Source organism: Anastrepha obliqua, chromosome 3 (genome assembly GCF_027943255.1).
Source record: "Anastrepha obliqua isolate idAnaObli1 chromosome 3, idAnaObli1_1.0, whole genome shotgun sequence".
Taxonomy (NCBI): domain Eukaryota; kingdom Metazoa; phylum Arthropoda; class Insecta; order Diptera; family Tephritidae; genus Anastrepha; species Anastrepha obliqua.
Window position 1 is genome coordinate 38957774 of NC_072894.1, and position 72089 is coordinate 39029862.

At 35.3% G+C, this 72089-nt stretch overlaps 1 protein-coding gene across 9 annotated transcripts; it reads right to left on the reverse strand.

The window, feature by feature from the left end:
• Nucleotides 1-2794: 2794 nt before the first annotated feature.
• LOC129242282 (protein nervous wreck) lies at nt 2795-33599 on the reverse strand. 9 transcript variants are annotated; one of them, XM_054878846.1, is made up of 12 exons: nt 33377-33569; nt 32379-32606; nt 26342-26571; nt 16340-17423; nt 16149-16281; nt 15896-16071; nt 15673-15832; nt 15199-15603; nt 15083-15136; nt 9013-9038; nt 8408-8714; nt 2795-5063 (listed from the first exon to the last, which is right to left on the reverse strand). In XM_054878846.1, the coding sequence occupies exons 2-12, from the start codon at nt 32397-32399 to the stop codon at nt 4753-4755; spliced, it is 2907 nt and encodes a 968-aa protein (XP_054734821.1). In that variant the 5' UTR covers nt 32400-32606; nt 33377-33569; the 3' UTR covers nt 2795-4752. The 9 variants fall into 9 exon arrangements, with proteins under 9 accessions (XP_054734821.1, XP_054734815.1, XP_054734819.1 ...); XM_054878840.1 differs by having other exon boundaries at nt 15199-15832; nt 32379-32576; nt 33530-33599; XM_054878844.1 differs by lacking the exon at nt 32379-32606.
• Nucleotides 33600-72089: the final 38490 nt, after the last annotated feature.

Sequence of the window (72089 nt, forward strand, 5' to 3'; positions counted from 1 at the left end):
ACTATATCCCATCTAAGCTTGGTAGGAATAGAAGAAGTAGAAATGGGCTGAACTAATAGACTGACCTTAATCACCTTAATAAACTGGGAATCTATTCGCGCGAAATTTGCACATTCTGCAGAAGAGAGAAAGGAATTGCAAGCCACATACTCGAGCATTGCCCAGCACTGGTGGCCAAACGCAAAAGAATCCTGGATAGCCATTTTTAAGGAACTTAGAGCTTACTAAAGTTTTTCTCGAACATGGCATTAAAAGACATTATACAAATCCTTGAAATGTGAGCAATGGCTACTAAGGTCGCAGTGCTCCTTTCCCAAAAATAATGGCAAGGATATTATAATAATAAAAATAAGAAGGATCGAACTAACTACATTTTCAATTAGCAATTCCTGTTGGGTTTATTGCTGGGTTATTTGCATTCTTAATGCATTTAATTTCCATTCAAATATAGCTGCTGCACTGAGTTCACCCGGCACAAGGTCTTAAATGGCTTCTATACTCCTTTTGGGTTTGTCAGTTTTATCAATCTTGAGTAAAAAAAAATTATTGAACAATTTCGACAATTTTCGATCCGACCTTTGAGAAAGTTCTAAATTTTATTTAAAAATACATTAATTTATTTAGAGCAACAAAGGACATGGCATGCCACCACAGTTCTTTACTCCAGGATATCGATGTTCTAGAGACAGTAGTGGTAATAGCCTACACATCATTCAGCAAGACTCTGCTCCTTTACACAAAGCGATGACGATACACGATTGGATGATGGTGGAAAATTTTCATGACCACTTAACTCTGAACTGAAGGACGCCTTTCTCCCCGGACCTTAAACGACTGGATTACTATGAATGGGGCATAGAAGAGCGTGAAACAAATAAGCATCGTCACAACTCCATTTCTTCTCTGCAGGTTGCAATTAATCTATTATAATCATTCCGGAGCACGCAACTAATGGAATTTCCGCCGACCGAGGTCTTTTGGAAGAAACAGACGGAGAAGTGCCAGCATAGCCACATGAGGATGTCTCTCCTGCATGAGCCTAGCCCGCCGCTTTCTTCTTTCCCTCCTTGCCACGCTCTTCGATTTCTCGGCTTATTTGGGAGGTCGTGCCGCCACCGAAGTGACCTCACAACTCAGGCCCTCCGAAACTGGGAAACTAATGGAAATTTTATTGCATGATTACTTTGTGAAATTTCATTAAATTTTGTTCTAAATAAAGGTATTAAATTTTACACTCAAGTTGCTTCAAATATCGTACGCATCCTATTTTTGCATATGTTTTGCTCATGTTCATAAATATTGCTCAAGTTGGATTAATCAAGAGTGTCCACAAAATTATTACTGTTTAGAAGACTAACAAAAAACTAACCGAGTTCATATTGGCACCACATACCCGCGTAAAATATAACCAATATTTTCAGGTGCCTACGACAAAGTGATGTGATTAAGACAAGTTTCGCTTCTGTGTATCTATTTCGGTGCAGTTCGAAAAGGTTTTTTCAAACACATATATATATATATATATATTATATATAATTGGCGCGTACACCGTTTTTGGGTGTTTGGCCAAGCTCCTCCTTATATTTGTGGTGTGCGTCTTGATGTTGTTCCACAAATGAAGGGACCTACAGTTTCAAGCCGACTCCGAACGGCAGATATTTTTACGAGGAGCTTTTTCATGGCAGAAATACACTGGGAGGTTTGCCATTGCCTGCCGAGGGAAGACCGCTATTAGAAAAATGTTTTACTTAATTTTGGTGTTTCACCGGGATTCGAACCGACGATCTCTTTGTGAATTGTGAATGGTAGTCACGCACCAACCCATTCGGCTACGGCGGCCGACTATATATGATAAATATATATATAGTCCATCCAATAATGATATTACTGGCGTTAATCAATTTTGAATCGATTTGTTGATAGTGACGATATGGCATTCAAAAGTTAACCAATATTTTTATATATGCAGTCAATCACAGGTTATTTGATAAAGACAAAATTTTTTTGTAAAGTATTCTATATTTTATAATATTTTGTGAAAATAGAAAACCAGAATATGCAGATATTTTACTTATTTTGTTTCATTTGATTTCTTAACATAAAAATTCTTAACATGTAATTTTAAAGCAAAAAAAATCATGAAGAGAACTCACGCCGCAGCTTAAGTGATGCAGTTAAAAGTACCGCTATTCCCGGTGCAATTTCAACTAACGAAATTGTATTTCTAGTATGCGAAAGTTTATAGAGTGAGTTTGAATTTTAATTTTATGTACCCTTGTTTTTTTAACATGGGACCACGTACTTCGAATGAAAAGCGTGCGATAGCTTTAGAACATTTCAAAAAAGTAATGTCGTATCATGAAATAGCTGAAATTGTATATTTAAACTCGGCAACAGTTCAGCACATTATTAAATGCCATATGCATGAGAATCGTGTGGTAAATAAGGGCCAACCGCCTGTTTTTTTCTTTTTTTTTTAATTTTCGCTCACTTTATAAAAAAAATTCATCTGTGTCAAATAAAGTGTGGGTGACTGTATATAATTGGTGCTAACGCCCTTTATATAGTATTTGGCCGAGCTCCTTCTTTTATTTGGGATGTGCGTCTAGAAGTTTTTTTTTTACAAATGGAGAGACCAACACTTTTACGCCGTCTCCAAATGGCTAATGGTTTTTATGAGGAGCTTTTTCTTATCAGAAATACACTTAAGAAAATCTTTTCGCATCATTTGGTCTTTGCTCAGAATGAGTTTCGCACTCGGGTTCTACCGCATAGTAGTCACGCACCTTTGACTATGGCGGCCACCAAGTAACTTTTACTGCAGGTATTTTAAGGTAAAAGTAAATTAACGACATAATCTAAGTTTCAATGGAAATCAAGTTTTTCTTTTCGGCACTAATAAATTTTGTACAATTACGAAATTCATAAATTGGGCAAAGTAGTTTCAAAACTGCTTGCATCGCACATACAAAAACAGATTTGGCCTATGAATGTGTATTTTTTTTTTAAATAAGTTCTAAATTAAATATTTCTACATATATTTCACTAATAACTTATTTAAATATTTTGTCATAGAATAATAAAAATGAGTAATACTTAATTTACAGTAAACCAGCCTCTACATATATAAATATATGAGTGTACGTATAACTATTGGCAAATTAATATTTCACTGAAGGTACTTGACTATTAAATTTTCAATCAACAATTGACTGTAGCTGCTTGTTTCTAAACACTATAATGCTTTTAATTCTTACTTATTGCATTTATTTGTATTACGAAGTTTCGTCTTTGACTGCAATCAGGATTTTTCGTTTATATTTTTTTCTTGTTTTTTTTTCTTCATTTCTTGTGTATAGCTATAAGTAAATTTATAGGTATTTATGTGTATTTTATGAGAGCGTAACCATATATAATATTAATAATATTAAGCACATTTGTTGAAATACATTCGTGAGTTTACTATAACTACAGTGGTGTATAAAATAATACATTACATATTTTACTTTAAGTCGAAGGCATTTTTATTCAATTTCACAAAGAAATTGTACAACAAAATAGCAAACCAAATATTTTTTTTATACTCTGGAATATTTTTGCGCGCCCCTCTAGTAGTTGCTTTTCTAATATACATACGCATGTAGGAAAATTGATAAAATACGGTGTGAGTGTTTTTGAATTTATTCACGTATGCTTAGAGTAGTTAAGTTTAACAGTTTTCCCTAATTGTAGTTCAATTCAAGTGGAGGTTTAAGTAAGCGTAAGTCTCATCATACGAGCATAATCGTTTGCTCCCAGCAGGAAAAACTTCAGCTAGTAAAAGTAATTTCTAATTGAGAGTTATTACGATTTTGCCACTAGCAAACCCTACGCTTGTTTTTTGCAAGTAGCAACTGTTGCCGATAGTGACGATGACAAATCCGAAAAATACAGTACTTTGCTCGTTGGATGTCGGGCTGGAAGTGGAAGTTGGTTGAAATCAATTATTTCAAAAATTACCCATGAACTCGTAAAAGTTATAACTCATTTTAAAATGCATTAGAAGTCCAAAATTGTTGTGGAAATTCCGTTATTTGAGGCATGTACATATATAAAAAACAAGTATGTATGCATAAGAGCATAATAGCCTATTACCATCTAGCCTTAACTGTAGTTTACCGTTAATTTCACTTCAACTTCGCATCTAAATTTAAATTTGCCATTTTCATCCAATTGTTGTTATATCAAAACTCGTATGTTAAGTTCTCTCTCTCTCTCTCTCTAAGTTCAGTACTTCAAGATTTTCCTGCAGGGTCACAATACATGGCATTAATTATCCTCATAATGCATTTGGAATTCGTCTTATCAGAATGAGTGTATGTAAGTATACTTATATAGTACGAAGCATATTCAACACAAGAATCCTTTATAGCGTAGAGTTGCCAACATACATACACCTTATATTTTGAAGAAAACTAAATTTTTATCAAACTTTTCAATATGCAATAAAGTATAAGTATAATAAGTACTTGCTTGCTAGTATTTTCATTTGATTTTCCCCTTCGGTGTTTGCTTAGCTCATGTCTTTGTATTGCCCCTTTATACCATTCACGTTACCTATACACTATTAATGGTTATTTACTTTTGCCTCAGTGCATATTTAAATTTTATATATGAGTATGTTTGTATTTAAATGCAACGGTGATGCAAATTTTCTTTCGTTTACGTTGTCTACATCCTTCCAGGTTTGTATGTTTAGCTCGTAAGCTTCCTTTAAGCATTTGATTCTTTTAGATTCTGCAATCGTGCCAATTGATTTGAGTCCAATTCTTCGGGTATGCTTGCGCGTCCGCCCACCACCTGCTTGGGTGCTTGCACATCATCAACGCTCGGTTCGGCATTCAAATTGGCAGACTGTGCACCACCGGCGAAAGCATCATCAAAGTTTGCGTCGAAATTTGCCTCGAAATTCGCCTCAAATCCATTGCCAGCATCAACGCTCCCCTTTTCATTGAATGGATCGTCAGCCTCTTGCAAAGTCTTCACTTCGGAGTCGGGATCCTGATCGGATGAATGTGTATCGTCTGCGAAGATATTAGAATATTCATTCAGAAAATAGTCGTTGATTTCAATGTAAATAAGGATTAGGAAAAAAATAAACACTAAGCTTCAGAATGCGGTTGTTTATTTTTTATCAACCAAATTCGTTTTATTTTTATTTGCTTTTTTTTATTTGATTTGGTTTTTTGTGAGTGGGGTAAAAGGAAGAAGATAGGGAAGGAGAAAATCTCAGTTTAACAATTTTATGTAATTTTTTAATTTAGTTAAAAATACAAAGGTTCTTACTGACTATTGGCTTAGCGGCAATATAAACCATTTATCAAAAGAATTAAATAATAAAACGAGCTAAAACTAAAATACAACTTAGTTAAATAGAATACAATTAAATTAGTTATTTAAATAATACAAGAAAGTAGAGAACTGATTTGTAGTTATTCTAAAATTTAACGATATGAAATTCGAGATCTCATTAAATTCGCGAAGATTCCGTGCAATAGGTGCATTGGACTCGACATTCGTTTTGAATATCTTCCGATAAAAAGGCAAAGAGCTTTGTAAAGTCCTCACCGGAATAAGAAATTTTATGCATTGCAAAAGAATCGCACAATAAATGTCGTCGTGAATTAAATTAAACACAAAATAAATCGGTAGAATCAACCTTTTGCACTCAAGTGTATTTAATCTAATTAGTAGCAAGCTGGAGCTGCTATATATGAAAGATATGGGACAGAAAATTATAAAAATCTTAGGCCATATTTAATAAGCATCTTCTGTACGCGTTGTATTCTTGTGATAGCAAATTGGTAATACGGCCTCCACATGAATTAAAAGTATTCCAATCTAGATGAAACAATCGCGGTAAACAGTAATTTCATCGTGTGTGGGTTTGAGAAGTTAGACCTGTTACGTCTAACAAAGACATGATCTAGTATGATTTTGATATAAAATCATTAAAATGACTGGAGGATGAAAAATTAGAGTCAAAAATTACACCAAAGTCTATAATCTCATCTACCGATTGGAGGACGTTATTACGGATATAATATGACGTTTGTAGAATATTACGAGATTTAGTGTAAGTGGCTTTAAAAGATTTTTTTTATTTGTTTAAAGAGGCACATGAAAACGTACACCAAAAAAAGAGCTGATTAAGATCAGTCTGGAGCCTAAACACATCTTCTGCGTTTCTTATTTAGGCAAAAATTTGTAAGTTGTCTGCATACAATTGGTGCCTGGAAAATGAAAATCATTTGCTAATATAGTTTATAGTATAAATAAGACAAATAGTAGGAAACCCGAAGCACTACCTTGAGGTGCCCCAGAAGTGGCAATGATATCTTTGATGAATTTATCTGTGACACACTTTAAATATATCTGCATAAGCATATGGGAAAAAAGTCGAGTGGAAAATATGGCTTGAGGGGAACTCCCCGTTTGAAAATATTTTGCGAATCTATGTACACATGTGAAATTAAGCACACTCAGCGATTAACGCATTTTCTTCCAGTTTTAATTAAATATAAATATTTTCTTTACATAAATATACACACTTTGCCTTTCTCACCTATAGTCAACAAAGTTTTCAAAGCTCAGAGAAATTATCCATACTGAATCACAAAAAATAGTATAGATATAAAATGTGTGTAGTTAATAGACATAGAAGGGCGACCTGGCGTTAAATTAATCCAGTCCCATTCACGTAAATGTAAATCCTAAGTAATTTACAGCGTCTTCCAAATAATGTTTGGTTTGTGTGGCCAAGTTGGGCGAAACATAAATCGATATTGGACTATGATCGGCGCTTGCACCCTTTTTATGTGTTTGGCCGAGCTGCACTTCCTATTTTGTGGCGTACGTCTTGATATTGTTCCACAAATTTAAGGACCTACAGTTTTAAGCCTACTCTGAACGGCAAGTGGCTTTTTATGAAAGTTTTTTCATGGCAGAAATACACTGGGAAGTTTGTCATTGTCTGGCAAGGGGCCACCGCTTGTAGAAAAAATTGTCTATCATTTTGGTGTTTAAGACTCGAACCTATGCACTCCCGAATGGTAACCACGCACTAACCCATTCGGCTACGGTGGCCGCCATAGAGTATATGTGATGAGATATTAAAGGCTTTTCCAATAACAGGTGTTATCTATCGCTATCGAGAGATGATTAATGATTTTTTATGCCCGGAATTAGATGGTATTGATCTGGACAATTTTTATTTTCAACAAGACGGCGCTACGTGCCACACAAGCAACGAAACCATTGACTTTTTACGGGAAAAGTTTCCGAACAGTGTTATCTCTCGAAGAGGTGATCACAATTAGCCACCAAGATCTTGTGATTTAACACCTTGTGACGTTTTTGTTCGGGTCCACGTGAAAGAGAAGGTCTATGCCAACAGCCCAGGGTCAGTTCAAGACCTCAAAGATAGAATTCGTGAGGTTATCGAGGACAAAGAGCAGCCACTTTGCAATTCGGTTATGGAAAATTTCATGAAAAGGATATTGTCCTGTAAGCGTGGTCGTGGTGGTCATTTGCTTGATGTTATTTTCCACTATTAATGGCATACCTTCCTCCTTATAATGAAATAAACATCCGATCGTTTATATTAAAAAATATGATTTTTCTTTGAATATCAAAATAACACCTCTTATTAGATAGCCCTTTATATACTACTTAATATGTATATGGAGAATACAGCGTGAAAGGAGAATACGAATGAAATTGAAAGGTTTTGTTTCCTTGCAATTTGAGTGATGCTTCTGACTTTTTTATATCTACATACATATAAGCTTGTAGATATGAGAAATATGTATATGAATAAAGTGCTTGCGACAGATTGTCCGAATTTCGGTGGCGAACTTTGCAGGCCATACATTCTAAGTTCAACCACAATTTATGGTGGAAAGGATTTAAATTTGGGCTACACGTGTATCAACCTTCAGCAGAAATAAAAATATCAAAATATTCTTGGACCGTTTTTAGCTTTATGTCTACTGGCGGGTGGTTCTAGAGGGCATTTTTCTGTAACGTATATGAAAATTTATTTACACATGAAAGTAGATGCCCAATCTCTAAAAACAATTGTCACATATTTTCAAAAGTATAATTTTAAATAACTGATTTGCAATAATCTTTTGTATTATGAGTCTTAACTGAAACATTGTAGTCCTTTTAAACAAAGCAGAGTGTGCTGGTAAAAAAGTAATTAAATTGCAGGCGTACTACAGCTAAACCCCCGCATTGGGCACACATCAATTTTCCAATGAGTGATTAGTACTGTCGTACGGTGCAATTTGTTGCTCTTAACTCTTTTGCTCATAATGCAAATGCTTATTGATAAAAAATAACATTTATTTCCTTATCCATTTACCTTCGTGATTTTCATTTTCATCGGCCGCTGTTTGTGCCAATTGCTTCGGTTCCACCTTTTTCTGCTTAACTGGCTTGCCGTCGTCGCTGCTGGCAGTTTTCGCAGTTGCTGCGTCTACGCTGCCTCCATCACTTTCTCCTACCGGAGGGAAAGATTTATCTGTGCCATCTTCAACCATTGGGGTTGCGGCAGTAACAATTATTTGTGCCATACCTAAATTTAGTGAATTACCTTCCTTGCTGGAGCCGATATTTAAAGCCGGTGGCGGCAGCGATGGTGGCGAATTACCATCGTCGCTTATATCGTCCTTAAATTGAAAAACAAAAATCAATTAAAATAAAATATTTTTAATTATAAATAAGTCAAACGAAAATCACTTAAGCAAAAATTATCAAAATTCAAAGCCATTCCATAGGCTGCGTTCGATTTGATCAGCGATTCTTGAGCCGTCATCTTCTGGGAAGCAACAACACATTGAAGGTAAGTTTGAAACTCACTTGAAAGGAAAAATGTATTGTGCATCTTCCCAGTTACATCAAACATATAATAAATTCTAAAACTTAAAAAAAATTCTATTATACTTTAAATATGTTTGCAAAATTTACCTCCATTCCAGGCTCTTGTATGAGTACTGATTGCATTAAATTAGAAAAAAAGGCTGGATGTTAACGTATTTCAAATCTTTGAAGGCAAATCACATAATTTAACGATAAAAATATTTGTTTTTTTTTTTTTGCTTACATAGCAAAATTGAAAGGAGAAAAAACCAACGACATCAGAACATGGATACTACAACACTACTTTTATATACATACATAGGTACATACATACATATATTTAATTACAATTATATACGAAAAATTGGTGCTATTCAGCAGGAATGGTGTTGTGAATTTTCATTTCATACCAATAAATAAAAAATAAAAACTGAAGTTTCAAAGATTACACCAATTATTTTGTGTATTTATTGGCTTTGTTCGTCTACATTTTATATTTTTAGTGACCTTCTATATATTTATAGATTAATGTGGAAAAACTAACAAATTCATGATTATGGAACGGAAACATTTAAAAAAATTTAGGTAAAACATGCTAAGAATAATATAAAAATCATTTACGAAAATCCCAAAATAATGGAAATTTTATTATTTCTTTAAAACAAAATTTATTTTTTTAGAACTTTTAAGTGGAGTATCTAATTACAAATGTATGAAATTAGCTAGAATACAGATGTTTTTCGAGTTATTTACAGGCTAGAAAGGCGATGGCGTTAATCGGGATTTACGACTTAATTCGGAATTATCTGAAGAATTAATTGCAACTAATACGGCTTGACAACTGGTTTTAATTCTCTTAATTTAAGTGAATCAGCGAAATTTTCTACGGCAACATTGGTAAAATATTAAATTTAATATCTACTGGGAATGAAAAATAATGAAACCTTTAAAGAGAAGAAACAAAAATTCCACTTTACAAGGCTGATAGAATACATGGTTGCGCCTTCTGAATTCGCAGTGTCGTAAAAGCCCATGAATAAAAAAGCAAAGGAAGAAGAATTACTTGTTTGTGAAAAGGAAGAGTAGGCGAAAGCAATGGAGACAACCAAACACAAGGAATTATACGTACTCGCCCACATTTTCTAACCACGACATTTTCCGCATAAAAATGTAAAGAAAACTTCATTTAGAGGCTTTATATTCATTTGTGCTTTCACAATTTAACACGCGGCGCTTCGTTTTCACTAGTTTATTTAGTTTAAATCTCACAAAACACAATACTACCAAGCCATTCACTGAATTTTCACAAGCATGTAATTTCTCATCCTTTTGTTGGTTTTGTTCGTTTGTTTTGTATCGGAAAGGGAGCTGACGTCTGACTTATCAAAATCGTGAAAAATAAAGTAACTGCTTTGGGAAGGCGCCACTTATGGTACTCAATTCGCCTTGGATAGTTTGCACCAGCACGCTCGAAATTACATTATTTGTTTTGATATTTCGGAGCAGTTTGAAGAATTTCAATTCAAGATTTTTTTAAGTAAATAATAGTGTGAAGAGAACTAACACCCGTATTTGTTGTCCATCTTTTAGTGGAAAACTATCCAATAAACAAATCAGATGTTCACTAATCCGCGTAACAACCGTCTGTCACACTACAGTTTTAATCATAATTAACTGCACCGGTAATCCCGATTAACGCCGCCATCTGTCTAGGCTGTATTAGTATATATCCTCTATTTAAAATGTACCCGGAGCTTCTTATTTAAGCGAATCGTACTTGAAGTATTAAAAAATATATATATATCTACTCTGATACATCTTTTAGTGCTTTACTTATCACTTTTGAGCGCAATCTGTCAGATAATGCGTTTATAATGACTTTGTAAATTCAAAGCGGGAAAAGAAAGAAAAGAAAGTAGAGAAGTTTTAACCATGTCTTTGGGTCGCACTTTAAAAGGCAGACCGGGTTTTTGGGGGTTCAAGACAAACAGAGAATTCACACGAGACTGGCTGGAAAGTCTAGGTCAGAGACAAGCTAAACAGTTTACCCTTTTCTTCAGGCTTTTGGATGGAGAACGCTTACGAATACTCACTAGAAACTCCGCGAGGCATTGTAGTATTCGTTATCATTTCAGGAAACTAGAATTAGTAGAGACGCGCATCTGGCATTTTTGCGAACTTTATGATGAAACTCCAGGGCGCATCCTCTGCTAAAGTGCAGCTCCCGTATACTCCTACACTCAAGTTGTGCGACCTTAAATTAAGCCTTAACAGTGCATTCTTTCCTCGAAAAGGTTAAGGTCGCGGCTATCTCTTTTGAAGCCGATATTAGTGTCTAGCTTACATCGATGGAGGGAATTACTGTGCTCTCTTTTTGCAATCGCATTGCTGCGGTTAAAGAAATTCGAACCAGAAAGCATTGAAATAGCACTTCTCAGAAACGACAAAACCCGTTCTATTACCTTTCGTCAGGTCAAATAGTACCTAAATAATGAATATTATGTGGGCGTTCTAAAGCGTTTAAGGAAGTGTTTGTGGCAGGTGGCTGAAATAGTTGGGAAACAACTCGGTTTACGCCTATAATTTTGTAAGCAACTAATTGGAAAAGGGCAGCATTAATTAATTAGTAATATTTTGAGAGCTCTCTATCCTCCCCTCGTGTGACCTCCTGTGACTTTTATCTGCCCTCACGAATCAAGTTACAACTTTGTGAAAGACGTTCGGAAACAATTTAGACCACCAAAGAGAATTCGTAGAAAAAGCTGAGAGAGATTTCAAAACAAATCTCTAGAAGAAGCGTTGGAGTTGGTACCTATGTATATTAAATACGATGGAGATTTGTTTGAAGAGTATAAGTAAAATTTGTTTACCAACTCCGGGTACGAAAAAAAGACACTGAACTACTTCGCATTAAAAGAGGTTTAAAATCACTTAATGCATCACTAATGCGTTTTCTGCCCCTATTAACATAAAGAATCTAAATATGATATTTTAAACAGCGATGTTTTAGATGGAAGCTCTGCTATGTTATACGGTTATTCCGGGAAAGCAGGAAGTAGCAATAATGAGATGCAGATAAGTTTCCCTCGGAAACGACTAGTAACCGATTTTCTAGCTAGTCATTAATGTATTGAAATTCTAATGAATATCAAATTTGAGACCGAAGCACTTTTTCAACTCAACGGCTATGTGAACAAATGGATTAGGTACAAAATTCGTATGGTGCAATATTCTTCGCTTTACAAAATTCTGAGAACCGTTGAAATAATGAGAAGTGCGCTTTTTTTCTCATTATTCATACGATTCGCAGAATTTTTAATACATAAATTTATTTTAAGGCAATATTATTAAAATAGTTAGTGCCAATTTTAGAAACGATTCAAATAGAATTTCAGCAAAGCAGCTGTGCAGCCTATAATTCACCACGAAGGTAATTTTTTTGGTTTATCAAAGTACTCAGATCGTAAAAAATTACAACATTTTGCAGTTGCAGGTACAAAAATACACCTTGATAAAAAAAGTTCCCGGAACAACCGCCAGAGGGCACACGAAGTCAACTGATTTGAACTCTGTTTTTTTTTTTTAATTTTTGTTAGGTTGCCACATCTGTGATTTGGGCCAATATTATAAAAGTTACGTCATTTTGAGTAAATCTAACTCTGTACGAGTTTTCGATTTTTACAGTTTTAAAAATAAATTCGAATTTACAACAACGAATTTGTATTCAATTTTGCGTTAAAAGTTGTTCCAACGGTACAAAAACCTTAGAAATGTTGGGAAACTGTTTCAGTTATCATAAAGAAAACAGACATTTACGATTGGCATGAACGCTACAGAAGTGATCGTGATCCTATCAAGGATGATGAGAGTCGCCGACGGCGAAAACTGATGAACTCATCTATAAAGTGAAAGAAAAGTTATGAATCCATTCTGGACATTATAGTTAATAATTTGTAATTTTCGCCGTGTTGCTGCAAACTTGGGTCCAAAGGGTCTGAATTTCATGCGTTGATATCGTCACAGACATGATTTCCAAGACTGAATCCGGTCCAACGTTCATCAAGCGCATCATAACTGGAAGCGAGACGTGGATTCATGAGTACGATATACAATGAAGACATCAGACTGCAGGCGAGCGAGTGGAGTGCTCCGACGTCATAGAAAAACAACTCGCGGACTTTGCGCAACGGATTCACCCAATATTGGCTTTCTGAGTAGTTTTTCTATTCGAACGAGTCAAAAAACCATTAGATGAAATGCATTTTACTAGCTAAAAGGGAATAATGGAAAAATTAAAGACGACTCGGATGGGTGTACCGAAAATGGAGATCCACAAATATTTAGAGAGCTGGATCAAGCACTGTCAGAAAAGCGTTGCTGTTGATGGAGAGTACTTTGAAGCCGATTATATCATTTTTGAGAAATAAACTTGTATTTTGAATTTTCTGAATATATTCCGGGAACTTTTTGACCAAGGGTATTTTAGCATAAATATTTCATTGATGAATTGCGAATTTTTTCCACTTATTTTTTGAGTCATTAATAATGTAAATTTTTGCATTGAAGCTATAACATATAGTATTTTTTCTTTAAAATTCATTAAAAATACAGAATTATCGCCCAAAATAATTTTTTTATACCAACATTTTATGCCCAGAATATTAATTCTGCATTATTTTGTCTTTACAGAATTAGGACTTACATAATTAGGAAAATAAAGAATTTAGGCTGTTTAGAATTTATTTCACATTCTTGTGAAATTTTTATCCAAAAGAATATTGTAACGCAGAATACCCATAACAAACAAAATTACCGTATTTGGTGCAAGAAAATCTCGCACGTAATTTTTAAGAAGGCAACGCAGCTGCAGAAAGTGATATTTTCATACTGATTTTGGAGGCATTGTATCATTGGCCATTTTGTTTTCAAAAGTGCTGCTGGAAACGCCAATTTGGTTTATAATTGATGTTGTGCGGTTAACGGAAAATAATTAATATGTTTACTTACTTATATATAAAAATAATGCTTATATTGAAATAATACGACTATATTGAGTGTATATCTAAAATCCTTCAACAAATTGTGGATATTTCTAGCCTTACAAATAATTAATTTTTATTTATTTTATTTTATTTTATTTTATTTATAATCGCTAAAAATGTAAGCGAAAAATATATTTGACTTGGATTCAGAATTGCAGAAATACGTGTAAGTTACTCGTACATAAGTATGAAAGGCGGATAAAATGTTTCCATTTTTTTAATTTTTTTTTTTTATAGACTACTTTTTAAGGATTTTTATATAATATGTACCCAAAAAAATTTCTAAACAGTCATGAATCTGATATTTAGAGCAAACAACTTGAAGTTAAATATATTTTGCCAACTATTGTACAAAGGCATCCTAAATAGAAGAAATGAGTAAAATCGATAATGCAAAAAATCTAAGCAAACACTACGAGCATTTACCCTTTTTGACGCTGGCTTTTTTACTTTGCACTTGGAAAACAGAAGCTTATTAATAAGAGTACAATAAGAGAAATTACTTTTCGAAAAGCAAGAGATACATTTATGTATGTATGTTCAAACGACTGTGTAAATGTGTTGTGGGCAGTGAGCTTTGCGGGTGTGAGTTGTGCTATGCGTGATAACAATATTGTATATGCAGATGACAGACAATACATAAATAATAAGACATACGTACACATATGTATATAGGACAGTGATTTGGAAATATTTTAAATTTGTGTATTGTTTAAAGTGAAGAGTGCAGTTTTGTGTAGGTGAATTATAGCTGCATAGGAAAAAGCTGGGTTACAACACACACACGCACACATAGATAGAAAAATATTTTCAAACATATTAAAATGAACTGGAATGTTTTCGAAATAAGAATCACTGAAAATGCCAACACTGTTCGATGAAAAGAAATACATTTCACTTTTCGATTTTGCAAATTGGAAATTGGAAATTTTAGCACATTATTAGTAAGATGGGTATCGTGGTTTTTATCTCTAAAGATATTAGAAGCAGGAGTTTTTACAATATATATATATAAAATATACTTATATATATATATATATATATATATTATAATGAAGTAAAGTTCAAATTGTATAGAATTACTAAAGGTATAGGGAAAATCACATTAGTGCTACTTAAAAAATGTACTAATTTACCTGGTGGAGGCATGCTAGGTGCACCACCGTTCGGTATGTAGCCGCTGTCATCGTCTGCAACAAAAATAATAAATAGTAAATACGGCATACAAATCGGGCACAGCATCGCCACTCACCTGCTGTCTCCTGCGATTCAAACATGTCCTCAGTCAATTCGTGTGCATATTCGGGCGGTAGTGCTGGTGCGGGTGGAAGCGCAAAACTGGGTGGCGCGGTCGGTGGTGGTGACTCATCGCCACCTTCCGATAACGCCTCGCCATTCTCGTCGCATTCTTCAACCACCAAAGATGGGAAGTTACCAAATTTACCATCTAATTCGCCCTCCCACCAGCCATCGTCTACCCCATGTGCCGTCTTTGTGATGATCTTAATAATTTGACCCTCCTCAAAGGTAAGCTCATCTTCGGCGGTGGCATCGTAATCGTACAGTGCTATGCAATAGAGTACGTCAGGCTTCTTCTTCTGCGGCGCCATAATGACGGAGACCTGGTCGGGTGATTGCATCGAGTCCACTGTTTGATCTTCATTGTCAACAGTGTAATCGACAGAAGAGAATGAGATTTGTGAACGCAATTGATTGCCAGAGCTACCGTTAAGGGCAGTATCCTGTTCGATGTCCAGATAATTGTGCGGCACATAGCCTTCCTCGCCGCGATAGTTCCGAGCGCGCAGCCAACCATCACCGTCACCTTCTCCAATCACCTCCAGTTGTTCGTTCTCGACAATAGTTAGTTCGTCTGGATTTTGAGCCTGTAATCAAAGCGAGTGAATGTTTACAAGAAGAAAATTGATTTGTTTTCATAAATTCCATACCGTGTAGCTATACAGTGCTGTGCATTTAAAGATAGCCTCCTTTGGCTCCGGAATAATAGATTCATCCTTTTCTTCCCCTTCGCCGCCCCAGTTGACTTCTGTTGGATCATCCCAGCCAGTAGAACTAGCCATCACTGGAGCTGCAGCAATTGGTTCGGGTACACGTTCCTCAACCTCTGTTTGAGTATAAAGTGAAGAGTTGTAATCAATTGCATGCGCTAAGCTTTCTATACACAAACAGCGCCATATTTACCCTCTTCGCTATCACTAAACGTCTTGTCGCGGGATAACTCTTTCTCCACCTTTGATTTGGCGGCAGCTCCCACCTGTGCGCCAGTCGCGTCATCCTTGTCACTGTCATAGAATGAGTCTGAACTTGGATTTTCCTGCAAAAGTGTGCGTTTCGGTTATACGTAAATTATTTTATATCTTACTGTCACTCACCCCTTGACCCGAAGCATCTGTGCGCATAGAGATAGAGCTTGCGGATCGTACCAATTCCTGTACGCCCATTATCTCGGCCTCTTGTACCCATTCGTCAACATTAATACCACCTTCACGCAAACACTGCAGGCATGCCTCCGCCTTAGCCTTTTCCGTTTCAGAGCGCCTTATCAAGTCCCTAAACTCCTCAATCTTTGTATCCAAATCTGGGCCATTCGGGTCGTTTGGATCACTGCGTTGTCCCGAATCACGTAGGGAAACACAAATGGCCAATTTCTTAGCTGCCTCACGTATAGCCAAGTTCTCTTTCACCACACGACCTGCCAAATTTTTAGCCTCTTTCGTGAGCGTTTCTGATGCCGATTCGTGTTCGATGGTGATCTTTCGTACTGGATCATTATCACACGCCTCGAAATCATATTGAATATGTTGCTTTAGTACCGGATAGAATAGGTAGCAGCACTGCAAATTATATTCGCGCGTCAATTGTTGTGCCTGGTCACGAATCTTGCCGAACGAGTTCTGTGTGGCAGAACAGGTGAGCAATTCAGTTCGTCCCATCAATGTCAGGTACTCGGCTACACGTTCAAACACATAATTCTCCATAGTAGTCATCGTTGTCTGCAGATCAACTGTAAAGTAACGATTCTGGTGAGCATTCGCTGCGGCCAAACTTAGAATGTAGTCATTGCGTGCGCCAGTCGACTTCTCTTCCAACAATTCTTTGCGTGACGTGACGCGTGCGCTATTCTTTTGCAGCGATGTTATCGATTGGAAGAATGAACCCTTTTTCTTCTTCAGTTTCTCTTCAATGTCGCGTGCCTTATCGCGTACATCATGGGCACAATGCTCCTCGTCGAAATACTGTTTCTTTGTCTTATCCACATCGGAAACACTGAGATGCAGTTCCTTTTGTACGTTGACTATTTGTGCGAGTGATCTTTTTGAAATTGCCAATTTGTAATCACGCAACACCTTAGCTTCATCGGCTATTTGCTGTTGGAATACTTCGATGGCAGCGAGGCGAGCGCGTGCGAGCTTTTCGTTCTCTTCGAGTACCGTACGCCAAACGCTCCACATGTTCCTGGGTGGAAAAAGAATAGTTACATTAAATAGGGCCTGGATTTTGCACAGTATATCGGTTTGTAGTAATAAAATGGTAGATTGAAATTGAGGAGAGGAAAAGAAAAGGCAGCGAAATAAAAAGGAATATTAATATTGTATTTCGAGAATGTTTGTTTACCGTACGATCAACCGTTTTGGGAAAACTGAAATCTGAAGTGACAGACAGAAAAAGAAGTGGTCGTCCTCGTGTGGTTCCAACCAGTTCAGCCTAAAAGCCGTTCTAGAAAGAATTCGGATAAATCCGCTTAGAAAGCAGAACATCTTGTCCAAGGACGTGAATAAATCAACCAGATCATATCAAGCCTAATTAGGAATTATCTCCACATGAAAGCCTTCCGTCCCTCAACTGGTCATCTTTTGACAACGCGCGTGAAGAAAATTAGACTCGACGGATGCAAGCAGCTTCTTCGGTGGCATGCGGTCAACGGCCATGAAAATATTTTTTTCACAGATGAGGCAAATTTCACTGTTGAAGAAGTTTTTAATAAGCAAAACGACAAAGTCTTCTAAAGATGGAAAAAATATTATTCGAAAGGTTCAGCGTGGCCACCATCTAGCCTTCGTAATAGTTTGGTGGAGAGTGTCTTGTAAAGGCGTTACATCTCTTCATTTCTGCGAAAAAGGGGTTAAGACTGGGACAAAAGTATTATACCACGAGGATTTCCTAGAAGGTGTGGTGAAGTAGTTGAGCAGTACTCTCTTCAATATCGAGCGTTTAATCTTCCAGCAAGGTTCCGTTCTAGCCCATAACCAACAAAAACACCCAGCAGTGGCTAAAAACAATATTCCTGGGTGCATAGCCGCAGAAGATTGGCCGTCAGTAAGTCCAGATCTGAATCCTTTGGACTACAGTTTGTGATCAGAATTGGAGAGCATGGCTTGTCGAAGACCACACTGAAATTTAGAGAGTCTCACACAATCTTTGGGGCGAACAGCGACGCCAATGTCCATGGGATCCGTGAGTGCTGCAATTGCTGAATGGCCTAATCGTTTGGAGCCTTGTGTAAAAGCAAATGATAACTATTTCCAATAAAAATTATTTTTTTTTATATTTACATATTTAATTAAAACTAACTTCATTAAAAAAGTATTATATTTCGTATCTATAAGAGAGTTAGGTTAGGTTGACCTGGCTGGCTGAAAGCCATCCCATAGACCAATTGATCCTTAGTGGCACCAGATGGAGCTTGACCCGTAGATTTTCTGGTGGTAGGCTTCTTGTAATAAGCCTGCGCTTTTTGGGAATCTAAGTAAGCTCTGAAGCTCCAACCCCGGGAAACATTCTAACCTCTAATATTGTACAGCTCCTATACATTTCTTTCGGGTTCTAGCTAACGCAGGGCAAGAATATAGAAGGTGTTCAAGAGTTTCCCTCTCTTCTAGTTCATTGCAAAATCTGCAGCTATCATTGTTTGTAGTTCCCATCTGGTATGCGTTTGCCGCTAACAAATTGTGGCCTGTCAGTATACCTACTATAGTTCTGTTTTCCTTTCTAGACAGGACTAGCACGAATCTGGCGTATTTATCTGCATTCTCTGTACACATGATTTTTGCGGTTTTGCAAGTGGCTAGATTATTCGACTTCCTGTCTATCCGTGTTTTCATGTCCGCAGCGATGTCATTGTATATTGTATTTAAAGGATTCAGTATGTCGTTTTCTTATTCAAATTCTATGTAAACAGCGCTTTTGCTATCTCATCTACAATTTCGTTTCCTGCAATGACTTATATCCTGGTACCCAATAGCAGTCTGTCTGCGACTAGTCGCTCTATAACTTCCCTGGTCCTAAAAACATTTTTAGATGAAATTTCATATGGCTTTATTGCCTTTATTACCGCTTGACTGTCAACGTATATACATATTTATTTATGTTGGAGTTGCTCGATGCCCTTGATTGTGCTATTTCTGCAGCCTTTCCTACCGCAAAGACTTCTGCTTGAAAAATATTGCAATGGTCACGGAGCTTAATTGGCCGCCTGATGTCCAGCTCTGGGCAATAAATCCTTGCACCTACTCCATCCATCATTTTCGAGCCATCAGTAAATATACTAAATGCATTGGGACTAGGTTTCATACCTTTTTTCCACCCACTTCTTCTATTGTTGTTCGGAATCTCTTCACCCAATTGTATTTCGGAGTGGCATAGTCCGTATTGGTCCTATAACGGACTTAACTTATGACAGAACTTATGTCAGGACTAAGTATATCCGGCTTTACGTATGGAATATGACATCGTTCATATCGTTTAAAATATGCCGCGGCTTCGACGTTGGCCGGAAAATTAGTGAATAATCCACAGCAGATATCGATGAGCTACCCAAAAAGGGTACTAATCTTGCACTGCTTGAAAGCAGAGGCAATATTGGGATTCCTGTGGCAACTTGCAAATTGAGGATAAAAAAATAATATTTTCCAGGTGTCAATAGGTCAGGCTAATTTGGCCGCAAATAGGTAAGAAAATATCAGGAGAATTGCTCAACCTCTTAAGAGAAAACATCTCGAAGGTGATCGCACTGTCACCAGTCATTGGCTGTTAAGTAGGCAATCTTCTAGGCTAGGAATATTTTGGCATGAATACTGGAGAAGTTGTAGAGACGAAGAAGAGGAAGAAACAGTTGAACATTTCTTTTCTAATTGTCCAGCCTTAGCTAAGAGTAGAGCAAGGTTGTTGGGGAAAATACCATTTTGATTCTCTTCCAGAACTATCCGGTGTTGGGATACAACGGATCCTACGCTTCATAAGAGAGTCTAACTGATTCGATGAAAAAAATTAACAGTAAGGTTCCCTAGTTAAAGAGTGGTACCGCAACGGACCTACATGATCGAGGTGAGTTGGTCCACGGCCACAAAAGCCTAACCTAACCTCACAACAGATATGGCAGAAGGTACCAAAATAATATACATACATATACATAACTCAAATAAGCATTTTCCTGCACTACAAATGTTTGCATACATTCTACAAACCGCAAAACAAACAAAAAAATCCTTCACCCGTTATGAGCAATGTGACTGAAGGCTGCGCTTAAAAATGCATGTGGATGTGTGCGTAATAGAATTTAACCACCTACATATGTATGTATATACTTATATATATGATAAAACTGGTAAGGACTAAATTCCACTGACTTGCACAAATTTTACAATGATGCGTAAAAGAATAAAATGGGCGGTGAGACTCTTTATTCCACTCTAACGGCCAGACTAGTTCACAAGAAATACCTCGTTGCTACAGAGAACATTTTACTAAGTAACTGCAAGGGAGGGCATAATTAATCACCCCTATTGGGAAATTTATAGTTTTTGCAAATGACGTCGTAAGTCAATCATATTTAGCGCTTGTGGCCTAGACAGTTGTGGCATACAGACAGACAAATAATGGAGCGCGGAATGATCCAAATAAAGATTTCCATCCCTCAAAAGCATTTGTTTTACTCTGTAAAAAATTAATTTAAAAACAATATTGAAAGAAAAAAATTTTGACTACCAATCTCCACCTTTTTTTATACTATATTGGATAACTATAGTCAACCATGGGTTGGTGTCGAAATTCTGTATGTACAAAATTCTAAAAACAAAATTCTGCTTTTTAAAATTCTGCTTTTTTAAAATTCTGCTTTCAAAATTCTGTATTACAAAATTCTGTATTAAAATATAATGTTAACAATGTTAAAGAGGTAATGTAATTATTTAATTTATTATTATTATTATTTTTTATTATTATTCGAGATATTAAATAAAAAATAATAATAATAATTTTTTCTTCAGTTTCGATAGAATCCACAGTATTTTTGCGTAGAACTTCTTTTCGCGTGGGCGGCCTTCGGCCGCGCTTCAAAAAATAACCCTCATCAGTCCAACTCCGGCTCCGCAATCCACCGTATTTTTGCGTAGAACTCCTTTACGCGTGGGCGGCCTTCGGCCGCTCTTCAAAAAAATAACCCTCATCAGTCCAACTCCGGCTACGCAATCCACAGTATTTTTGCGTAGAACTCTTCTAAAAAACGAACCGCTGCGAAGGATTATTAAGAAAAGAAATGAATTAAGTCACACTAAATGTAATTGGCTAAACTAAAATATTGTTATCGCTTAAACATATACATACATATGTATATTTATGGAATAAATGTTTATTTTGTTACTTCTTGTATGACGAAAATCACAAAGCTTGAATAAAGCAGAATTTTTCGCATTAAACATGCAGAATTTTGAAAAAGCAGAATTTTAGAAAGCAGAATTTTAAAAAGCAGAATTTTAAAAAAGCTGAATTTTGAAAAGAGGAATGTTTTTGCAATTTACAGAATTTTGTCACCCAGAATTTTGTAATACAGAATAATGACACGCTCTCGTCAACCATTTGTGAAATTGACACTAGGAAATGAAAAGTTAATCAATCACTTATCACTCTTACTCATTATTCGATTAGTTATGACTATAAAAATGGTCCACAATGATCTTTATTACATTGTTTTTATTTAATTTTTTGTTTTGGAATTAATCCCAGCAAACTCTTTCGAGATTCCGAACGCATATTTTAAAACACATTTTTTGGCTTTTTGTCTTTTTGAATTCTTCTTTCATTTGATGCCCAGATGTCTGTCATATAGTTCTATACAATTAGGACAATTTTTCAATGCTGATTTGAGGAAGAGTACTGATAATTAAAAAGAATAAAATCATGACGTAATGGTAAAACATTAAAAGGCACAGATGTACTATCGAGTGGTTTTTTAGCTGCATGAGAACATCGATATCAAGAACTATAGTTTGACAACTGAGAATGGCAAGGGAGATTGGTTGAGAATTGGCCTTTCGTTCCAGGTTCATTAATATTTGGCTTTAACATTCCAAATTGCGGAAATTTTATTTGAAAAAAAAAATCTCTTCGCGAAGTTCATAGAGCACTCGCCATAGCGCACGCTTAACAATTAATTGCGAAATAAATTTAGTGACAACTTTCTTTCCAGAAATGGTCCAGTTCCCATGCGATTTAACGCCTCTGAATTACTTTTAATGGGTCAATGTTACCAGCAACCAGCAGCTCTTGAAGCATTAAAAGTCGATATTCAACTCAGTATTTATTTATTGGAAAAAGTTGTAACTCGCATGGCGGGCATATGCCGGATATCATATCGCACAAGTAAACGCCAAGAAATTAACTTGTTCTTCTTCTTCTTCTTCTTAGCATCACAGGCCTTGGTGAACCATTGCTTCATTCACAACCTTGTGTCATCTGTCTCTATCTAAGGCTACCTCGTTCCACCGCCGCACGTTTAGCTTTTCAAGGTCAACTTCCACGTCTTCGAACTATCTCTTTCTGAGGCGTCCTCTTCTTCGACCTCCAACAGGGCATAATTCAACTGCCTTTCGGCTTCTTCTGTCCCTGGGTATTCTTATTGTGCGACGGTTTACTCTTTTTAATTGCCTACAAATATTTACTTTTCGTATTTTTACTTTGTGAGCTCAAGTAACTCAATAATGAAACACAAAATTCAATTATTGCTTTGTACTATCGTTTGTCAATGTAAAAAGAAACATTTTCAAACACCTAAGTGTTTTTTTCACTATGGCATGCCAGGAAAGTTTTTTATAACAATTATACAATATAATTTTTTGTAAATTATATAAAAAATTGGAGCCTACATCCATTCGGAAGTATGTAGGTTCGAATATCCGTACATGAAACGCAGGCAGGCAATAACAAGCGTCCAAGTATATTTCTGCATTAAAAAGCTCCTCACAAACAATCGGCCCATTGTGAAACCTCATCAAGGTGCACGCCACATACGAGTATACAGGGCAGTAGGTACTCTTTCAAATAGAGTTTTTTGACAGATCACGCGTGAGTACTGTCAAACTAAAAACGTTATTTTGTTCAGTATTCATTGACATTTCATCATGGAAAGACTTACGCTTGAACAACGTTTAGAAATCGTATAATTGTTTTATGAAAATCGACGCTCTATGAAAAGTGCGCGTTTAGGCCAACTTATGGCGTTCAGCTAAGAGGCCCATTTTTGGTTTAATGGCTACGTCAGTAAGTAAAATTGCCGTATTTGGGCTGAAGAGCAACCCATTGGCAGAAGCCATTAAAGAGCAGCCATTACATTCATTTAAAACAACCGTTTGGTGCAGCCTCTGCGCTGGAGGAATCATCGGTCCATATATCTTCAAAGACGAGGCTAGCGCCAATGTAACAGGGAATGGCGAAAGCTATAACGCCATGATAAATGAATTTTTGAAGGTCGTGATCTCCACAATATTTGGTTCTAACGAAACGGCGCTACTTGTAATACAGCCCGTGAATTTACTGCGTCGTCGTTTCGGTGACCAATTTATCTCTCGTCGCAGTCCAGTGTGTTGGCCACCAAGATCGTGTGATATCACACCTTTGGACTTTTATTTGTGGAGGTATGTAAAGTCTAAATGATTTGTGGATAAACCAGCTTCGATTAAGGCCTTAGAAGCCAGCATTACTAAAGTTATTTAAGAGATATTGACTGAAGTCCTCCAGCGAGTCATTCAAAATTCGATTCGTTGGATGCCCGAACTACGGCGTAGTTGCGGTCAACATTTGAAAGGGATTATCGGTAAAAAATAAATATCATGAATAGCTCTACACAAAAAAAAATAAAAAAAATACCAGTCTAACGGTTAGACGCGATAGAAGTGAAACCTTCCGTAAAACAAACTGAGAGAGAATGAGACGAAAACAGCATTAAGGGCGGGATAATTATAGGTTCATTATAATATTGATATAAAGTTCATATTTTATTTTCTTCATTTTATTATTATTCATCCTCAATGTTTTCAATTTCAACAAATGATACGAGTGGCTTATGATAGCTAAAATATGATACAAATGCTTTGGTTTCGATGTTGTCAACATATCTTTGAAATACCGCGTCAATTGTTGTTTTTGATCGTGTTGTCGATTCAGTGCGATTGTTACACATTTTTAAATTGAATGTTGTATTGAGAAAGTCAATTGAAGGAACCGCTGTGTCCAATGCAAAATTTACGTTGAAATCACCTCTTAAAATCATTGGAACTTTATCGTATCCGCGATACTTCTGGTGTATACTTTATTAAATTTTCGTGAATGAATTCCGTGATGCTATTTATTGATTTTGGTTCTCCGTCACCTTTGGAAAATGTGTAAACAGTAAGCAAACTTTATTCAAATATTTTCCCTCATTTTTGCATCAGTAAAATTAAACAAACGCCGTAGCCGAATGGGTTGGTGCGTGACTACTATTCAGAATTCACAGAGAGAACGTCAGTTCGAATCTCGGTGAAAACACCAAAATTAAGAAAAACATTTTTCTAATAGCGCTCACCCCTCAGCAGGCAATGGCAAAACACCGAGTGTATTTCTGCCATGAAAAAAAGCTCCTCATAAACATATCATAAAAAAAAAAAATAACTGTATAAAAAAATTTTTTTTCTTGTGATTCGAACCAAGGATTTTGGATCGGAAGCTCACATTGCTAGTCGCTCGGCTACCGCGCCATGCTGTCGGCGCTGGCCTAAAAGTTATTTAGTTCGTCGCTACGTTTATATCAACATATAATATAACGCTTCGTAGCTAAATAACTTTTAGGCCAGCGCCGACAGCATGGCGCGGTAGCCGAGCGGCTAGCAATGTGAGCTTCCGATCCAAAATCCTTGGTTCGAATCACAAGAAAAAATAAAAGTTATTTAGTTCGTCGCTACGTTTATATCAACATATAATATAACGCTTCGTAGCCAAGAGGGTCGCTATTTCCGTTTCACTTTTTCTCAAATCACTCCCAACGATTCTAAAGAAGTTTTCACTTCAAAAATATTGCCCAATCAATTTGAATTTTCGTTGTTTTATTTCAATTTAAAATCCATACATTTTTTTTTTAGATGTTTAGCCGAGCTCCTCCTCCGATAGTGTGTGTCTAATCGTTGTTCCACAAATGGAGGGACCTATAGCTCTATACCGCCTACGAATAGTAGATAGTTTTTATGAGGAGCTCTTTTGTGGCGGAAATACACTCGAAGCCATTGCCTACGACGGAGTGACTGGTATTAGAAAAATAATATTCTTAGTCACGTTGTTGATAAAAAAAATTGTAAATTCATTTCGCTTTCTCAATTTAAAGTTCTAAAATTTATTTATTTCTATTTTAAGGGTAACTGAACTACATAAAAAATTTAACCAAATCGGCCGAACTAAGGGATAAAATTTAAGAGCTGAAACTTAATAAATCTTTATCATATATTTATAGCCATTACCGAGAGAGCACAACCCATTTGGTGGCATCCATTCGGTGCTTGTCTTCTTATTCTTCTATTTTTTTATCGTACTCGCGTTGACGTACGCAGTGAGTAAAGAAGGCCAAGCCCCAAGCCACTTTTTAGAAATAAAAATTAAGTTTTGTAAAATACTTTACTCTTACAGCAAGAGTAGTCTGCCAAAATTTTCATAAATTATTGAGTTCTGCAGACTTGCTGAAAATACTTCCCTTGCCACGTCTGAGTATGTAGGCTCCTTAATGCAATACAATTCGCTGTCATTTGAAAACAAAAATCAGCACAACTTCCAGCTTTGGGAATTTTATAGTACCACGAAAAACAGATGTTTGGCATTTGTAGAGTGGCAAGGCCAAATGATTCAGAGGAATGGCATGAGTAGCCATACATGTACTTGTATGAATATTTAAACATTTTTAGGCGAAACAATCAAGCGAACAGCGAAATGTTTTGTAATCACAGAGGACAAATTTTGTGCACAAACAGGCAAGACAATTAGGTTAGACACTCGCAAGTATGTAGGCTACATTTCGTTATTGTAGGTCAACATCACTATGCGAGTTTAAATAAAAAAATACTTATTTCACTACTCACCACCGCTCCTCCATGCCCTCCATTTTTATGTCCGGTATATTCGGTATTTTCTTATTCAAATACTGCGAAGAAATTTTCAGCAGCGACTCACTATAGGATTTTTCGATGGCAGACCGTTTGATGGTGAATTGTCGAATGTCCTCGAGCAGATCGCATTCATGTTGGTTTTTTAATTGCAACTTGGCCACTTGCTCTGTGTGTAAATTCTTCAAGAATTTCACATAATTTCCCTGTTGAGAATAAGCGTGGGAAAAGACATTTAATGAGAAAGTTAGTGCAATCACAAATTCAATATAAAAAAATAAATGCGTATATTCATAAGACTATTGAAAGCATTATCGGAAGCTTAAAAAGAAAACATATTTACTTAAAAGGCAAATTTTATTTTACTACTATTTATTGTTTTTTGCATGCATTCTAGCATAAAAAGTAACTACATTTTTTAATATTTGGTATCGATACTTCGTTATGAAGCGCATAAGCTAGAACTCAATACCACGTCTTCTAGGTGTTATGGCTTTCAGCGCTTTATTCAGCTATAAAGCTATAGTCAATTGCTAAAGTCCTTCCAGGCTTTGCCGTCTATGCCTCAAAATCTAAATTACAGCAACTATATAAAAGCATCTCTACAAGCGAAGTTCGAAACGCCTGAAAGGATTGTTGCGAAATTCTAGCTTCAAAGATACCATCTCTGGAATGCTTGGTATGAAGTTCTAGCTTTAAGGTTGATAGATGTCGAGGTGTGCATGCATTTATTTTAGCCGAAAAAGAGCACAAAACAAAATACTTTGTTTTTAAATTTGTATGGCTATTTTGAGATATATTTATCTCTCAGCGCAAGGCAATTTTTAATCTGAATGCATTTAAAAAACATTATTGTTTTCACAATTGATTTCGCGACTCCAGTGGTTCGCAGAAATGCCGGCAAAGTATTTTTCAAACTCATGAGTGAGAAAAAAATTTGGCCAAATAGGATTAAGATTGAATTTCAGTATCAAAACTAAATTTCAGTATGGAGCGGGTGTTTATTTTAGATAAATAGAAATTTCGATAGAGCAATCTTTAAAATCACCTGTATGCCCTTCTATGCAGTGCAGTGCGCACAATCCTGTACATATAAAGGGTCCGCCATATAACTTTACGGAATTAAAAATGCTATAAAAAAGAAACTACTCAATATTTTTCCAAACTGTTTTTTTTATTTTGAAGTACAATCCTTCCGGTTAATGATGGAACACAACTTCATTCATATGGCTGCCTCGGCTAGCCATGCATCATTCCATACAATCGGTCTAATTTTTCAACACATTTTCGATTGTATGCGGCTGTATTTCAGCTATGACATCGCGTATGTTGGTCTTCAGTGCATCAATTGTTGCTGGTTTGTTGGCATAATACTGGTCTTTGACGGCACCCCAAAGATAATAATCCAACGGCAAAAGCAACCCAGTTTCTCTTACTTTTTTCGCAAAGCACGTAATTTTCGTACACATTCTGCAACATTACCATGATTTTCAAAGTAATGTCGCAATATTTCCCAGCATTCTTTGAGCGTATACACAACCCTTTTCATTCAGCGGAGGAATAAAACTAATTTCCTGTCAAATCAGATGACAGCTAAGTGTTACCATTCTTCAAATAATACCTAGTTCAAATCCGTAACGATAGATGGCGGGCCCTGTATATGTACGTTCATATGGATAATATTCTTCAATAATGAGCGAAGGCAGTCGAAATGGGTATAGCCACAGACCCAAATTGGATGGTTCGACGCCACACCTAAAAACTCAACTCTTGCCCTTACTCTAGAAGAAGACTTCGATTAAAATTTTGGCCTATGGACGTATAAGAATCAACGGCAGCGGGAACTCAAGCTTTTATGGTTTTTGTAAGTGAGTTTTTGCAAGTCCGTCAAGTTATTGGGATACCCTGAAAGACAAGCATCGTTTGACGATTTGGAAACGAAAATTCTGTGTGTTATTAACGAGACAAGGACGGATTTTTGAAAAGTGATACGAAAAAACGCAGTACGAAAAAATATAAGTGCCGGCCATTTCTATAAAAAAAAAAGTATTTATACAGTCTGTGTCAGAAAAAAGGAACCGCGATTATTCATGAAATATAAAAGATATATACAGTAGGTTCTGTTTTTATGCGGTTTTTTTTATGCGATTTTGAAATAGTGCGGTTTTTTTTTTTATTAAAAAATGCATGTCGACCTATCGGGAATTGTACATATAAACAAGATTCTTAACCAGCTAAGCAAAAACTCATCACAGATTACATCAGAAATGCTAACCCTACAAGTATGGAACCGCCTGCATAATCATCTAGATCAGACGTGTACATTTTCTCAAGTGACGGAAGTGTTTTTACGCCAAATCCTAATCGATTGCGCAACATGTGGGTATTGTCTGATTCTATTTCTAACGTAAATTTATTTTTGGATTCTGACGTTTCTTAAATAAAGATATAATTTTCAAAAATACAATATTTTGTTTGTGCGATTTTATTTAATTATTTCAGATTCATGCGGTCTATGGAACGTATCTATAGTAATAATATAGGACTAGTGCCCTTTTTCATGCGATTTTATTACATTATTTCAGATTTATGCGGTTCTTAGCACTTTTGAAACGTATCTATAGTTTTACTATAGAACTGGTAGCTTTTTTTATGCTGTTTTTTTATGCTGTTTCTTGCGGAACGTATCTACCGCATAAAAACAGAATCTACTGTATTTACAATTTTTTTACATGAAAGTATGTACAAAATTACGAGCCGCAATTACTCCATCGCTGGAGTATATCCTGGCATCTTCTCGGCATGTTTGAACCAGCTTTTCAGCGTAGCTCGCAGACAAAGAGGACCAGATTTTGCAAACTTGACGGACGGGTTGCTTTAAATCATGGACTGGCTTTCCGGCAAGATGCGTTTTCATAGTTTCCCACATATTTTCAAAGGGGTTGGCGTCTGAGGACTGGGAAGTCCCGTCCAATACTGTGACGCTGTTTTCTTGTTTTGTTATTTTTTAATATGTTTTTCCGAGAGCAGGGGTTTTGACGATTTGGGACGGTAGGATATGTTCGCCTCCTTCAGTCGACATTCGATAGTGTTGATACTCACATCTTTTCCCTTTTTAGCAAGAACTGATCGTGCTTTGCTAGTCACAAAGAAGAGTCCCGCTTAAAAAGTTGGACGATCACTTTATCCTCCTTTTTTGTCATCACTCACTTCAAGCCGCGCTCGTAAAAGCGCGCTCAACATTTTTGTACACCTTATACCGCTGATTCCACATCACAACAGACTTTTTTGATTTTTTAATTACTTTTACAGCCGCGGCTTAAGATAATTTCGGCTCTTTCGAATGCGTGCATAAAAATACCGTCTCAAAACGCTTCGTGTACTTCTTACGCATTTTTGTCAAAAGGAAGCGATGCTCCCGGTCAAAAAAGAAAGCGATGCTCCCAGTTTTTATAGATTGCAGTGGTATTGTACACCACAAATTTCTGCCAGAAGGTTAGACAGATAATAATGACTATTATTTGGACGTTATGAGATGTTTACGTAAAGCAATTCGCCCAAAAAAGCAAAAAAAAAAAGTTAAATAATCATATACAGTCTCACAGTGCCATCATTACATTTGAATTTTTGACGAAAAACGAAACGAATCCCATCCAACAGCCATCGAATTCACCCCATAAGTCTTTCTGCGAATTGTTTCTGTTTGATCGAGTGAATGAACTACTCGTTTTAACAGCTGAAAGGGAGTAATGGAAAAATCGAAGACGGTTCGGATGGGTATAGCGAGTTCCAGAAATATTTCGAAAGTTGGGTCAAACGCAGACATAAGTACGCAGTTGATGGAGAGGACTTTGAAAGTGATAATAGGGTTTGATTGAAAAGTATTGAGCCTTCCTGCGCGGAGCGTCTGCCAAGCGATCAACCGAATCGCCTAGTGGGGGAAAATGATCGTTGGACCTTCCCCTTCCACTAGAAACCGGTCCCAGTTCACTAGCAAAAGTAGTGCAGTCAACATCGCTCGCGCGTGAAGGCTGTTTTAAAAGTGTGTTAGGATTTTGCAGTGGCGAAAAGGCGTCCACAAGCAGTTTGTACCTCCAGGAAATGCGGCATTTTACAAAGAAGTGCTCCTTCGGCTGAAAAACCGCGTCCCCCGGGTTCGGCCCGACCTCGTCAACAATTGGACCCTTCATCACGGCAATGCGCCGGCGCACACCGCCTTTCTCTGCACGTCTGCATTAGCCAAGATGGGGGTTCCGGTGCTTCTCCACCCTCCCTACAGCCCAGACCTGTCCCCTCCGGACTTCTTCTTGTTCCCGCGCCTAAAAAAAAAGCTGAAGGGGAGGCGTTTCGACTTCATCGAGGCGATCTAAAAAACTGTGACAGCCGAATTGAACGCGATTCCGGCGGGTGAGTTTAAAAAATATTTCCTTCAGTGGAAGGTCTGCTACCAGCGGTGTATTGACGCTCAAGGGTCTTATTTTGAAGAATATTAGTTGTATAAGCCAAAAGGTTTAATAAAACTGCTTCAAAAAAGTTAGGCTCATTACTTTTCAATCAAACCCTGTATACTAGTATTCTGGGAACTTCTTGAACAGACAGTTTTGGGCTTGGTTAAGCCAATGGTTTATATTGCAGCGTTCAAAAACGAAAAAAAAGCAAATTGCTGTTTCCAATTGTTTCGTTCTGGTGATATAACCGTCCAGAAGAAAGAAGAAAGGGCAAGCTTTGATAAATCCCTAGCCAAAAACGGTGATAAAATTAAAGAAATCGTCGAATAGGACCGGAATGTGAGACTTATACAACTAAAATTATAGAAAAACTACAGAAATAACTGATGTTTTCGACAGTTTTCCCTTAAAAAAAATAATTCTAATAATAACAGTTTTTCTACAGTTTTCTCTTAAAAAAAATAATTGGCGCCTACACTTCTGTTAAGTGTTTGGCCGAGTTTCTCCTCCTATTCTTGATGTGCGTCTTGATGTTTTCGACAGTTTTTCTACAGTTTTAAGACGACTCCAAAAGGCAAATGGATTTTATGAGAAGCTTTTTTCATCGCAGAAATACTCTAGGCAATTTGCCATTACCTGCCGAGGGTGAACTCTATTAGAAATAACTTTTTCTATAATTTTGCTGTTTCATGCACGGAGATCCGAACCAATGCACTCCCGAATAGTAGTCATGCTCCGAACCATTCCACTACGGCAGCCGCGCCCAAGTCATAAAAGTGTTTGGAATCAATTGCATAAGAATAAATGTAACTATATACGAGAGTATGTTAGTTTCATAGTGAAAATAAATCGAAAAATGTTGAGAACCTTTTAATTCACAAAATTGTAAGAGGCTTTCTGTAAAACACTGAACCGGCCGCCACATTCAAATACAATATATCTACTTTTTGATTGAATTAAGTTTTGATAAACGCTATTTCTAATGCGGTTGCCTGAGGCTCATCAAAAATTGTATTCAGTGCCAAGTTCTACTTAGATTAATTTTTACTAGGAAACGCAGTGATATATAAAAGTGTTATTAATATCTATGTGTTCGTGCGAATCACAACAAAATAAAGCGATTAAATAAATTGTGTGAATGTATTACAATTGCCGTGTATTAAAAAACTTGGTTTGTGGACCAAGCAAACCTGGAAAGGGGAGGGTGAAAAAGAGTAAAACAATTCGGGAAACTACTTCTTCGACTAAGCGCACTATGTTGGTAAGTACGACTGAGAAAGAATATCCAAATAAACCGAAATGAAAACGGAAGTAAAATATCGTTTGGGTGTTGCTCAGAAAATCTTTTCAACTTCATGTTACTATTAAACGAATACAACAACAACAAAACACAATCACCGCATAGTAAGTGACAACATGGAGAAAGTTACAAAAAGAGAACAAAACACGGCTACAAAGGTAAGCACACATTAACACGAGTAAAACATATACGTATGTGTGTGCATATATGCATGTATATATGTACACACCTATTCTCAGCCGAGTTCGTGGGAGCGGAAACTTACCTTGCGTGGCGGGGGCTGCATTTTCAAGTGTTTTTTTCGTAATTGCACTCAGTGCAATCACTTCAAAGTAACTTAAGAATTGTTTCCCCGATAAGTGTATATATATAATATTTTTTTGTTTTTTGTTTTGTTAATGCGTTGATGCCGCAGTTGATCGAATATTATTGATTTTTGTTTTTACTTTTTCCTAATAGCAGACTTCTTTCAAATTAAATGGAGGCATGATAACTAAAGGCAGTGTAGAATAAAACGTGGAATATGTCGAAAGAATAAAAGGAAAAGCAAGCACAATAATGATACACAAAATTCATTTGCTCAGCATAAAGCACTGGTATTTTTTGTTTTTTCCTTCAATTGTTGTTTTTTATGAAAAATACTGTGGCAAATTAGGGGATTGGGTATGTACAATGATACAAGGACTGTGTTAAAGGATATATTGCGCGTTAGACACTTTTCGAACGATTATATAAGCGCACAAGTAGTAGACCGAAATGCTGTGCAGACTCACGGCACTTAGAGCGCTTAAAAAATACATACATATGCGAAAATAGCGAATTATGTAGCAGCATAGCATAGCACTTAGAGAGGCAATTAATTCATATACACTTTTTATGTTATGAGCTTGAGTAGAAATGCAAATTTGTTGAAAAATATATCACAGCGCGTATTTATTTTTATTTTTTATTTCATTTTTCTTTAATTTTTTTTTTTAAACAATTTTTTTTTTTTGTTTCAATTTATTTTAATTAAAATTCTTTTTTGTGTAATTTGCATGCATTTTCTGTAGAATATTTATATATTATTCTTGTGAAGTTAGCTCTGCTCAAAATATATCTATGCATATTTTTTCAGCGCAAGCTTCTAGTTGGAATACCCAAAAAACACATTTGTGAATTGATTATTTATTTATTGAATGTTTAATCAGAATTCAAAAATATTTCTTCACACTAGCAAATTTATGGAAATGTGCGATTATTTAAAATAGAATGTATGCTAACACTTTTCTTCGACATATCCACTTCGTTATGTTGTTGTTTTTTCATTTAAATATAATTGTTTTTAAATATCCACACTTTTCTTCTACTCTTATTTGAATTTTATTTTTTATTTTATTTCTATTTCTGTCTTAAAATGCAATATTCTTCACCAACATAAGAAATTTCTTCAGCGAAAAATTCGTTCGCACTGTCAGAAAATATCTGATTTTTCCTGCGTACTTATCGATTTCGTGTCGTTGCAATGAAAATTTCTTCTTCCACTTTTCTCATTGGAAGTTCAAGCAACACACTCGCACGTACATCAATGCATATAAATGTACATACATACATACACACAAATGAGTATAAGTGGCTAAGCGTGTGGTTACATATTTCCTGTCTATTCCCCAGACAAACCGACTGGATGTCTGGCTACTACGTTGCTCTCCCGACTAACTGAGCGTTCATACAGTTAGCTTTACGAGCGCTCTATGAACGCCTAAGCTTACCAATCTTTGCCAACAAATGTACTTTAAGCTCTCAATTCCTTTACACTCCACTTTCAGCACAGATTGTTTATTAGCTGGTCTATTGTGGGCATTTATAAGCATCGGAGATTCAACCAAAAATATATATGTCTGATTATGCGCATACATACATACATATGTACAAAGCTACACACACTAATTTCTTTGCATAACAAGTGGCGTTCAGTAGAAACCATTCATTCTTGTGACAGTTGGAAAGAAATAGTGGTGCTTCCAACCTACACTTCTATGAGCGCATGCGCAATTAATATCCTTTGGCCACAATTTGCTCTGGCTGTGCTCTCTGTGTGACAGGGAAATCCTTTCTCTCTAAATTATTGTTGTTTTCACTTTTAATCCATTGCCTATTTATAGCCATCATCCAGCTGTACATTTTACCCAACGTGCCTATATGCTTGTTGTTTCTGTGTTCGAACGCTTATCGCGATGTCATCAAGATTCCATAAACCAAGTTACGTGGCGATGAGATAATATGCACTCTAATAATTGCTTTATGGCTAGTCGCCGCTATGGAATTTAACTGGCTTATTTACTACAGGGGTCAATAAATCGTCAAAGTAAAAGTGAATGTAATACCATCGCCCTCCGATACATAAACTTGATTTTCTTTTATAATATTATACAAAAAAAGGAAAAACATGTATCACTTTATTGACACGACTGCAACTGCTAGCAAAAACGATTTAACTGTGACACTTTTGAGAAATTATAAAATATTGCTTCACCATGATCAAAATGTGCTACCATTGGGTAGTTGGGTTTTTGAGTGAAAAAACGTTTTATCAGCTACTATGCGAATAAGTCAGCACTTATCGAGTGGCTGCGATAAGACAACAAATTTCAATTAATATGCGTACGTACGTACATATACGTTATTTGTATACCCCAATAATAACTGAAATAAATATATTTATACATAAATATGTACATAATTGGCTCGTGCATCCTGTGATATATATTTGGCCGCACAACTGCTTCAACCTGTGGCGGAAGTCTTCAGTAGCATTAATTTTCTTATACATACATATAATATTTTACATTTTTTATTTAACAATTATAATTCTAATTTTCAACTTAAAGCTTTTTAAATTTTAAACAAAACTTGAACATTAAAAACTAAAAACATATTTCACTATCAATTAAAAGTTATATATTATTGTACTTTCACAATAAATCTTAAATACTACAGCAGAATCAGTTTGTGAGGTTGCACATATATGACTTCCTTAGATGCTACACCATCTTCCTTTTCAATCGTATATGCTTTAATATTCGCATCAATAAACGCTTCTATTATGCTTCCTGCTTTTATATGCGCCGCCATATCCGCATCAAGAATAACGCGCGCAGTAGCTGCGGCACAATCACTAGCAGCAACCTCATCGCTCTGTTCGAACTGCACTGTCGCCATGTGCACACCGTAGGCTTGATTTAGCTGTAACACACGCATTCGTGTTCCCGTTTGTAGTCCCAAATGCTGATCGTGTTGTAAGAAATTCTGCTCTATACGGTTGGCTTCTTCCAGTTTTTGCAAACGTTCTAAATAACTTCCTCGAATGCAACGTTTCAACTTCTTTTTTTTCTTAAATGCTGTTGGTCGAATCGTTTTGGCTGCAGCATTTTCACGTTCGATTAACGCAACCAATAATTCCAATTCTGTGGGCGCTGAGCTTTTCTGAGTTGCCACAGCACTACAACCCTGCGATTTCTTTGGCGAACCAGACTCAGATGAAGATGAAGACCATTCAATAGAGGTTCCATCGGATATTTGTGATGCTATATGATTTATAGATTGGATATTGCTTTCGTGGCCAATAGAGGTATTAACTGTTGTAGAGCTACTTCGATTTCGCAGTGTTGCAAAAGTTTTACGCACTTTGCACCATGGCGAGTGGGGCGCACTGCTAACAACCTTTAAAGGAGCATTTTTGGTACCCAATATAGTTCGATCCTCATTTAATCTGCTCAATGTACGCTTAATACTTAAACTGGGCAGTTTTGTTTTTCTAGCTGAGCCGTGGCATTTCCTACTAACTGGTGTTATTGAACTTCGGTCAGTAAAACTTTTATTCAGATAACTTTGGCAATTCTCTGTTCCCAACTCGTCCTCACTACTCCATGTTATGTCCAATGATGTGTGCCCACTTGACCCAGACCGTTTAAGATTCGAACACACGATTGCTCCATTCTCATCGTCACTACTACAGTCGGATATTCTGAGTTCAGTACGTTCTTTTCTATGACGTTGCGTGTACTCCATTAGCTCATATCTCAGAATTATAAGAATGGTACACTAATATTATCGACTAGTTGTTGATAAACAATTCTGATAATGTGCTATTTGTAAATAATTCTTTTACCTCTTTGACAGATATCACGAATTCATATGTCATTAGTATTAGCAGAGTTGCCAGAACTACCCAACCTTGCTTGGAAGTTTCAGACGTAGATGTCGCTGAGGCATGTTTAATTAGAGTTGAGACATTTAAGGCTATTAAACCTTAATCAGAAATGCCTGGACAGCGGGTAACGAGTTAACGGGTACTCGCTGTCAAAATTAGAATGTTATTAATAACATAAAATTGCATGAAATTGCGGCGAGGACAGATTTCTTACTGCAGGGTAATTTTACGTCGCAAAAATATTTATATTAATTTCTATACTCTCCACCACGTTGAGGACCCAGGGATGCTTTTCTGATCACTTGTTGACATTTAGAAAGATTTTTTTTGTGTGTAACAGTGAAGCTCTATGAGTTGCTTCACAAATATAGCAAACGAAAAGATTTCACTACAAAAATTAATTTCGGTGTAACCACAAATGCCAGCTGAAAACCGTCCCGTCGCAATAATGCTTTCCGTTCAAGATTGGAAAATTGGAAGAGTATGTTTTTATTGTTACTATAACAATAAGCATGCTTTATTTGACTATCACAAGCTATCAGCTTATAATGGGTTCACTACTTCATTATCTACTTTTTTGAGCTTAACTCCCAATCCGTAATTAAAAAGCGATATTAACCAAGTAAAATCAAAAAACGACTGTAGTGATTTTAAGGCTTCAAGAAAAAGGAATCAAACTCTAAATAAAAAAAAAATACCAGTCTAACGGTTAGACGCGATAGAAGTGAAACCTTCCGTAAAACAAACTGAGAGAGAATGAGACGAAAGCAGCATTAGGGGCAGGATAATTATAGGTTCATTATAATATTGCTATAAAGTTCATATTTTATTTTCTTCATTTTATTATTATTCATCCTCAATGTTTTCAATTTCAACAAATGATACGAGTGGCTTATGATAGCTAAAATATGATACAAATGCTTTGGTTTCGATGTTGTCAACATATCTTTGAAATACCGCGTCAATTGTTGTTTTTCATCGTGTTGTCGATTCAGTGCGATTGTTACACATTTTTAAATTGAATGTTGTATTGAGAACGTCAATTAAAGGAACCGCTGTGTCCAATGCAAAATTTACGTTAAAATCGCCACTTAAAATCATTGGAACTTTATTGTAATCTTTTCTAAGTATCCGCGATACTTCTAGTGTATACTTTATTAAATTTTCGTGAATGAATTCCGTGATGCTATTTATTGATTTTTTTTTCTGTGTATATTCACGAAACTTTTCTGCATTATTTTTCGGCATAATTGCGGTAAATATTTAAAAATGAAAATATTTACGAATATAAAAATACACACGCGGTTGCTATTATGAGCGTCCCCAGCAAAACCTGCGTGACCGAAACTCTAACACAATTACATTTTTTTGAATGTTACAAACACATATGCACGCAGGTTTTGCTGGGGCGTGACCGAAACTCTAACACAATTACACATATGCACTCGTATTTGTTTGAAAATCGACTTTTTTTTGGTTCTCCGTCACCTTTGGAAAATGTGTAAACAGTAAGCGAACTTTATTCAAATATTTTTCCTCATTTTTGCATCAGTAAAATTAAACAAACGCCGTAGCCGAATGGGTTGGTGCGTGACTACTATTCAGAATTCACAGAGAGAACGTCAGTTCGAATCTCGGTGAAAACACCAAAATTAAGGAAAACTATTTTTCTAATAGCGCTCACCCCTCAACAGGCAATGACAAAACACCGAGTGTATTTCTGCCATGAAAAAAAGCTCCTCATATACATATCATAAAATAAAATAAAATAACTGTATAAAAAAAATTTTTTTCTTGTGATTCGAACCAAGGATTTTGGATCGGAAGCTCACATTGCTAGTCGCTCGGCTACCGCGCCATGCTGTCGGCGCTGGCCTAAAAGTTATTTAGTTCGTCGCTACGTTTATATCAACATATAATATAACGCTTCGTAGCCAAGAGTGTCGCTTTTTTCGTTTCACTTTTTCTCAAATCACTCCCAACGATTCTAAAGAAGTTTTCACTTCAAAAGACAATGATATGAATTTATGGCAACTATTTGTGCAATCTTGATAAACCGTATTTTGTATAATTTATATTTAACATATTATATTTAACTCAACCAAGAACAATTGACAACTACGCGGTAGTACGGAAGAACAAGTTCCTCTCTACATTGTATGAAATCCCCCTTACCATTAACTAATAAAATGCTCATTTGATGTAGAGCCAATTGAGTTTTTAGGTCATTTAGAATGAACTGAAGGAATTAGACCTACAGCTGCTAAAGTAAAGGCCATATATGCATTTTCCTTGCCGAAATGCAAGTTGAGCTTCAACGGATTATGGTAAAGGAAAACTTATGACGAAGGTGCATACCGCATACGCTTTACGAGTAGCTCAAGCACCACCAGACGGCATCGTATTATGCACTGAGGCTAGTGACAGCGCATGGGTCCAGTAATACACCAAATTGCTGGTGGACAACCGCAACCCCTCACGTTTTTCTCAAAAAAACCGCACACCTCACGTGCCAGAGGCAGCTAAGATTAGCTCTAATAAACTGTCGCAAATTAACTCGGTTATGTATTTTATTATTAGGTTGACTGCTGTAGAGAGGTCAGCGTATTTGGCCGCGTTACTGGGAGATGAATCAGGCCCTGAGAGTTCCACGTCAGATAGTGAGGATGAAGAGTGGTTTCCATTAGCGAGACAACAGTCACAACGTGAGACTAAAATTTCTGACAGTGAAGAGATACCAGGTGACCGTGATAGCGAAGTCGGGCAGGAGGAGGATGACGTCGAGCATACTGAAGTGGACACATCACATGAATCGGAGTCTGATTTTCTTGTGGCCAAGGACAATACAATATGGAATAAAACACCAACTTGCATTCAACGTCAAACTGCAGCTCGAAATATAATATAAGAGATGATCGAAGCCCGGAGACATTGTCAATCTTGGCCACTTTCAAATAGATTGTCGCGAATGAAATGGTTGATATCATAGAAAAGCAAACATGGAGTACCAGAAGTATAATGAAGCAAATCCTAAAAAAAAAACAGTACGTGTGGAAAGATTTGACGCCTACAGAGAAATGAAATTGAAAGTGTCATTGGACAACCTCTGGCACCTCCGACTATTGCATCGACCAGCCAACATCAACCACAAGCACTCGATAATTCCGGACGAAAAATTGTTGTAGGGTCGTGCTACATATGTTATAAAGGTGAATTTAGAAAAAGGAGAAAAACACGAAAATCATGCTCAGAATGTCATAAACCTGTTTGTGACGAGCATTCAAAATCTATTTGTAAATGTCTTGAATGTTTTAATGTTCAATAAATATTTTTCATAAATTTTTTTTTATTAATAATAATGATTTGTATGTAGTAATTCTAGATACCCTTTCTCCAATTTTACACTTTCAATATTGATTTTATTACAATTACAGAACAAACAATACACTGGAATCAAGTGGGTACCCGGGTACCCTGGTTATTGAACAAGCGTGTTAATCAGTTTGACCCCCAGGAATCATATGCTATTTTCATAAAAAAACAAGTTAAAGGCATAGATCGATGTAGAATTGACCAAATAACGAGGATCCGGGCGGAAAAAAATTTGTATCAAGCAGTGTTTGAATCGATTTATCTCTAAGATGGAAAAGGGTACCCGGTTATTGGCATAAGGGTTATTGATTTGATACAAAATTTCAGCATATTATATACAGGGTTGGCCATATTAAACTGACCCATTGAGTAACCCTATAACTTTTTACTGTAATTTGAAATCTAAGGTTTACGTCAACAAGCCAAAGACACTAGGCGCACTTAAGGCCAATATCCGACGGGAAATAGCCGCCATATCGGCCGAGACGCTGGCCAAAACTATGGAAAACGCCGAAAAACGGGCACATTACGCTATACGAGCTAAGGGCGACCACTTGCGCGATATCATATTCAAAAAGGGATGTAAACGAATCTCCTTGAACTAAATTAAATGTTTTTCACAATGAAACACAAAAATATGTTTCTTTTTCCATATTTTTTTAATAATCACATGGGTCAGTTTAAGATGGCCAACCCTGTACATATCCAAATACGTGCTAAGGGCGACCACTTGCGCGATATCATATTCAAAAAGTGATGTAAACGAATCTCCTTGAACTAAATTAAATGTTTTTCACAATGAAACACAAAAAAATGTTTCTTTTTCCATATTTTTTTAATAATCACATGGGTCAGTTTAAGATGGCCAACCCTGTATATGTATATATATATATAATTGATGCATACACCCTTTTTGGGTGTTCGGCCGAGCTCCTCCTCCTATTTGTGGCGTTAGTCTTGCTGTTGTTCCACAAATGGAGGGACCTACAGTTTCAAGCCGATTACGAACGGCAGATATAAAGGGGTTTCCCATTACAGGTGTTATCTATCGCTATCGAGAAATGATTAACGATTTTTTGTGCCCGGAATTGGATGGTATTGATCTGGACAACGTTTATTTTCAAAAAGATGGAGCTACGTGCCACACAAACAATGAAACCATTGATCTTTTCGAGGAGGTGATCACAATTGGCCACCGAGATCTTGTGACTTAACACCTTGTGACGTTTTTCTTTGGGTCCACGTGAAATAGAAGGTCTGCGCCAACAGCCCAGGGTCAATTCAAAACCTCAAAGATGGAATTCGTGAGGCTATTGAGGACTTAGGGCAGTCACTTTGCAATTCGGTTATGGAAAATTTCATGAAAAGGATATTGTCCTGTAAGCGTGGTCATGGTGGTCATTTGCCTGATGTTATCTTCCACATTATTATTATAATGAAATAAACATCCGATCAATATGAAAATAGCACCTTTTATTGGTAAACCCTTTATTTTATTTTTTTTTATGAGGAAAAATTTCATCATGCCCTTGACAATTTCAGCCGACCAACGTAGCCGATTTGAGCTTACACTATTTAAGTAATTATTGAAATCATTGGACATATCCCATTTGTGGACAACAGCTCACCAACCACACTCGAAGGGCTGGATAGAGCGATTTGGTCGAACTTGAAAGCAGTGATTATATGTAGAAATTCACGCAACTGGTATAATCATCTTCCACTTACCCCTACCTGCACTCCCACCAATATAAGCAATCGAATAACTCTGATATTAAAGCATATGCGGTTGTTGCTTTCAGCACTAACATCAGACTTCCAGGCAACATGTCCGAAACACGGTATCGACATCTCCATCGGACTTCATTCAGAATTTGTCAGTTGTATACAAGGGTTGCTATTAATGTTTCCGACCCAACAATGTTAAATTGGAAATTGGTGATTTTATTGTTTTTCAAAATATTCTCCATGACGAGGAATATACTTTTGCTTTGATTTAAAACAACTTTCGAAGCGGTACATCCAGCCGTATTTCCAGGCGAACACAAATAGCCCTACAAACTCATTAAAGCTAAGCCAGTAAACTTTCTAAGAGCTCATTTGTAAACATGTAATTATCTTGTTTGTTTTGTCATTCGAACTTTTATCTGTTGAAGCATTGTTCGGAGAGTTAGTTTGATTATTAATTAAGTCATACTAATTTACGGGCAACCATATGCCTATGCGTAAGTATTGTCCCTACTTGTGGGTGTAATTTGTGAATAACATTTTAATTACAGTGACTTGGGTATGTGGGAAAATATGTATTTACAAATGTACATATGTATAGAAAGGCATATGTAGCATGAGAACAACTTTTCTAATCCGCAGTTAATTGGTTTCATTTATGCTGGTACTCTTTACTTCTATTCTTCTTCAAAACACAAACTGTTTGGGTAAGTTATTTTGAAATTCAAACAATTATATTCAAATTATATGGCTTGATTGATAAACTTGCGAGTCAACAGATATGCATATGAGCGTATAAGTAAAAGTGTATATAATTCAAACAGGTAAAAATTTAAATTTGTTCAAGCCATATCTGTGAGGCTCAACACTATTTACTTAAGTTCAATTAACAAAAGGAAAATAAACCGTTAAAGACAATGCCGCGTATAGGAACATTGCCCGAAATTTGATAGCCACGTCACGTATAATTTTCTTTGCTGCCTCTAGTTAGTAGTACAGGGTTCGGCACTCGTACAGCTGATGCACGTCTGTTGGTTGGCTAAATGACAGTCCACAATATTGTTTTAAAGCGCGCGGAAGCATTTTGCCGAGAGTAAACGCGAAAAAGGAAAATCAGAAATGGACTTCAAACGTGTTAGTGGATTGCATTATATTTGGCTAGAAAATCTCAACCAGCGATTGTTCGTGAGCTCGAGCACCTTAAAGCAAAGAAAGTTTTTGTTTATCGAACCATTACTCGTTACAAGTTACAATAATACCAGTAGCATCGCGAAATGTCATGGAGGTGGTCATCAAAAGACTGCAACGTCACGTGAAATGGTTCAAAGAGTGAAGAAGCGACTTGAGTGAAATCCCCGACGAAGTCCTAATCAAATGGCGAAAGAACTGAAAATATCTGACCTCAGCAGCCGCCGCATACTGAATAATGATCTCAAAGTGGAGCCTTACAAGATCCAAAAGGCGCATGATCTCGACTTGAGAGAGCAAAAGAGTTGCTTCGCTTAGCCGAAAGCGGTCAATTTCCGAACTTTGTGTTTTCTGACAAGAAAATTTTTCAAATTGAGAAATTTTTAAACTCCCAAAATACCTGCAAGTCTCATTCGGGCTGCTTCCGATTCTTTTCCAGACCGTCTCAAGGCCATAATCAAGACAAAAGGTAGTAATATCGAGCAAAAGTAAATTGATTTTTAATTTTATATCATTTGCACACATTTTTTACTTTGCATTGAATAAACGTACTTTTCCAAACTGAATTGATGGCTTTTTTAATTGCCGGACCTTCGAGTGCCGGACCCTGTATTTCCTCAGGGCGGTTTAATAAAACTCAATATTAGCACTAATTGACAATTAGACCCATACAATTTTTATTTTTAATTCGATGAATATAATGGAGCTAAGGAAAATCGCACTGCGGTGATTGCATCACAGAAGTGTGGCAAAAGTGCAAGTGAAATTTACGAATTGCTGAAAAAAAATTATTATTTCGGTAATGTTTGTTTGCCGTTCGATCGCCGTACCGTACGATCAATCGTTTTTTTCCAAACGTCTGAAGTGATAGATAAAAAAAGAGTGGTCGTACTAGCGAGGTTGAAACCAGTGCAGTCATAAAAGTCGTTCAAGAAAGGATTCGAAAAAACTCCCAAGAAAGCAGAAAATTATGTCCAGTGAAATAAATGTATCGATCAGGTGCTTTATTGAAATTAGCAGAGGAGCTAGAAGTGTGAGGGACGAGAACCCCAAACCTGTGAAAACCGGTCAAATTGGGGAAAAATAAATCCATTATTTTCACGGTAGATGGCTGTAGTGAGCGATATCTCTTAAATTCGTGATGGAACCATTTAAAGTTTTGTAATTTCTTGTTTTTTTTTTTTGTTTTCTCATGTTAAAGAAAATGTCGATAATGTCGAAATTACCGATAAAATCACAGAAATAATCACATATGCATGTTAGTAGTCATAGCATCACCTAGAAGCTAAAGATCGACCATAAAACAGTTCTAAACCATTTGGGCAAAAATTCTACGAAATTCTGCCATGAAAAACCTCCTCATAAAAAAAATATCTGCCGTTCGGAGTCGGCTTGAAACTGTAGGTCCCTCTATTTGCGAAACAACATCAAGACGCACACCACAAATAGGAGGAGGAGCTCGGCCAAATACCCAAAAAGGGTGTACGCGCCAATTATATATATATATATATGTATGTAGTAGATTGGAGGGATACCTTTCTGCATTAAAAGTTAGGTGGCAGCGCTATTTAAAAAATATTTTTCTATCAAAGCATTTTTAAAAATTTCTATTTTATACGTAGTTACCAACTAATATTTAATTAACCCGTGTAATTAGTTAACATAATCGCAATAAATGTGTTTTGGCAGCGCTGTAGTATATTTGTTGTTGCTTCTAACAAATTAAATGTTTTTTAATGAAAGATTTTTTACAAATTAAACATTTCTCCTTTTGAATGCATCACCTTTTGATTCAAAAATATGTTTGAATTTCAGCTCTCTTTGACACCATTCGTTTGACACCCATGTTTTATTATTTAATTACGTGTTATAGTTAAGCTACTTTTTCTATTCAAAATTAAGTGTCAACGCTACTTAAACTTTTTTTTTAATACAGTTTTTTTTTTTTTATTTACTTAAACTTTGTCATAAGCTATCATTTTAACTTACCAATCAGCGGTGCCACCGCTGTAAAAAATATTACTTTGGGATAAAAGATTTTTTTTAATATTTAATGGGTTAAATACGTCCAGACCTTAAAAAAAAACGATTTTTTTTACTGATTATTACGAGTATTCTTTATAGTTTTAGGCGTATTTCTGTAGAAGTCGATTGTAAAAATTCCCCATAGATACAAAGTTGTGGTAGAAAATGTAACTGCGCGACGAGAGTTTGATGCGCACAGGTAGCTATCTTCATTTGAAGCAGCTGGCCGTTACTTTCGGAGCCTTTTAGCCTGTCGGTTCTTTTGTTATTCTAAAATATGTATAGAGACGAACCGGCTAAAATACGCACGAATCAAGGCTATGAAAGCAACAAAAGACGCCAGAACAACTTGTCGACTGGAAAACAATAAACAAGAACAATTGCGTACTGATAAGGAAGGCATACAATATGAAGCTGGAATGGGAGATTAGACGTAAGTAAACAAAATAAATTAAAAATTTCATATTAAGTTCTTGCTTTAAAAGCGCGCGACCTCGAGCGAAATGCACTTGAAAATTTAAACTCGTTCTCCTCGAGCCTTTTTCCGGCACGGTTTGCTTGATAACTCTTCCAGTTTTTAATATTTTTTGATGCGGTTTGTTTTTACATATTCGAAAGTGTTTTCTGTATAGTTTGTCTAGCCGGATTTTTGATATTTTTATTAAAAATTTTTAAACATAATTAAAGAGTGACATTTAAGATGTAAAACGCATACTTTTTTTCGAATGCCGTAAATTGCAAATTTTTTCGGCAGACTATTACTACAACTTTATTTTACAAGAATTTTTTTACTTTTTACAGATCAATCAACATTTCAAGGGGAAATGAGGCAGACCGTGGGTCAACTTTTTTTCACTGTACTTTGGATCATATGATTTTTTATACCAATACTAATTTTTGTAAAGAAAAATTGAAATACATTTTTTTATAAAGTTTAAGTACTAATAAGCAATGGTAAAGTTTTTTACATTTATTTCTATTGGTATTTCTTCTTTTAGCGCATTTTAGGCGCTGCTGGACGTATGTAACCCCTTAACTTTGCTTTGTTACCCCAGTTCTGTTACTAATTTCTGCTTTTTAATAAATTAATCTTTTCGCATGCCAATTATGTTGTAAACCCTTATAAACCAACCATAATTAAAGAAAAAAATATTTACATCGGTCAAGCAGTTTTTGAGTGGTGCTCTCTTCAAGAAATTTTTTGCACTTGTTCTGCAAGAAAAAAAAAAACATTTCGTATTTAATATTTCTCCCTTGCCGCCAATATTGTGACTTGCAATGTTATTTCCTATTACCGTTACAAAGTCGCTTTTTAAATTTAATTATAAAAAAAAAACCAATTTAAATATACAAATAAATATTAGTGTAAGGGTTACTGCTATTTGGCTAGGAATAACAATAACAAGAAGCCTAAATAATGTAACGTGAAATGTGTGCACTCATGGAATATAAACACAACATCAAGGAAGCCGGCTCTGCAACATAACAAAAAGCTGATACCGAACAGGTTGCAATGTTAGATGAAAGAAGTTTGAGAAGACGAATCGTAACAACAAAATGTTAATTAACAGAACAGTTCAATAACAGAGAAGCAGAGCATTTGTTTATCTATTTTATAAGCTCTCAGATTGGAGAGTTAAGAAAAGGCGTTAAGATTACATGCTGACTGATTGGGGTAAATTTATATAAAGCTGGTGCAAGCCATAAAAGTGTAAAATTAAATAAAGGTAGAATTAATTTACAAAATGTTTGTTGAGCCATGTAAGTATGATATATAATATATAAGCGATATCTCAATTTTAAATTTCCCTAGGCGTTTTAAATTTAACTATCTTTTCTTCCTTCTGAGCTTTTATTAACAGAAAGCTCGGCATCAGCAAACACGTGCCGCAAATGCCTTTTGATGTCTATGCAAGAAATTTCAGTTTCAGTTGACACTTCGTTTTACAGTTGAGTGTTACAATTCGCGCATGAAGGAACCGGTAAAGTATACGCCTCGGTGGGTAGTGATGTAAAGTAACAGTTAAATGCCTATATTGGTTGTTTAATTTAAAAATTTGGAGAAAATGTTCTAAACTTCAATTAAAATTCTATTAAATATTTGTGGTATAACTATAAAGAATAAATAGCAAGTTTCGCGATGCGGTTTAAAGTGATTTAAAACTCGAGTAATGCCCAGCTAAAATATCCAACTCTCAAATGTGTTTTAACGTACGTAGCAATAAAATAAAAGTGTATTTTCAAACTCGCTTGATCAACTTTTGTTGGCTTATGCAATTAATTATTAAAGTGGCCGGTATCAATTGTTTATTCTTAATAGTATATATGTATGTGCATAAGTATAAGTGTCACTATGTCTACAAAAAAGATCAGTGGCAGGGTATTTAGCTTCAAAGGATAAAAACTTAAATGGAAACAAATAAATAAAAAAGAAATAGCAGAAAAGCATGTTTTTGAAGTGAGCACCACCTTGAGTATGAATTCAATAGAATTAAATTTTCATAAAAGCCAACTTAAAATCAGCAATTTGGGGTATAAATTCTTTTTAACATATAACAATAACAATAGCCCTATCATTGGTAATAAGTGAATAATGCCGGCGTACGAAATTAAAAATTATTGTGCAAATATTATGCGAATGTAAGTGGATTCAACAATTCCGAGAAAGGCAGCGAGACAAGCAAGCCTTTTGGTCATTCAACAAACAAGGTGAGGGTAAAAAATATATAACGCTTCACTTTTACTGTTACAGTACACCGGTTCACCGCATATTGCTTTGAGTGTTTGTGCTGTCCCTTTTTAAGGTGTATAATGCCATTCGAAGCATAACATCAAGACGCACACCGCAAATTGGCAGAGGCGCTCGGCCAAACAGCCAACAAAGGATGTACGTACATATATATTTCCATTCAGAGGTCAGAATGTTTGGGTTGGAACAGAAAGGCATAAACATTAACCTAGCGTACTTATGTGTACTTGAAATTTTGGGCCTTTGACATGTCTGGAAAATTGACTAAATTCCCGTTACCTTTCTTGTTACACAAAAAGACCTTTGGTAGGTAATAATTTGCAATAGCAGTGTGCCCGAATAACGATGAGACATTTCAAAATGCTTCAAGTTGTAATAATTAAATAAATTCGATGGGAGCAAATCCTACTTGTATGAGAAATGTTCTATATTGCAATGAAGTTTCAGTGATCCGGGCAGCTAATAAAATAATATAGTAGCTGCATACAATACAAATATACATATATATATATATATATATATATAGGTGGAAAAGAGAAGTAGGTGGAAAAGAGGGGGTACGTTTATGCGTCTACTACAAGTGACTACAAGTGGTTAAATAAATTTTAATCCTTCGAGTAAGGATTAACAAGGCATAACAAGAGTACAAATAATGTTTTGGTGCTATTGTAATAACCAATGAACACAGAGCCAATTAGTTATCGAAATGGTGGTTGCAAATTTTCATGAACTAAATACTATTTGCAAAGTAAGGGAGGTGGTGTTCGAAATGAAACTATGATATACAAAAGCTTATCATTTTATTTGTTGGTTATTTGCTGATGCCTTATTGTTAAGGCGCTCAAATATCCTTTAATCGGTGTTTGGTTTGTACAGATGCCCGCCTCTTAGATATATGATACTTAAAGTAAATTTATAAGATATAAGATTTTATCAAAATTTTAAGGGGGCAGCTTCTTCAGCACTTTCAAATTTTCTATTTTTTTTGCGCTTCAAAAATTCATTAAAATGTAAAGAATATCTTTTCAAAATTTTAAACTTAACAGAAATCTGAAAGTCCCTATAAAGTCAATAAGTGATGAGCTTCGAACGAAAGATGAGCAAAAACGAAAACTTTGATCGCGTTTTTCTCGAAATACGTTTTTACCGCGCTGTCGAATATAGCTCATAAAGTAATCAACTTAAAATTTTACAGGAATATTCTTTATCATATTAGTTAAAATTAGTTAGCATATCGTTAAAAATTTTATTTTGATCAATTTGTTTGTAAGAAAAAGTGTAATTTTTTCTTTTTCACTTCAAATTTTCATTTTTTTTCGTTGAAATAGACACAGCGGAATAGCTTATTTTACTGAGCATTTTTTGTCTGGTTGATTTTAGTTGGTTACAAGAGGCTGTACATTCCACGGCGCAAATTAAAGAAGCCACGTTTGAGCAGCTGTAGCACCACCATTTTTTTTTTTTTATTTAAAAAATGTGTATGTATTGATTTAATTTATTTTAAGATAATAAATACTCTCAGTTTTTTTGCAAAAAATTATTGACAAACTCGTTGAAGAAGCTGCCTCCCTTAATAAATGGCTCGCTTCTGGTCACAATCATATAAACAGATGTTTGTATGTCTATAACATCACTTTACAGCACTCGGCTGGGTATTGGACGAAACCAATTTTTTTTAATGATTGAGTCATAAGTAAAAAAGCAGTTTCTACGATTTTCGAAGGCTTTGAGGGTCGAAATAGGGTCTTTAGTAGAAAATTAAAAAAAAAAATATGATCACGATCTGCTTATTCCATCTATTGAAATAACATATCACATTTTCCGCAGAAAATTTTATTACAAGTGCTGTAAGCGGTCAAAGATTAGATCCTCTATATTATTAAAAACCTTTTATTTAAAAAAAAATGTTGACCGATTTTTAAAAACTTCGTGTTATTTAAAGGAGATATGCATAATTACATATTGTGTATGGGTACGGCTTTCTCAAGTGGGCATCAAAATTACCAAAGTGAATATTTTGCGATGAAATTCAGCCAGGACTGAGTTCTATCATCCAGAAGCACACTCCGAAAATTTTGTTGTAAAATTATAAATAGTTTTTTTTTTTTATTAACTATCGAAGTTTTTTGCAGCGCTTGAATAATTATCACATTTCTCGTAAAGTAAGTATCCGATTACAACGATTTTTCAACTGCAGACTGATAAAGGATGATATTTTCCAAAAACGTTATTTTTGTTCCGAAACTTGATGTTTTGTTTTTGTAAAAAATTTTTTTTAATAAACAATTAAAAATTTAACTAATTTCTGCGCCTCTGGGATGAAAATTTTTTAAGGATATTAACGTAATAAACATCTGTGCATTTATGTATGAAAAAAATGCGTGCAATTCGAAAAGGATTAATTATAATTAATTTTTTTTTGCCAGAATGCGCGCTTCGTCTCAACGCGATATGCTTCCGTAAGATCAGTTTTGCCGACATTGTCATTAGTTGTGTCTAGTCTCCTTCCGACTGCTGTGGTGATGTGTTTCGGTGATAATAAAAAATGTGATATGATGTAAATCGCGTACGTTAATGTGTACAAAACTAAGTATAGACTAATATAATGCCACATGCAAATCGTTGTTGTAACCCTTTCGGAAAACAAAACCATAGTCGTGTTTACACAAATCTAGTCCGAATAAGTGACCAAAATGTGAAATTTAGCGAAATAGCTGGACAATTTGTGTGCCGTTCTTGCAGGACGTCTTTATACCAAGGAAAAGTTCACGTCTCCCCTATTGTATGTTCCACATACTTAATAAAATACCGTATTAAGTGTACTTATAATTATAAATGCATCATTTACAGGTTGGCCTGACTTTCAAAAATGAACCTCCGAATCCCGTTGAAAATTTCCCTAACGAAATTATTACTACTGAAGATAATGAACAAGAAGATCCTAATTTCACTTGTGCGGCTGTTGATAACGAAATAAAAATTGATAATATCAATAATTTACTAGAAAAATTTGGCGCGAGCCCGGTAAAAATTCGCCGAGTCTCTTGTCCAACAAACAAAGAAAAAGTAAAATTAGCTGCGAGCGTTGATGAGTTGAAAAAAGGGACTGACTGTAGTGCGCGTCTTTCTAGAAATTCTGAAATCGGAGGATTTGACAAAAACCTTGAAGAATTGCTGGTATTGCTTAATAGTAAAAACAATCGTACAGATAAAATACATGTGCTCACTTTCATCCCAGACTCATGGACGATTAAAAAAATTCGTGAATATTTTCATGTGTCTCGACGAATGGCCGCTGCAGCTAAAAAATTCGGAAATCGAAAGGCATTGGATCGCAACCAGAGAGAAAAAAAGGTCGCCCAATCGATCCAAATATAATTGAAGCTGTTCAGAATTTTTATCGGTCTGATGATGAAGAAAATTAGTTTTGATTACTATAATAAACAAGAACATGAAAATCACTCTAGTAAGTTGAAAAAGCGCTATTCCAAAGCGCAAACTTTGAAAAATACGAGGCAGTTCCATTCTTTTATTCCAGAAGTTAAAAATTCCATCGAGTGCAAAATATTTTCAGCCCACGATCAATCTAAAATTATACCCATTATGTAAAAATAAACTACATGAAAAGTGTAAAAAGCGTGAATGATTTTCATTTTTTCTCGAAATAACAAATGAATATGCGATATCTATATAACTTTCTATATCTTTTCACTTTTTGTGTCCATCCGTGAACTGTTGTTGTTTTTCAGCGAGAAATTTTAAGGGCATTTGCTGACTGAACTTACAATAGGTATAGATCTGATATGTAAACATAAACGTTAGTAATAAAGAAGTATATATGAAACCTTGCATATAAGCTATACATTCCTTTGAATACATTTGATTTAATTATCATTACGCATTTTCGCGAGAGTCAAAGCGCAAATTCTGTTATACGTAAATTATTTATATGGCCAATCTTTAAAAACAAGTAAACACCAGTAATGGAAAAGTCGCCAAAACTGATCTTACGGAAGCATATCGCGTTGAGACGTGTCCGAAACACGGTTTTTCGCAAGCCGCCCGCGAGTCGCCGTTTGTGTGTTCGTGCGCGTCCGCGTAAGTCGAAGCGCGCATTCTGGCACAAAAAAATTAATTATAATTAATCCTTTTCGAATTGCACACATTTTTTTTTCATACATAAATGCACAGATGTTTACTACGTTAATATCCTTAAAAAATTTTCATCCCAGAGGCGCAGAAATTAGTTAAATTTTTAATTGTTTTTTAAAAAAATTTTTTACAAAAACAAAACATCAAGTTTCGGAACAAAAATAACGTTTTTGGAAAATATCATCCTTTATCAGTCTGCAGTTGAAAAATCGTTGTAATCGGATACTTACTTTACGAGAAATGTGATAATTATTCAAGCGCTGCAAAAAACTTCGATAGTTAATAAAAAAAAAACTATTTATAATTTTACAACAAAATTTTCTGAGTGTACTTCTGGATGATAGAACTCAGTCCTGGCTGAATTTCATCGCAAAATATTCACTTTGGTAATTTTGATGCCCACTTGAGAACGCCTTGCTCGTATATAAAATTAAAAAAAAAAATCTAATTAAAAAAACTCTTTTTCATAAAAAGTAAATTTAAGAAAAAAAAAAACAACTAATGAGTGATTTAGTAACAGCACAGCCCCTAAAATACGTGACCATATTTTTCATTTTTTATTTATGTGCACACATTCATTTTAAATAATTTTTTGCTAAAGCCCCCATTTAGAATTTCGAAGGCTCACATCTCGAAATTGGAGGCTAACTTAAAAAATCTGAACAATTTATTTTTTACTTATGGCTCATACTCGTACCTAAAAAAATTGGTTTCGTCTAATACCCAAAAAAAGTTGATTTCCGGTATAATGTAAATATCTAAAAGCCGACTGTGCAGAATTTAAAGCAAATAGAAAAAAATCCTTTCTCTGGTGGTATCCCTTTCCAATGGCCTTGTCAAGAGAGGATGTCTTAGAAGAAGCGGTGGGATACTTATAAATTGAAGCAAAAATTTAAAATGAATAAAAATAAATTCTGTCTATGCTGTCAAATGCTTGTTTAAAGTCCACAAATAAGCAGTTGCGTGTTAGCGAAATTAAAAACCTGAGAGTAATTTTTTATAATTAGTTTGCTTGCACTAGACATATCAGCTATATAACATCTTCTTCTTCCAAGCTTCTATGCCATACGATAGGACGGGCAAGGTGAGAGTCTAATAAAGTGCTAGTTTTGTTTGTCCTTAACTACTCAATTGGCTACTTAGTCCACAGTAGCAATTGTTGGCAAGAGATATTCTCCTTTCAATTCAAGGCTGACATTTTTATCGGTGTTAATGTTTGTTCATAGATAAACGAAGTCTATTACAACCTCGAAATCACATTTTCTTCACAGTTATGGTATATAACATCGAAGCATTAAATTCTCTAATTCGCATACTTATAAACTTGTCCTTAAATCATTGGATAGGCCAAGTCTTGAGTATGATATTTTTATGTGGAGACTGGCCAGTCAGCTTGCCACGAATAGGATTTGACGTGTTCAAAAATGTTTCTTAAATTCTCTTCGCTGTTTAAATTTTAGTAAACCTGTAATGCCATATCGAAGGTTTATTCTAAATCTCTCTTTTACTTATAAAATCATTAAAAGTGCAACTGATTGGAACGAATCAGATTTAATGTTCCCCAATGTTCTCTTTGTGACTTACTTCTGTTCTAAGGGTATACTATGAGAACTAACTATTTTTCCAATGCTCTTATCTCTATCTTATCTGTTTCGAGAACAACTTTGTTTGAATTCTTAATCTTCTGAATTCAACCTATATTTTTTTCAATTAGTTTAAACTTACTTTGTGTTATTTATAGTCTGTAGGATGATAAACTCTAAGACTAAATAAATAAATGATTCAAAGAAAATGTCCTTTATTGTTACGTATGTATGTAGGAATGCTGATATTCACAGTTAACCAAAATAATTTAATTTCGGAGGTTAACTAAGAAAATAATTCCGATATCTGAAATCTTCACTTTTGGGTCAATGATATGTTTGCCAACAGCGTTTGATAACTCGCACTAATAATGGCGAGCTTTCAGTTCATTGTAGTGATACCCAAGGCAAAATGTATTGATTTAATTCATAACATAGCAGTAAAGTCAATGAAAGGGATGGGTCGCCTAACCTTTGATATGATCAGTTAAGCTGCAATTAAAGCTCAAGATGCAGTTATGACCAACATGAAGGGTGTGAGAAAATATCATAGATCCTACAACTCCGCATTAAGAAACTGCCATGAGAGGGCGAAAAGACAAGAAACTGAGAAACTTTGATGTCTGTCTGCCACCGCTCTGTCGCGTATATTTTGGTGAGAACTCGGCAACACTTTTTCAGACTTATAACAAAAATTCCATGACTACCAGAAATTCCACAAGGTCACCAGGTTTAGAATTTTGCGAAACTGTGTAAGTAAATATAAGAAGGATAGAGTAAATATCAAAATATTTTTGTTGATGTCTCTACACTGTTGTTGTCTTATCGTACAGGTGCTATTTAAACTAACAAATAAGGGAAACAGTAAAGCAATTTGCGGGTGGAAACTAACAGATTTTTTATAAATATTCTGCAATTTATTATTGTACAAGGTGGCCTAAAATTAACTACCTATCGGAATATTTACAATTTTTAAAATGGTGTTGTACGTCAGTCATTTTTTACACTTGTAAACTAGGCATGGCAAAGTCATTGCTATTTAATTATTAAAAAAGTTACTTAAAAACAAACTTGGATGATTAATTTTGTGCCACCTTGTACAACATCATTTTTTTTAATACAGGAGTTATTTAAAACAAAGTTGGATGATTAATTTTGCGCCACCTTGTAAAACATAATTTCTCTTTATTTACTAAAAAGTTATTTAAAAACAAAATTGAATAATTAATTTTGCTCCCCTTGTACAACATCATTGCTCTTTATTTACTAAAAAAGTTAGTTAAAAACAAACTTAGATGATTAATTTTGCGCCACCTTGTACAACATAATTGTTTTTTATTTACTAAAAAAGTTACTTAAAAACAAAGTTGGATGATTAATTTTACGCCACTTTGTACAACATCATTTTTTTACTACAGGAGTTATTTAAAACAAAATTGGATGCTTAATTTTCCGCCCCTTGTAGAACATCACTGCTTTTTATTTACTAAAAAAGTTACATAAAAACAAACTTGGATGATTAATTTTGCGCCACCTTGCACAACTTCATTTTTTATTTACTAAAGAAGTTACTTAAAACAAAGTTGGATGAGTAATTTTGCGCCACCTTGTACAACATCACTTTTTTATTTACTAGAGGAGTTATTTAAAACAAAGTTGGATGATTAATTTTGCGCCCCTTGTAGAACATCACTTTTTTTTACTACAAGAGTTATTTAAAACAAGGTTGGATGAATAATTTTGCGCAACCTTGTACAACATCACTTTTTTTATTTACTACAGGAGTTATTTAAAACAAAGTTGGATGATTAATTTTGCGCCACCTTGTACAACATCATTGTTTTTTTACTACAGGAGTTATTTAAAACAAAGTTGGGTGCTTAATTTTCCGCCCCTTGTAGAACATCACTGCTTTTTATTTACTAAAAAAGTTACTTAAAAAAAAAACTTGGATGATTAATTTTGTGCCACCTTGCACAACTTCATTTTTTGTTTACTAAAGAAGTTACTTAAAAACAAACTTGGATGATTAATTTTGCGCCACCTTGTACAACATAATTTTTTATTTACTACAAAAGTTATTTAAAAACACATTTGAACGATAAATTTTGCGCCACCTTATACTATATAAATATAATAGATAAAACTGGTAGTGAATAGTTTTATGGCGTTTAAAAAATTAGCAGCTTCTAAACTCTCAAATATATTAAATAAACAAATCATACTCTCACACACACACATATGTATGCGCCCTAATGCAATTCGCCATACCAATTCGTGAGCGCCAAACCAGATTTTTTTTACCTCAAGAATAGTACTTGTTTTCAGTTCATAGCAAAAGAAAAAGTTTCAGTAAGCAAAAGAAATCCATGTGTCATAAAAATAAAACAGCAACAAGATAAATACAAATTCTTATAATTAATTTTCTGGTTAGTATCTAACTACAGCAACAAATTGCATGCAAGAAAACATCGAAAAATAAAAATCTGCTTTGCGACACAAAATGTAACTTTCGTGGTAATTTGCACATGTGAGAGAGTGTAAAAACAACCGGGATAGAAGACATTTTTTCTTGCTTATATATATTTATAAAGGAGTATGTATGTATTTGCATACCGCATACAGGTGCCAGTTATACTCATATGGAGTCAGCTTCTTATGCGCATATAAACTGAAACAACCACTCTTGGTAAAGCGTCACCTTTAAACAGCTTCGCCAGAAATATCGCACTCGTATTCGTATGTATCTAAGCAAGCCATTTGAAAACGACATAAAATCAATGCAAATTATTGCAGCATCATCGAACAACAGTTTAAAAATAAATTCTTACCGAATAATGTTCAATGAGACGCTAAATGGGTCATTGAGGAAGTCACCCTGAAAGTAGACATACGAGTATAAGTTGGGTATTTAATACATTTTCAGCGATTTATGTATATTTCGATATTCTAAACCAATTGTTGGCCTTTATCGGGATTTTTATAGAACCCGTTATTTCAAATGGCTACTTTCGTTGACGCAATATTTTCATGCATTTCTTTGATTATGAGATCGCTATTAAAAATAGTACAAAACGACATATAAAGTCGCTTAGACAAGTATGGACTTGTATGTTTTCACAGAAATTTTAAAGATTTGAAACTTTTTATTTGAGCTCTTCCTCTTATTTGTGGCGTACGTCTTACCGATGATGCATGCGTCAAAAGGAGTTTGTTACGTCAATGACACTTCAGTGCCGTGCGAACAACAAATGATGGGACGAGAGTGTGTGAATGCGTGTGAAATAATCGTGCAGGATTCAGCTGGCGATAATATTGTCTTAGTGATATACGAAAAAAAATCAGCACAGTCTACATTTATATTGCGTTGCTGCGATCTGAACAACGACTGATTGGAAGAGCGTGTGCATACATATGAAATGATCGCGCAGCATTCGGCTGCCGAATCCCCCGTGACGTGGCAGCCGAAGAACCCCTTATAATTTTCTGTTTCCCCATAGTTATCGGCCAAATCTTGACATAAACCGAGTGTTCCGCTGCCCTTTTGGCTGACAGGCAAGGTTGCAAGTATAGTGAGGTGAGTATAATGGAAAATAGTGGCGAATACTTTATTTACATTTAGATCGATTAGGTGCCTACTCATGTCCTCAACAATTAGAAAAGTAATCAAAATTATACATACATATATATCTACTTGACCTACCTTATATTTCGTTAATCATCTCACCTATTTACTCTTCATTATTCTACATAAGAACTACTAGTATTCCTAAGAAATTGGTTTAAGTCTCAGGCTAAGTAAACTGAAATATCAGAATCAACACTTCACTTTTTAAGTAGAACTGAAAGCCACCAGTGCATGAAAAGTAAAGGTACTTTTGTTATTGTTGTTCGCATACTCCCCTACAACCGAACAAATTTGAGCGAATTAAATTCGTCTGGTCTAGTATCAAAGAAGTTGTTGAGCCAATTTTTCAGGACCTCTTTGTTATCGAAGGTAACGCCCTTTGATAGGGAGCGGCAAAGATGGTAATCGGTCGATGCAAGATCCGGAGGATACGGCGGATACTGAAGAATCTCCCATTCGAACTCTTGGAATGCTGCTTTTACGGTCTGTGCAACATGAAGCCTGGGCTTGTTGTGAAGGAGTATAGTTTGACCATGTCGACCAGGTCCTTTCAGTCATATAGTCTCATTCACGCGATGTAGCTGGGCAATGTAGAGCTCCTTGTTAACGGTGGCATTCTATTCCAACATTTCCCAGTGCACCATATCCCCACCAAACCACGTAATGATCTTCTTTGGATGAAGATCCGGCTTGACACTCGGCTTTGGTGTATCTTCTGGAACTACACACTCCTTTTTTTGCTTCATATTGATGTATAGGCACCATTTCTCATCATCCGTGACAATTCGGTACAAAAAGGACTATTTATGTCCGCGTGTTACTCTATGGTGGGTGAGATGCTGAGAAGCAATTTGAAGGCGACTTTATTTGTTTTTACGTTGTGCTCGTGAGGCACCCAGGCTCCCAATTCAAGACCCGCTTGGCGACCGTTCTCCTTGAAAAGTAATTTGAGACTTTCTTCATCGTATTCAGAAGGTCATCCGTTGCGGGACGTGGCATCGACGTCTAAGTCGCCATTTTTAAACTTTGCAAACCATTTCCGTGCTGTAATCTCGCCTATTACAATTTCTCCATACGCGTCGCAAATATCCGAGCTTTTCGAGCTCGGTGAAAAGTAAAGAAGTGCAGATGTCAAAAATATTGATTTCTGCCTCCTGGTATTCCATTTCTAAGCCTAAAAATTAAAAAAAAAATTAAATAACTCAAAAATACAAGTAACAAAATTGTGTAGAGCAGAAAGAGTGCTATCGACTGAATACTTACCCTTTGCCAAAGAGCAAACAAATCGTTGTTAAATAAAAGAAATCATCAAAACGCTATGAACTTATTCTCCAACCCAATGTAATATATAGAAAGGTGACTGACTTCGATCATTTCAAGTTATAAAATTATTCATTACAATAATAGCATGAGTAAGTTTCCTTAAAATTTCTCTCTTATTCTGTATTTTCGGAATATTTTTGAAGTAGTCCCGCGACATATGCTAAATTTGTTAATATGAGTAAAATTTAAAATAACTGCAAGCATTTAAAATACTATCAAACAAAACTCTGCCTATGTTTTCTAAGTTAGATGGAGTTTGTGCCAACCAGAAACAGGTGTTGCTGATAAGGGTGAGTAGGTCTAAGTTATATAAAAATATATCTAAGACTTAGCTAACAGAGCTCTAAAGTGGAGTATTCTAATCTTAATCTGAATTTATTACATAATACTAAACGAGCTATTGAAAAACATCTTTTCGTCTCAAAACTTGTCAGTTTAATATTAACAAAATTCCGAGAATTCGTGACAGGAAGAAACGCACAACACCGCCAGCAAACAAAAAAAAATGGTCAAAAATAAAGAAAATTTTCGCGCCAAATGAAACTTGCAACTCATTACATTTACAAAAATTCAATGATTCAATGGGCTATACAACTACAACCCAAAAAATCTGATTAAAAAGTATGAAATATTCATGAAATTTTTAAAATTTGTTTTTAATTTTATTTGCCCAAAGTTTTAAGCTTAGATTATGCGGTTTCTAGGAGAAAATTGCAAAAGAAAATTATAAAAATTATTATAAATAACAAACAAGTAAGTTGTTAAAATGTCAATATTTTATATAAAGTCACCTTGCATGATCTGTTAAAGAGTTTTCAGTTTCGTAACGTGATACGTCCGCTCTATTAGCTGCTGGAACTCGTTTTTCTATAGTAAAACTCATCCAATTATTTAACGTCAGTTCTGTGAATCAGAGAATTTGCACAAATGTGTTTCGTACAGTAGTGCATTTGCTAAAGTTCCCCAAGCAAGCCCAAAGCTCGTACAACCCATCAATAGTCCTAGTGCCCAGCTTCTAGATTACCAAATTTAAATTTCGTTTATATAATTGAACTGCCTTTATACTTCCCTCTCAGTTCTACTGCTTTGCAGTTCTCAAATTGCGCCGTGACACAACTACTCCCAAAGTCATGCATTCATACATTATCTTGTATCTGCACTTTTACGAAGCGCAGTGCACAGTCCCACATGCTTTGAGATAATCATACATTCAAGATTTTCTGCCCAATAAGCGTGTAAAAGAATTTAATACGACATTTTTTGTGGGTGGACAACGACCGAGCCTTGGCTTTGGCTCTGTTCGGTCACAAATGTTCTGTTCGGTTTGGGTTTGGCTACGGCAAAGAAAGCGGCAAATTTTCTTTTTTATTCAATGTTTTACAAAAATGTGATTACAAAAACACCATACGAGGTGTGTTCAAGAAATAAAGCGAATTTTCATTGTTCTCAAAAATATTTATTTATTCATCAATTTCTATTTAATCTCCTTTAAAGTAGTCCTCTTCAGATGTAATACACTTGTACCAGCGTTTTTTCCAATCCTCGAAGCAGTTCTGATATCCCCTTTTTGATATGTCCTTGAGCAAACTGCAAAACCTTTCATGGGTCTTGGGTGCAGAAAAAATTCGCAGGGGGTCAAATCTGGTAAGTACGGTGGCTGAGGCATGATAACGGTGTTGTTTTTGGCTAAATAATCTCTCACAAGCAAAGATGAGTGAGCAGGTGAATTATCATGATGCATAAGCCATACATTTTGTTCCACAATTCTGGGCGTTTTTTTCGAATTCGTATTGTTTCATGCAAACGGTGCATCACTTCAAGGTAATATTACTTATTTACCGTACGACCTTACGATAAGAACTGTGATGCACTACACCATGGCAATCGAAGAAAACAGTGAGCAAAACCTTGAGATTTGAACGAATTTGGCGTGCTTTTTTTGGTCTTGGCTCTCCTGGACCCTTCCATTGGAACGATTGAGCTTTGGATTCGATGTTATGACCCTAACTGTCATGCCGACATCCTCAGTAACTTCTCTAATTATGATTCGACTGTTTTCCATAACAATTTTCTTCACTTTCTCAACATTTCCATCGGTTGTTGATGTGCAGGGGCATCCAGAGCGAGCGTCGTCATATACATCTTCTCGATCTTCTGTGAAAAGCTTATCACACTTGTACACATTTTTTTGACTCAGAGTACTCTTACCGTATTCCACTTTTAACAATTCAAGTGTTTTTGAGCACTCAAGTCCATTTTTTAAATAAAATTTGTTGCAACTTCTTTGATCCATTTTTCTCGATAGCAGAAAACCGCCGAACACGCAAAACACTTGTCTTATTTATGGCTCTCACAAACAAACTTAAACCGTGAACATATCTTCGAGACGAGTTTACCAACATCAAAAAATATGTTCAAATTTGAAATTCACTTTATTTTTGTACACACCTCGTGTTTCATCACAAATGCCCAAATACATCGTGGTCTCTCAACAGCTGAGGAAATAAAAAAGTTTGCCACATCACACAATAAAAGAATTCAATCCCACACAAAGTCTATGATGACAGAAATAACTCTCAACCGCATCTCCTTTAACCGACTGAAGAGGAAGTCAACAATGGACTTATTATGCTAATAAGCAAACATTTTAGAAATGTTTGCACCACGTGGTATTTTCCACACTTTTAAAATTAAAAATGTTTTATTTTTAAGTACAAGGTTCGTCTCGGCCTTAAAAACTTAATTTTGGTCATTCTCTAGTTATTTGAAAGCAAAACAATGTGAATAAAAATATAGCGAACACATTTATAAATTCTTATGAACTCCCAACACTCTAAGTAGACTGCACTCTTCCGTATTCAATATAAATGCAAGAATAAAAAAGTACCCCCAGAAAGGTTAAATGGTTTGTGTATGCAGGAGTTCGTAAAAACACATTTCTCAGGTTTCACCTCCTTACAATCATGACAGTATTATATTTCCACTGTTAAACTCGGAATTTTTTCGCATACGCACACAAACAGGAATTTTCATACTTATAGCAGCGGGCTGTTTCCGGTCACAAATTTAAATGTACAATGAAGACTAATTTCTTAAAATAGGATTGGCAATGGCTTCCGTATGACGTAAAATACTTGTGCATGCTTACTCATATTTAGATAAGTAAATATTAAATTGGGCACACAAAATTTCCTTATAGTTGCTTAGCTTCTTAAACAAAAGCCTTTCAACGAAAGTCTATTGTATCTTGCGGAATGTACTCGTATGTATGGGTAAGTGGTTGGCTTATTTCGACCGAAATTCATCAATGTCAGTATTTTGACGATTAAAACAGAAATGGAATTAGCGTTGAAATTAATAAAATGAATTAGTTGCTTGCGTTTTCCTACAAAATTTGAAAATATGCAGGCAAGTTCGTGTTTTTAATTTTTTTGTTTTTTTTTTGTAGCTTAAATGAAGGGATTTGCTGATTTTAATAATGATGCTAAAATTTTATAAAGCTATTTCTTTTATCAACAAAAAAAACGAGTCAATAAATATTCTATGTATTTAGGAATGTCTTGGGCAACAAATTTTTTTCCTTCTATCTGGAAAGTCACTATTAGAAAGACTACTGAGTTCTACACATTGACCCTTGTTTTCAAAAAAGAAAGAAAACTAGAAAAACTATGCCAGCTCTGTTTTTTTTTTTTGTTTTTTGTAAGCAGCACTCAACTTGATAGAGAAAGTATTGCACTATATTCGGCATTGGAGTGTGAGGCAAAGGAGAAATGAGGTGTCAATATGAAAGTAATGCAAATGTGATATAAATTCGCCTTACATACAATGCTACTAAAGGACTGCCATTGCTCGTCTGTATGTAAATCCGGATCGTTCCGATTACGTAGAACCGACTAGAGGTGTGTGCGTTTGCCAACTTTTTAATGGATACAACTTAGTTCTTCAAAAAAAATTCAAGACACCATGGAATGGTATGAAGCCAGGAGGCACTAATTCACCTACTAAAAGCAAGCAACCAAAGTTAGTGCCAATTATTACATCAGCATTAGTGGTATGTACTCGTATTCCTACTCTGTGGCGCTGTATAAAGATTTGACTTATCGCTGATTTATAAGCAAGGAAAAGGAAACACTTTCGTGTATGAAATTGTATTGACAATAGATACCTCAGAGTGGATAACTCGTCATTTTAAGAAATAATTGAAATTCCCAATTCTTATATTACCTACTAAATATATTTGTGTATGTTTGTATTACATCTTGAATAACTCCGAATGGCTGAGATATTACTCGTATGTTACACTTTCAAGTCATCTATGCACGTAGTAGCCGAATGGGTTGGTGCGTAACTACCATTCCGCAGTTCACGGGTTTAAATTTTCTTGCTCGAAACACCAAATGATAGAAATATGTTTTTTTCTAATAGCTGTCGCCCCTCGACAGGTAATGGCAAGCCTCCAAGTGTATATCTGCCATAGAAAAGCTCCTCATAAAAACCCATTTACCCTTCGGAGTCGACTTAAAATTGTAGGTTCCTCCATTTATTGAGCAACGTAGAGACGCACACCATAAATAGGAGGAGAAGTTCGGCCAAATACCCGATAATGGGTATAAGCGCCAATTATATACATATATATGTATTTATATATTTATACTTTATATAGGCGACTTTTACTTGAAAAGTTGTGCTTCGTTGCGGCGGCAAGTTTTATGGACAATAAATTTAAATTAGGGGAAACTGGGGTACATTTGATTTTGGTGAACATTTGACTGTGACATGTTTAAAGTCAAATCGATACAAATAATGTGAAGAAAAAACTCTGGATTTCATTAAGCGCCATGAAGTTTGACAGTTAATACGAAAATTTGGCATAAATGCTTGTACTTTTCTCTTTTTGCAGGAGTTATTTTGTGAAACGTAAGTTATTTGGGAGGCAGATTCAAAAAATATTTCAAGTTCATACATTACTGAAAACAGATAATGATAATGAAAAATAATTTTTATTATTTGAAAAAGTTTTTATTATTTAATGACATTAAAGTATTGTATTAAATTAAGGTCAAAGTATATGGGTTACTTTTGACATTTCTGAATAGCGCGCATTTGGCAAAGGGGAGCTTAGTATCAAATCATTATTTGTAAATAGAAAAAATATTGCTAAGCGTACGCTGCTCAAGGCTTTCACAAAAAAGAGCATTACAACCGAAAACTAAGAAACCTAAACGAACATACCAACTAAAACCCGACTCATCTGGCGAAAATATATTATATTCAATCTATTGATAGATAGATAAATATATGATATTTGCACTTCGACATCTACTCATCACAGTACCTCATCCAAGCCCAGTTGCCTTATTAAACTCGGGATAGATCTGAGTTGGATTGAGCGTATGTGCCCTTTTTCTGGCTGCGATTGGCCAAGATGTCTCAACATTGTCCGCACTATAGCGTTGCATTCCAGGAGAAGAAGCATTGGAGTCCCCTGAGATTGGTCACAGAAAAGACTAGAGTCCGAAGACCAAATCCCGATCATGTGCGGATGACTTCGCAGTCCTTAGTGGGCTATGAAGATTCTCATGAGCATTCTCAGATTATCCTTGGTGAGAGTTATGAGTTTTTTAAACCTGTTTTGGTTGTACCCTCCCAATAAGGGCCTCGCCTAGCGTAGCTCCATAGTTTGGTGCCAGCGAACCTCCCTTAGCCCTAGTTCCTCACTCCTGAGCTTCACCTTGATGGTGCGTTGTCCCATAGCAAGGAAGAGCTCGTATCTCTCGCCAATGCGTCTACTACTCCATTCCAAGTTATACCCCTATGTTCTGCGACCAAGTTCTGCGACCAAGTTTCTCGATACACTCAAGTACTAGTGACGATTTGATCTCACATGACGATAGGGCCATGAGTGCATATTCAAGCTGCTACAAACAAAAGCAAAAATTATAGGACAGAAGGTCTACGCCGAAAAAACTCAGTTTATGCTTCGCTCAGCACGTAATATGGATACCAACAATCTAGCCATAGATGATTTTGTTTTTGAAAGTGTAAATGAATTCAAATACTTAGGATTTGTTCTATCAGCGAATAAAGACGCATCAATTGCAATAGATGAAAGAATTAAATCTGGTAATAAGACGTGCCATGCAAATATAAAATAGTTCAGATCAAAGGTTTTATCACGAATGCAGAAAATAAGATGTAAAAAACTTTTATACGTCCGATTCTTACTTATGGTGCTGAAATCTGGATACTGAAAGTTATTGATATAAACCAGCTATTGCTATTTGAAAGATCCATAATGAGAAAAATCGACGGTCTTATTCGGCTTGAAAATGGCACGTATCGCATCCGTTATAACAATGAAATTGAAAACCTTATTCGCGGTGAAAATGTAATACGTTTTATTAAAGCGCAGCGTATTAGATGGATTGGCCACATCATAAGAATGCCCAACGAAAGAATCCAAGAAAGGGTGTTTACTTTGCGTCCAATTGGAGGAAGAAAGAGAGGCCGACCAAGAAAGAGATGGCTTGATGACGTAGAAGCAGACTTAAAAGCGATGAACGTTCGTAATTGGAGAAATGAGGCAAGAGAGAGAGACTGAGTCGGAGGAGGATTGATGAAGGAGGAGGATGAAGCTATGGTCCACCACAGACTGTGAAGCTAAGAGAGAGGAAGAGAGGAACAATCTCGCGGGCTTAACGCAATCAAAATCAATAATAAGGAGATTTAACCTAAACCGATATAAAGATTGTATGGAATTAAATAAGAATAATTTTAGAAACATTACAGTAATTGAAACGTGAAATTGGCGCACGTCGCGTTTGGTATGCTTGACAAGGTAAGGAGAGCAACTCACATAAATGTAATAAATATGTTCGCCGGAGAAGCATGTTTGAAGACAAGAGCAGTTAGAAAGCTATACTTTTTCATAAATAATTTACAAAAAGATTGGATTTAAAAAACCTAGTGATAAATCTAATAACACATAAGCATAAACTGACCGATGTTTCTAACCTAAACTTTAGTAATGCGCTCCACGAGACTACAATTCATTATCCAATTCCCGCCTGCTAGATTTCGCTTAATAGTGAATTTATATTGAATTCTAATATTTTTGTTGCCAAATTTGGCTCGTTTTTCTTTACATATTTGTCTAGTCTGTAAGGTAATTTGCACTGTTGATTATTAAAATAAATGAATAAACGTGATTTAAAAAATATACTATGAACTAGTTTTTGATGTAAGAACTGATTTTTGTTTTTTTTTTTTTTTTGGTGATTTTTTTTAACAAATACATATTTTTCAAAAAGGGCTTACTTATCTTTTTCGGCAAGCATTTTTTTTAATATCACCACACGATATGATAAAAAGCTTCTCGTTTTAGGCACAGCACTGGTATTTCAGGGTTACATTAAAAATATACTAAAATTGTGGCATCAAAAATGGCCGCTGATATTGACTTATACTTATTAAATTGAGATTTTGACTAAGTTGTTTTGTTGTCGACTAAACAATTTATACCTGTGAACCACTAAATTTCAGGGTCTCAATGTTATACAAGTATTCAAACAAAAATGCTGCATGACAGCAACCTGTATGTATGTAAATAAAACTTGAATTATAATATTAAATTTTGCCGTGAAAGATCCAAACTGATTGATCTAAAAGTCAAAACAACCAAACTCAAAGAAGTGATTTTGTTAAAAATCTATAAAATTAGTATTTATTTATTTACGGGCTAAGACTTACAATTATAAAGCTATGGCTGCTTTGGCCTTCAGCTTTTTCATATACTTATATTTAATTCACTTAGAATTGTACATAAAATGCGAGCTAATTTTAACAATGGCATTACATTTATAATCTATCTAAACATTTTTGTATAAATTCGATAATTTTGAAATGACACTATTTTTTGAATATTTTCGATATTAGGATTAGAAATAGAATCAATAGGATTAGTGCTTTGAAAAATCAGTTTTCTTTGGGAAGTAAAGTAATAGCATTCAGAGATTACATGTTTAATTGAAATCGTGGAAGAGTTGCAAAACTGAGGAAGTCTGGAGGAATTACAGCCTATCAGTTGGGGGTGTGACTGTTTTGAATGACCCCGTCGAATTCTTGCAAATTTCACTAAATAGATTCTAGTTAGTGATTGGTCTGTGTTATGTCTTAGATATTGATTTAAGGGGACAGATACCTGTAAAATTTCGGAAAAAAAATTTTTTGTCATAAAATGTTAATATAACCCTTTAATAATATGTCAATAAAATTTTAGAACGTAAATTTAAGTATTTCTAATATTATGATTGTCAACCGTGACGACTCTATTCTTTGCGTTCGAGCGCTGGGAGAGGTATAGGTTTCATGTATCCAAACTTTAGACGCGTTTTTCTCAAAACTATATTATTCGAACTGGTGGACACGATAACTCGAAAAATTATTGACCGACCTCCCTAAAATTTTGCCCACATCTTTTTTATGACATTACTTTCCAGGTGAATTTACAATTCGAAAAATTTTCGAAAAAAAATTTTTTCGAAGCAAAAATAATAGGAAAATTCGCCCCCAAAAATTAATTTATTTTTCTCTGAAGCATTTTATTCGGCAATTTTTTTATTTTTCCACTTTTTTTTTTAATTTATATAGAAATTATGGCATTAATTAACAAAAAAATGTTTGGTTTTTTGTATTCAGGTCACTGACGGCTTCCTGGAAGAATTGAGTGTACATCCTCCGTTTTAAATTACTAAAATAAAAAAAAAAAAAGTTTTATATTATTTTAATGTAAAAATAAACTGTATGCCAATTTTGAAAAAAGTATATTGACTTCTCCACTTTAAATAATTTTAATGAAAATCAGGGAATTTAGAATTTGTCTACTGATGCTCGGGTAGTAGCTTTTATTGTTTACATTTGATATAGCTTCAAACTTTACATTTAGTTTTTTCTGTTTAATATTTTTACTATGACAAATACGTAGCTACGAATTTCCCCAATGTAGTCAGCACAAGTTGCTACTAGAGGAAGAGTGTCATTAATTCGTTTAAAGACAATTTCTCATTCGTTTCAAATCAACTTAATTCCATTCCGCTCCTTTTCTTTATGTTTATCATAAATAACACTTCCTGCCACCTTCTGATTGTCTCTGCTGACCTTTTAAAATGACCCTACTTTTGACATGCCCAGCTGCCTTAATATTTTCCATTCTTTATGCTCCCTTTTTCGGCTGGTTACCGTTTTTTGTAGATGCTTTTAATTGTCCTGCTGAAAGCACATCACTTGGGTATCGGTGCGGATGTGATTTAGCATTTTCACTTTATTTTCTTATTCTTTTGATTTCGCCAAATTGTTCGGCATTTTGTCAATGGAACAATTTCAGGTTGCAATTTTTATTCTTGTACGGACATAACGATAACAGGTGTTAGATTAGATATCTGATGTTAGATATGAAAATAAAAGAAGAAGACTAAAACTTTTGAGGTAGGGCAATATCAAGACGTGCATCTGAAATGAATGCAAGGACAGCTGGACTGATATACAGTACATTCTTACATCCTATCAATTATTATAATTCTTTGGATATGTGACACAGTAGCTTAAGACGAAATTAGAGTTCAGACATATAGCCCCAATTTTTTTTAATTTTTGTCCTAGCTTGTTCAAGTAAGCAATCTTAATATTAATTTTTTGTATGAGTCTAAATAAGTATAAACGATAATGTGAAGAAAATTAGGAAATTATGTGAACGGTTTAGTACTTAGAACGTTCTTAGGAAAACAGTTTTATTCTTATCTTAAATTGGCCTAACCTACTGTGGTATACGACCACAGAATGAATTTCATTTTCTTATCTCAATTAATTTCATTTTCATTTCATTTCTTTATTAAGTCTACAATTACAAAAGTCTTACAGATTAGATGTTACAAAAAGTACTTAATGTTAGCTTCTCAATGACTAAATACAAAAAGTTTTAATATGAATAATAGGAAGTTACCCTAGCGACAAAAATAGATCTTGGCAAGGCAAAATCAAGACCTAATTATCTATACATTTTATTAATTACTATGCTAGTAATGGCGGCAAAGTAAAAATAATTACATTTCAATGCTACAACATGGGAGGGAAAAGAGAAACATAAAGTTCTGCTTGGTGCATTGAAACGTATCTGCCCAAGTAATGATATTGAAAATGAAAATTAAAGATTGAAAGCAACGAGCGTTGACAAATATATGTATATATGGCTGTCACAAGGGACCGTTGTGGCAACGCATTTGACTGACGTGACGTGTAAAACGTACCAAAGTTCCACAATGCAAGTATTGCCGCATATAAACAAAAAAAAGAAACAGAGATTCTTGTCGTGAAAGCAAATATTATATTTCGTTGTATATAAACAAGTTTCTGCTGATTGTGAAATATATTATAAAATTAATACTTATTGAAGCAAAAGAGAGTTTTAATAGAATTTATGGTAGCTTAGACGGTGGGTGCGACCATAACTTCGAGATTGGGGAGCATATTCATTTTTTGTTTCAACTTGGTTTAGTCTAGCCCTTATCAATATTTTATCGAAAAGATAAGAATGCATTTGCAGCGACTTAATTATTTTAAATTGCATTTATTTTCTGCATTATTTTCTGCATTTAATTTGATATAATAAAAAACACCATCGATAAAAAATTTCGCCATATAAAATTGTTCTTCTTTAAACAGTTGTAATTTTTGAAGCACTTGCCGTACGGCAAACAGAAGGAAGTTGCTAATTATTGTGCTTTCTGGCATGGCGCACGGCACGTATGTGGCGCCTTCGACTCCAATATAAACAATTTATTTTGCTATCAGTCAAATTCGTTGTCGCAACGGACCCCTTGTGACGTAATAGCGATCATTAAAATTAATTTCTTGGAGGGCAAAACGGGGGAAACTACGTTGTAATCATTGAATTCTATCGGAGTGTGGGGCATAAAATGGATTCCATAGGAAATTAAAAAGCAATTTTCTAGTATAAAGGTCCTTAAAATCTCTCCCACAACGTTTTAAAAAAGCTAAATTGGAGTAAGCTTTGGGAATAACACAATTTATATGGTTAACAAAAGTAAAACCTGAGTCAAAAAGAAAAAACGATGTACAAGAATTCTTCAGCTGTAGAAAGTTGTAAGTTGAGGATCGAATAATTTGTGGTGATACGAATTTGAACTTTTGATTAGTGTTAATCCATAACTTATTTTCGATATTCCACTCATTTAGATTGTTTAAGCCATTTTGCAGAAAATGCACATCTGACGAGTATGTAATTCTACTATCGATTTTCAAGTTATCAGCGTAAAGAACGAATTTAGAATGCTTAAAACAAGTTCCAATGTTATTATTAAAGAGTGTACACGAAGTGCAGCCCTACCCTGATCCACACCAAACGAGGGCGCAAAGAGGTATGATTTATTATTTTCAATTTTCTTTTTCTTTTCTTTTCTTTTAGTTTGAACCTTATCCTCCACAATGGCTCAAAGAGAATAATCCATCGGATTCGCGTCTGGTAAATTTGAGAGCCAGTCTGTTGACGTTCTGAAGTTCGGAACGTTGTTTTTTAGCCATTCTTGGTTCTCTCGAGCTTTGTGAGACGGTGTCGAGTCCTATTGAAACGTCCATGGCTCGCCACCAAAATATTTGTTTGCCCAAGGCTTCAAAGCAACCTCCAGAATACTTTCCCAATAATATTCCACATTTACCTTGACGCCAGGCTCGATACAAATGATTGGAGAGCGCCCATCTGCGGTTACAGCGGCCCCAGCCATTACCTGTGGCGAGTGCGGCCTCCTGATGGCCAATCGATGACTCAAATTCTCGTATGAACGGTCCAATCAAATAAACCCTATCATTTTGGGAGTTTACGAATTGCTCACTTTGAATAATTGTCTGGTCAGAAAACACAATGTTCGGAAATTGACCGTTTTCGTCCAAGCGAAGCAACCCCTTCGCTCTCTCAAGTCTGACAAGTTGCTGCTTTGGTGTGAGATCATGGGCTTTTCGGATCTTGTAGGGCTTGACTTTGAGATCATTTTTCAGTATGCGGCGAATGCTATGACCATATATTTTCAGTTCTTTCGCCATTTGATTGGCACTACGTCGGGATTTCGCTCAAGTCGCTTCTTCACTTTTTGATGATCACCTCAATGACGTTTCGCGATGCTACCAGTATCATTGTAACGAATAATGGTACGATAAACAAAAACTTTATGTACTTTAAGGAACTCGCGCTAACGAACAATTGCTGGTTGCAATTTCCAGCCAAATACTCGTATATTACAGCCACACTATTACGTTTAAAATGTAACCAAGTGGAGAAAGAGTTAGATTCACTTGATATTTCTATTTGAAGCCGATTGGCACGAAAAAGAGACTACTGGGGCATTCTCATATAATAAGCTTCGGTCGTTGGCATACCAATGAAGCCGCTGACAGATGAACTCCTTCAAACTTAAAAGCAATATATTTAGCTGTAGGAGCTGAAGAGGATTTTTTACAACTCTTAAGAGAAACGTGTATAAATTGTTGGTCTTCCCGTACACTAGTGAGGCATTTTATCTCCACAAATCGCTTAATAGCACATTGGACTGCACACCGTGAGCCATCCCCGGTATTGGCAATCTCCCTGAGACTTCCCTTCCTCACTTAAAACTCTTTGACGGAACAAAGTTCACCTTTTTTAGGCATTACGATAAAAATAAATTATTTATATCCTCTTGATAATTTTGCACTAAAGATTATTCACACATTGATCACCATATTTTAAATTTAAGTATACCTTTAAAAATGCAACCTTTTAGATTTCACGCACCACGGATTTTTCCATAACACAATTTTTTGTTGTAATCAAAGGTTAGGGAACATATTTGCAAAATCCAGCCGTCACTTTAGTAGCACATTTGAAAAAAAATTTATTTTGATGGGATGCCTAATGCTTTTGGCCAAGGCTGTATATTACAGGAATTTTTTCATCGCCATAGATCATAGTGAATTATGTACACATAAATGCACCTAAAAATACGTACATAGGTACATACATATGCGACCACCATTCTTGGCAGACACTAATTAGTAGCACTTCTTTACGGAAAGCGCATTACGGCTAACAGTGCAAAACCAAAACTGAAAGAATAGCAGTAAACCATCTGCAGTAAAAGGAGAAGACCTCTTACCTCTTCACGTCAAAAGAGCGTTGCATTGCTAAGGTTACAAAAATCCGAAACTTTTTGCCTCAATTATGTTCACTTGTTGGCGTTTAAGTTGACTCTCATAATTTGGTGCTTGTTTTTTAGTTCTTTTAAAATTTGTTCTGTTTTTATAATTAAAATAAAAGAAAAACTTTTACCACATTGCTAAGTATATACTTTCCCCAAATCGACACGAAGTACACTTTTTACAGTCACTGTGAATGTAACGCATAGTACTTTTCTCAGGTAATATGATTTAAGTCGAAGTAAAATTTTGATTATTAGGTGAAAATTTAAAAAGCGTTACCTTCACATTATGGAACACACTTAAGTGTGTTTTCTTCTGCAGGTATTTTAGCAGCATACTAAGGTATTCAATAATTATTTTACACCCCACAGTATAAGCTGATCTTACTGTTATTCCCTGATTTCAGAATGAAAATCAAGAGTACCACAGCGGCCCTAAACTCGCTCTTTTATAACTCCGTTCAAAATATTAAAAACTTGTAAAGCACACTGTCCAATCTGTATAAGGCAAAAATATTGAAATTGTATTAAATTATGAATAAGTGTAAAATAGAGTATAAACAATACTAATAAAAATTAATTAATAATAATTATAAAAATAATAGCAATAATTAGCCGCTAATCGCTTCCGTGAATTATGGAGCATCTCAAGGCCGAAGTTTTCAGCATTGACCTAAAAAATTAGCTGCGATACTTCAGTTTAAGCAACCACTTCGGCTCATGTATTACAAATTTGGCACCCTGTACTTTAAATAGTTGAAAAAGAAGTTAATAAATAAATATATTACAATTAGA

Coding starts and splice junctions, on each gene's coding strand:
- LOC129242282 (XM_054878838.1), bottom strand. CDS start 33,421: ATGAAAAAACAACAACATAACGAAGTGGATATGTCGAAGAAAAGT. Junction 26,572..33,376: donor TGGATATGTCGAAGAAAAGT/GTTAGCATACAT, acceptor TATTCTCAACAG/GGAAATTATGTGAAATTCTT. Junction 5,064..8,407: donor TGAAAATGAAAATCACGAAG/GTAAATGGATAA, acceptor ATATCTTCGCAG/ACGATACACATTCATCCGAT.